Source organism: Dipodomys merriami, unplaced genomic scaffold (assembly GCF_024711535.1).
Source record: "Dipodomys merriami isolate MVZ:Mamm:240054 unplaced genomic scaffold, mDipMer1.0.p SCAF_7, whole genome shotgun sequence".
NCBI classification, from domain to species: domain Eukaryota; kingdom Metazoa; phylum Chordata; class Mammalia; order Rodentia; family Heteromyidae; genus Dipodomys; species Dipodomys merriami.
In genome coordinates, this window is record NW_027206290.1 from 32,537,420 (window position 1) to 32,608,269 (window position 70,850).

General features: G+C 46.7%; 2 protein-coding genes across 2 annotated transcripts; both read left to right on the forward strand.

The window, feature by feature from the left end:
• The first annotated feature begins 27,768 nt into the window (after positions 1-27,768).
• On the forward strand, positions 27,769-33,785 carry Prok1 (prokineticin 1). Its single transcript, XM_070007398.1, has 3 exons — positions 27,769-27,840; positions 30,468-30,593; positions 33,666-33,785. The coding sequence occupies exons 1-3, from the start codon at positions 27,769-27,771 to the stop codon at positions 33,783-33,785; spliced, it is 318 nt and encodes a 105-aa protein (XP_069863499.1).
• Positions 33,786-47,399: 13,614 nt separating this feature from the next.
• On the forward strand, positions 47,400-58,190 carry LOC138817033 (chymosin-like). The gene is made up of 9 exons (XM_070007399.1): positions 47,400-47,461; positions 48,582-48,732; positions 49,684-49,801; positions 51,117-51,235; positions 53,421-53,620; positions 55,742-55,855; positions 56,409-56,553; positions 57,346-57,444; positions 58,039-58,190. Exons 1-9 carry the CDS (start codon positions 47,400-47,402, stop codon positions 58,174-58,176), a joined length of 1,146 nt encoding a protein of 381 aa, XP_069863500.1. The 3' UTR covers positions 58,177-58,190.
• The last annotated feature ends 12,660 nt before the right edge of the window (positions 58,191-70,850 follow it).

Consider the following 70,850-nt stretch of genomic DNA (forward strand, 5'->3'; position numbering starts at 1 on the left):
CTTTATTTGGCTCAGAGCTGAAAAAGAACTACTTTGAGAGGATAAACACGAACTGAGTAAAAAAACAGAGAGCTTAATTGTTTGCAGGAATCCCTCTGAGCCTGAAGGATTCCTATTAGCTATGTCACAGAGCCTCTGCCCAAGATGACCAGCGTGAGGCAGTCTTTCTAGAATGGACCAGTATTTCAGAAGGTGAAGTTCTTCTGCAGTCTTTTCAGGGATTAGCTTTGACTTCTTTATCAAAAGACTTTAAAAAAAACCCTGTTTGGGGAGGGTGGGAGGGGGTGGGGGGGGAGAAGGATTGGGACTGGGGGGGGAGGGGGGAGGCTGGGAAGGGATGTGAAGGATAAACAAAGGAGGAGGCTGCAATGCTTGGTAAGAAATGTACGCATTATCCTGCCCATGTAAATTGTAACCCCTCTATACAGTATGTTCACAAATAAAATAAAATAAATTAATTTAAAAAACCCTGTTTATTCGTGTGTGTGTGTGTGTGTGTGTGTGTGTGTGTGTGTGTGTATGTGTGTGTGTGTGTGTTTCTCCTGTGACAGGGTGATTAATTAATTAATTTACTTTTATTTTTTATTTTTTTGTCAATCATGCTTGAACTCTGGGCCTGGGTGCTGCCCCTGAGCTCTTCAGCTCAAGGCAAACACTCTACTACTTGAGCCACAGCTCCACTTCCAGTTTTCTGGTAGATAATTGGAGATAAGAGACTTACAGACTTTCCTACCTGGGCTGGCTTTGAACTGTGATCCTCAGATCTCAGCCTCCAGAGGAACTAGGATTACAGAGATGAGCCACTGGTGCCCGGCTTATTTTCCTTCCTTCCTTCCTTCCTTCCTTCCTTCCTTCCTTCCTTCCTTCCTTCCTTCCTTCCTTCCTTCCTTCCTTCCTTCCTTCCTTCCTTCCTTCCTTCCTGTGTGGCTGTGGGGCTTGAACTCAGGGCCTGGGCACTGTCCCTGAGCTTCTTTTGCTCAAAGCTAGCACTCTACCACTTGAGACACAGTGCTACTTTTGGTTTTCTAGTGGTTACTTGGAGATGAGACTCATGGACTTTCCTCCCTGGGGTTAGTTTTGCACCATAATCCTCAGCTCTCAACCTTCTGAGTAGCTAGGCTTACAGGTGTGAGCTACTAGTATATGGCAAGACAGTGTTTTATTATATAGCTTAAGCTGGCTTGGAACTTGTGATCCTACTGCCTCAACTTTCTGAATGCTGGGATTTCAGGCATGTAACCCTAAGCCTGGTAAAAGCAGTTTATCTGTGACCCATTAGGAATAGAGAGTGTTGAGGAGTCAGAACTCCATGCCCAACATCACCCATCCACAGCTCCCAAAGGAAGAACTGTGATCCCAATGGGAAGATTTTAATTTGGAGGGTAAATGAATGGCTAGAGTTAATTTCTGTGAGCAGAGATACTAACAAACCCGAGGGTTCCTACCAGGATCTGAAATTCCTTTGATCATGGGGCCTTTGGTTGTTATCTCAGTAACATTCTTCAGCATAAATGGATTCTTTCATTGAAAATTCTGTTGGTTAGAAAGTACATGGCCTATGTGTCAACACTGCCCCATTCTGCAGTTCTGGCAGACCTCAACAGTGAACATTGGCACCATTCCCACGGAGCCAAGGGGTGGTCTCAGACTAAGTCTCTACTCAGCTATTGTGAATTCAGAAGCCTTACCCTGAGGAATGAAACCCTTCATGATTCCCGAGTTAGTTGGGATATTCAGTTTTCATTGGATAGGATGCTTAGAAAGCTTGAGATGTGTTTCCTCTGAAGAATGAGGGTGGGAGGGTTGGGGATAGATGGAGGAAGACACGTTAAAGAGAGTCAAAGATTCTTTATCAGGTCTTGCCATTAAGATGAGATTTGTCTATCCCAGTCCTCCCCAGGACTCTTTCTACCCCCCCTCCCCCTGGCAGGACAGCTTGAAGCAGGGGCTAAGTGTCTTTTCCCCGGCAGCCAGTGAGGGCAGGGTCTGGTCACATCCTCAGTTTACATAGTGTGGAGGAGATTCACTGACCTCACTCCTTAAGAAAAACCATGTCCAAGCCAGTCACTGGTGGCTCACGCCAGTAATCCTAGCTACTTAAGAGGCTGAGATCTGAGGATCTCAGTTCAAAGCCAGCCCAGGCAGGAAAGTCCTTGAGACTTGTATCTCCAATTAACCACCTAAAAAAAGGGGGGTGGGGTGGAGTTGTAGCTTAAGTGATAGAGTGCTAGCCTTGACCACAAAGCTCAGGGACAGTGCCTAAACCCTGAGTTCAAGTCCCACAACTGACAAGAAAAAGAAAAAGCATATCCAGTCATTAAACTTTGTGAGTGGAGAAAAACAGAAAATTATTAAATGTTCTTATGCTGACAAAGGTTCCTAATTTGCTATTAGTAGAGAGCTGTGGGGAAGGAGTGGGGGGTAGATATGGATGGTATGTCTATACTGGAGAACGAAAAAAATCATAGTCTCCTGATCTTGGTTGACTTTTGTTTTGTTTTGGTTTTTTTTTTTTTTTTTTTTTTTTTGGGTCCAGTCGTGGGGCCTGAACTCTGGGCCTGGGCGCTGTCCCTCAGCTCTTCAGCTCAAGGCTAGCGCTCTACCACTTGAGCCACAGCACCACTTCCGGCTTTTTTCCTTTTGCTTATGTGGTGCTGAGGAATCGAACCCAGGGCCTCAGGCTTGCAAGGCAAGCGCTTCTACCACTGAGCCAACTTCCCAGCCCTTGGTTTTTTTTTTTTTTTTTTGGTGCTATTCCTGGGGCTTGAACTCAGAGCCTGGGCACTGTCCCTGAACTTTTGTTCTCAAGACTAGAGTTCTACCACTTGAGCTACAGCTGTGCTTCTGTTTTGTTTGTTTGTTTGTTGTAGTTAATTGGAGATAAGAGTCTCAAGGGCTTTCTTGCCAGAGCTGACTTTGAACCATGATCCTTAGATCTCAGCCTCCTGAATAGCTAGGATTATAGGTGTGAGCCACCAGCTCCCAGCTTTTGGTTGACTTTTATGCTCAAGGCTGCCATCCATTACTTCTAAATTTTTGCTGCTTAGTTGGAGATAAAAGTCTCATGTTCCTTCTTGCTTGGGCTGGCTTTGAATTGGGGTCTTCAGATTTCAACTTCCTAAGTAAGCTAGGATTACAGGTGTGAGGCACTGGTGCCTGGCCAAGAGTTGTTTTACTTTAGTTGCTTTTATTTATTTTAAGGAAACATTTTAAATACAAACAAGAGGATATAAGTTTGGGCTAGAGAAAAATCTTTATTTTTGTTGTTGTTGTCATCAGTTGTGGGGCCTGAACTCTGGGCCTGGGCACTGCCCCTCAGCTCTGCAGCTCAAGGCTAGCACTCTATCACTTGAACCACAGTGCCATTTCTGACTTTTTCTGCTTATGTTGTGCTGAAGAATCGAAGCCAGGGCCTCATGCATGCAAGGCAAGCACTCTACCACTGAGCCACCTTCTCAGCCTGAGAATAATCTTTTGAAGAATCACTCAGGTACCCTCTATGCTGCTTAACAATTTTAAGCTTATTCTGTAATGAGAGGAAGAGAGTAATGTAGTCCCTGAAACAGCCCAAGGGCTCAGGAGCTTTCTAAGAGTACATGGCTAACTAATGGTGGTAGAAAATTGTTCAGCGCAGATTTATCACCCAGTATAAAGCTTCAGTTCTCAGCATTCCCATAGCAGCTTTTGCTTATTGCAATACTCAATCAGTGGTAGGTGGAAATAATATCCCCTCCAGAGTGAGACTTGGCTATGGGTCCCGAGAGGAGGGTGGAGAGGCTGCTGTCTGCTCTGATACTCCATCTGTGTCAAGTTCAGACCATCTTGGGGTTTTCTCCCCTAAGTGTTTATATAGCTTAGCCTGGGCAAAGACTGATCAAGCTCAGCAGTTCTGTGGCTCTTATTTCCAGGATTGGCAAATTCTTTTGCTTTCTTGTATTAACTCTCAGGCCATGATACCTAGTAAACCTTTTGGATTTGTGGTAGCAGAGTATAGAAAGGCCTGTGTCAGGCCTTGGTGCATCTATTAGCTTTTCCAGATGAGGTTTAGCATGCTGGGTGAGTCATGTCTTTACCAGGGACCTGGGCTAGTGGCTTTGCTTAATGATTTGGGACCTTGTTTTTATTAGCAAGTACGAACGTTGAACCCGTTTGGCCCGGTAATTATTATAACACCCATGTGGGTGCTGCATACTGAATATCTTTCAGTGGTCTGCCTCAAAATCCCACTTCACTGTGCTCTTTCCAGGATGTTTTAGGGATCACCACTGCCTAGAGGTTAAAAGTCCACATCTGGGCATTGGGATCCTCCAGTGTTTCCAACCTTGCCTGCGTATGTTTCCAACCTTGTCTCATCACTCCTTGCATTCTACTTTTTCTTTTTTTTCTTTTTTCTTTTCTTTTCTTTCTTTCTTTTTTTTTGGGGGGGGGGTCCGGCTGTGGGGCCTGAACTCTAGGCCTGGGCACTGTCCCTCAGCTCTTCAGCTCAAGGCTAGCGCTCTACCGCTTGAGCCACAGCGCCACTTCTGGCTTTTTTTCTACTTTTTCTCTAAACATTGATCTGGGTTCATCTTTGCTCATCCCCCCTCTCTAGGCCTTTGCCAAGACAGTCTTTGCTCATTCTCGTCACACCTTCCAACCCACCTAACCTCTCCCCACCTCCTCACAGTGATCTGCTGTGGCAGGAATGTCATGCCCTGTTCAGGGGGTCATCCTGGAGCACAGAGACTAAATCTTACCTTAACCTCTAGCCTCTAGTTCTGAGTGAAGTCTCTCAAATGGTAATCCCAAAACAGTGTCCTTCAAATCTTGTCCTACCTCTCCTCGAACCTCCTCCTCCCACCTTGTCCTCCTCATCCTCCTCGTCCTCGTCCTCGTCCTCGTCGTCGTTGTCTTCCTCCTCCTCCTCCTCCTTCTCCATGCTGTCTTTGTTTTCTTCTGGAACTTGTTAGCCAAGGCACCAGGGGCACACTCATTCACTCCACCAACCAGGCAGACCATATGTGTCAGTCTAGACAAAGTCAGGAACAAGTTCTTAGTGCTTTGATGGGAGATGCATGGGCAATAGTGACAATAATCTCTACAGGCTTAAGAGAGACATTGAAGGGAAAATGCAGAGTCCCAGAAGAGGAATCCACTATCTCTGGTGACACCCCCCCCCGCCCCCCACACCAAAGTTGTAAAGTTCGTTTTTCAACATAACATCTTGTACATCTTGTTGCAGTGGGTCCACCTGTATCCCTATGTAAACAATTTGTTTTTTCCCTTCCCCTCCACAAATTATACCAACATCAAATACAGTGAAAACAGGGGTTATACCGTGGGGGAGGGACATACAAAGCAACGAAGAAATCATCTTATAAATAACTTAGAAACAATAGCAAGAAAGAAAAACCATTTGAGTCCTTATCTTCAGGTTCATTTCACCTAACATCAACTTGTCTGACTATTTCTGCTTGACTGAGACATATACTAGTTATTGCAAATAAGGGAAACCATAGGATCTATGTTTCTTTGGACCTGGCTTACTTCACTTAATATAATTTTTTCCAAGTTTTTCCATTTCCTAACAAATGGGGCAATGTCATTCTTTCTGATGGAGGCATAGAATTCCATTGTGTATATATACCACATTTTCTTGCTCCATTCATCTACTGAGGGGCATCTGGGTTGGTTCCATATCTTAGCTATGGTAAATAATGCTGCAATAAAAATAATTGTTAGTATGGTCTTGTTTGTGATCGTTTGGGTAAATGCCCAAAAGTGGGATTGTTGGGTCATAGGGGAGCTCTATGTGGAGTCTTTTGAGGAACCTCCATACTACTTTCCAAAGTGGTTGAACAAGTTTACACTCCCACCAACAATGAAGTGGGGATCTTTTCTGTCCACATCCCCTCAGCATCTGTTGTTATTAGAGTTCTTGATTATAGCTATCCTAACTGGGGTGAGTTGTTATCTCAATGTTGTTTTGATTTGCATTTCTTTTATGGCTAGGGAGGTTGAGCATTTCTTCATGTGTCTGTTGGCCATCCTTCTTTCCTCTTCAGAGAAGTTTCTCTTTAAGTCTTTAGCCCACTTATTTATTGGACAGTTGTTTCTTTGAGGATTTATTGTTGGGGGATTTAATTTTTTGAGTTCCAGGTATATTTTAGATATGAGATGCTTGTCTGTTGTATGGCTAGTGAAGATCTTCTCCCAATCCGTGGGCTTTCTATTGATCTTGCTAGCTATGACCTTTGCCATGCAGAAGCTCTGCAACTTCATGCAATCCATTTGTCCAAACTTTCTTTGATTTGTTGTGTTTCTGGGTCTCTATTAAGAAAATTTGGGCCCCCTGCCAAGGAGACCTAGGGTTTCTCCTATTCCTTCCTGTAATGTTTTTAGGGTGTCTGCTTTGACTCCGAGGTCTTTGATCCATCTGGAGTTGATTCTGGTGCAGGGTGATATGTAAGGATCTAGCTTTAGTATTCTGGTGACTCTTTCCTGGCCTTCTTCACTGGTTCTCCATCTTCAACCTTCCCAAGTTTTCCCACAAGCCCTCTGCTCTGCTACACATTCTCTAGAAATCTCAGCTACACCCATGGTTTCCACTTTCACCATTGACTCCTGAGGACTTAGTTCTAGCCTTCTTCTGAGGGCCAGAGAAGTTGGCTTGGCCAAGCCTCATACCTAGAAGTGAGATAGTTAGATTTGAACCTCGCTAAAGGTATTTGGCTAGGTGTTAAGCACTATTTTTTTTTCTTTTTTAAAAATATTTTATTTTATTTTATTTGAGAACATACTGTACAGAGGGGTTACAATTACATGGGCAGGATAATGCATACATTTCTTACCAAGCATTGCAGCCTCCTCCTTTGTTTACCCTTCACCTCCCTTCCCAGCCTCCCCCCTCTCCCCACCCAATCATACCCCCTCCCCCCCCCACACCGACATTGTAAAGCTGGTTTTGTACTTCTCATTGTTGCAACAGGTCCACCTGAATCCTTAAATGACTTGTGGTGTTAAGCACTATTAAGTGCTGCTAGTCACAATAGTAATGTCATAAGACAATAAATTACATAATATATAATACAATAAATTACAATAAAGAACTTAACGTTTATTTTCTTCAAAGAAGCTAAGTGGTTAGGAACAGGATGCTCAGCCACTTGATTGACAGCAGTCAAACCCTCCCTATGATCAGCTGCCTGGTGAGGTGGGCTGCCAACTGAGCAGTACTTTCTTTGGAAATTTCCTGGCAATTGTCATCATGGTGACCTGGCTGCTTTGAACACTTAATGGGTACCCTGAGGAAGCTCCACTCTCATGAAGTAATTACTGTCTGCTACTGAAGCTGATTTCTGCTCTAGGAGGCCTTGCTTCAGTTATAAGTGCTCCAGACAACTTGCATTGGCCCTTGGAGACTTCACATTGGCTACATCCCAACTTTGGTTGCCTTTAGATGATTTTACTTGCAGTGCCTCCAGATACTCATCTGGATTGGCAGACTGTGATTGGTGGACTGGAGGCTGTGTACAGGTGAAGCTTGTGATTGGTAGAACTGGAGTCTGTGCATAAGCATATCCTATGCCTTTTCTGGTTATATAAGCAACCCACTTCTCAATCTCCTTGGGTCAGTCGCAGGTTTTCTTCTTTTTTTTTTTTTTTTTTTTTTGGTCGGTCGTGGGGCCTGAACTCTGGGCCTGGGCACTGTCCCTCAGCTCTTCAGCTTAAGGCTAGTGCTCTACCACTTGAGCCACAGCACCACTTCCGGCTTTTTTCTTTTTGTTTATGTGGTGCTGAGGAATTGAACCCAGGGCCTCATGCGTGCAAGGGAAGCACTCTACCACTGAGCCACCTCCCCAGCCCAGGTTTTCTTCTTGTGTACCACCCCCTTTGTGTTGCACCATTGGGCTCCAAGAAAAGTCTGGACTGAATAGTTCTCCCCTGCTTTTTTTTTTTTTTTTTTCTGATCCTGAGGCTTGAACTCAGGGTCTGGGCGCTGTCCCAGAACTTTTCACTCAAGCCTGGACTCTACCATTTGAGCCATCTCCATTGCCAGTTTTTTATGCTTAATTAGAGATAAGAGTCTCATGAACTTTCCTTCCTGGCTTGGCTTTGAACCTCGATCCTCAGATCTCAGCCTCCTGAGTAGCTAGGATTACAGGAATGAACCACCTGCACCTGGCTTTAAGACTCCAGAATGCCTGGGATGGGCTGTAAGTCCTTTGCTCACTCATCAGCCCCCATAGTCTCTACAGAGAATATGAACTGCAGAAGTGCTGAGAAAGTGAGTACAGATAAGGCAAGAGACTGTGATTGTCATTTGAAGTTCCAGAAAGCTGCTAAATTAGGGTTAACCACTGTGATATTAGCTTCTGGGTGCTGACCACCAACAATAGAAAAAAAAGCCTCTGACTTGAACATCTAGAGCCATAAGTCTCTGGCCTTCAAAGCGGAGAGCCATAATCTGTAGTTCTCAAGGCTCAGAGTCATAAGGCTTTGGATTTGAGTGTCCCTGATTCATGATTTAGAACTATAATCCTCTGAGTTTGGAAGCCCAGTGATAAGCCTCTAGAATTCAAAAGGCTGCCAACACTAAGGGAAGTTACTCCTTGCCTATTCACAACTTCCATCCAAATAGAAAAGGACCCTCAGCCATTTGTAACAGGATTAACAGAGATGGGCTATTTCTGGTATCACGCTGTACTTCTCCAAATCTACTCTTTGTTTCCAGTGTCCATCTACTTCTCAGTCATGCTCTACCTTCCTTGGAACTTGGTAGCAAGGGATCCATGCTGGTTGCCCTCTGGTTGGGTTTGGCTAGTGAGAGCCCTCCCAAGAGGGAGAGTAGAGAAAGGGAAACTTGGCTTTCACTCTTCTGTTGTATTTCCTATAAGAATCCCTGGGTTGTTATCTTTGGTGCAAGGTCATAGATCCTCTTAAGGGACCATCTTTATAAGACCCTGCCCTTGGTTCAGGTTACTCTGTTGTAGGAGATGGTAGATACTTTCTACTTTTCTCACTAGCCCCAGGTTGCTGCATTAGCCTACGCTTATCCTATACTATGCCAACACCCTTGTAAATATATCCCCATATATTATCCTAATTTGATCCAGTTCTATGTTTCCATGAGCGCCTCTGTTTCCACAGGACCATGAGTGATACATTTTTTTTCTTGCATGGCAAATGGCACCAACATGTACATAGTTCTCCTGCCTCAAACCATACTCATCCCCTCTTCTTCTTTCTCCCTTACCTAACCCTAGTAAGTCTCCGCTCCATTCTACTCTCTTTGGATTCCTCTCACTTGAACTTCATTTGTGAAAATAGCTCTTAACTGGCTCTAGGCTTGATTCCATTCATCTCTGTCACCAAGCCAAAGGTCTCTTGTTATAATATGCAGATTTCTCCAAATGGTTCTTCATCACCATAGTGTGAATGGAGGAAGTTGGGTTTCTTACCCAGGAGAACCTTGGGCCTGCACTTTCCAAGTACTGGGATTCAGCTGATTGAGCAAATCCATGTAACCTCGAGTCACTTATGCATGTGCTACCTTAGGTAACCTTGTATGTAGCTTGGAGCTGCTGCTGCTGCTGCTGCTGTGTGTGTGTGTGTGTGTGTGTGTGTGTGTGTGGCCATTCCTGGCTAAATGCCACTTTTTTTCTAGAGAGGGTATGATAGGGTACAATGAGGATGATATCATTGTGGGTCAACATGCTGCCACTGGAGGACAAAGAGGCTAGAGGTGAACCTGTGAACAGAATGAGGTTGCTGCTGCTGCTGTGCAGTCTGTTAGCCTAGGCTGGGATGGCCAGCAAACAGTGTTAGGATAGCTGCTGGTATTACTGCTGCTGCTGAGCCTGTAGATGAAAATCTTTGAATAGAGTGTGAACATTATCCCTACCATGCCCCATAGTTCCTTCCATTTGCCTCAATCTCCTTCAATCTCCCTGAAGTCGAGAACCTGTATAATCATCACCCACAGCATGAAGTCAAAATTGCCACATGCTTCTTCCTTTGCCACTGGTACTGACTTAGCCTCAGACCTTTCACCATTTGACTGTCCACCCATCAGCCTGATTGATGCCTGCAGAACTAACCTCCAGCCAGGCCTTCTTGGAGTCACAGTCACATACAGTCAGATGCCTAGGACAATTTTCTGGTAGATTTGAATGCTCTGTACTCTTGGAGCCCTTCCTATAACTCTTTTTCCTCTTTCCATCAAAAAGGTTTGTATTTGTAACAATAGGGAGATGGATGTTTGGCTTAGTTGGTAGAGTGGCTAGCCAATGAACTAAAGCATCAGGTTTGAGTCCTGGTCTCAGAGCAAAAATAAATAAACAAATAAAGCATTTATCATTTTGACCATCTTTGAATGTAACATCAGTGGCACTGAACACTCTTTGCTTCTTGCTCCCTGCAGCCGTAGTGAGAGTGATCCTGTTTGTTTCCTTCTCAGGCCACAGGTCTGTGCCACTTGAGTACACAGATGTCCCCACATGAGCTTCCTCCTGAGCCTGCCTTCCCTCAGCTGAAGCCTAATGGGAGGCTTTCAATTGAAAACACCAAAGTGGCTGTGTATTGGGGGCTCAGGCTATAATTCTAGCTACTCAGGAGGCTAAGATCTGGAGGGTAAAGGCTCAAAGCCTGGACTGCAAAGTCTGAGATACCGTCTCCAAAATAACCATCAAAAAGCAGGGTTGGAGGCATGGTTTAAGTGATGGAGTGTCATCCAAGAAAGCAAGCTCAGTGACTATGACACCTTGAATTCAAATTCCAGTACTGCAATTGAAAAAAATCCAAGTGTGTTGGTCCTAATTTTATGGAGGACCACCTACTTTTAGCTTATGTGGATGAAGAAAGAGCACTGAACTCAAGCTGAACACCTGTAGGGCTGCTAGCTCTCAAGGGGCAGCGGCAGTTGGTTAGTCATGGTGGAGATCGTATGACTCTTAAAGCCTAAAATGGTTACTGTCTGGCCCTAGACAGAAAAAGTTTGCCAAAAAAAAGAAAGAGAAAAAGGTTGCCATTTCCTGGGTTGTTGGCTGCCACCAGCATTAAAAGCTGAAGTAGGATGGGAAATATCAGAGCGCATTGCATGTGACAGTGTTAAGTATCATTTCACCAACCCTTTCAAGCAATTTCATGTAAATGTTCATGCTTGTAGGTGATTGTTATCATTTACTGCAATAGGTCATGGTTAAAGTATATCAGGAAATCAGAAACAGCTTTTGTTGAAAAACACTGAGTCCCCACTGGGGTCTGCAAATGGCCAAAGAGGAACTAAAGCAGGAGAAAAGCTTGGCATTTCCTCCTCCATTTTACATCTGTCTCTTTTTTTTTTGGTCCGGTTGTGGGGCCTGAACTCTGGGCCTGAGCGCTGTCCCTCAGCTCTTCAGCTCAAGGCTAGTGCTCTACCACTTGAGCCACAGCGCCACTTCCAGCTTTTTTTCTTTTTGCTTATGTGGTGCTGAGGAATCGAACCCAGGGCCTCAGGCATGCAAGGCAAGTGCTCTACCACTGAGCCACCTTCCTAGCCCACATCTGTCTCTTTTACTCTGAGTTTCCTGCAGTGGATACAGAATCCAGAAAGGCCACGATTGACTAGTAACATCTTTCCCAGATGAGACAGAGGAAACTTCCCCCAAGGAAAGGAACAGCAGAGTTCAAGTGGAAACCACTTGGGCCACAACTTTACTTCTGGCTTCTTGGAGATGAGTGTGCCTGGGTTTGACTTTAGAACTGTGATCCTCAGTTCTCATCCTCCTGAGTAGCTAGGGTTACAGGTGTGAGCCACTGTTCTCAGTTAATGAATTTCTTACGGAGACCAGATTGTTTCCCTCAAATGACAGAAATAACAACTTCTCCAGAATCCTTCAATAATGATCAACCAGGACAAAGTCTGCCTGTGACTGTTAGGTAATTGTGCAGACTCTTATCCTATACTCCAGCCTTTTCTTTTCTTTTTGGTCGTGGGGCCTGAACTTTGGGCCTGAGTGCTGTCTCTCAGCTCTTCAGCTCAAGTGCTCTACTACTTGAGCCACAGCACCACTTCTGGCTTTTTCTGCTTATGTGGTGCTGAGGAATCGAACCCCGGGCCTCCTGCATGCAAAGCAAGCACTCTACCACTGAGCCACCTTCCCAGCCCTCCAGCCTTTTCTTATAAACAACAAAGCACATATCTGTCTGTACAGGAAGGATGAGCTGAAGTTCTGACTTTGTCTTTTCCCAGGGCATGCCTATGTTATGTAACAAATCCCCTATCTCTGCCCTATACTGCTGTTTCTCTCTCTCTCTCTGTCTGTCTCTCTGTGTCTCTGTCTCTGTCTCTCTCTAGTGTGTGTACCAGTACTAGAACTTGGAACTCATTGCCTTGCACTCTTGTTCAGGTTTTCACTCACAGCTGGTACTCTCTGGCTTTTTGCTAGTTATTTGGAGATTCATGGATTTAATTGCCTGGGATGGCTTTGAATCTCAATCCTCAGATCTCAGCTGCCTGAGTAGCTAGGCTTATAGGTGTAAATCATTTGTGTCCAGCCACTACTTTTCTCTTTATTTGGTGTTTTGAGGCCAGTGGTAACATAAGACATGTGAATTCCTGGAGTTAGACCTCTGGCCTGAATTCCTAGTTATAAAAACAGTTGTTTAGCTGAGTGTTGGTGGCTCTTGGCTGTAATCATAGCTACTCAGGAGGCTAAGATTTGAGGATCACCGTTTAAAGGCAGCCCAGGCAGGAAAGTCCATGAGACTCTTATCTCCAACTAACCACCAGAAAACCAGAAGTGGCACTGTGGTTCAAGTGGTAGAGCACTCGCCTTGAACTGAAGAGCTCATGGACAGTGCCCAGGCCCAGAGGTCAAGTCCCATGACTGACAAAACAAAAACAAAACCCAGTTGTTCAACAACAATGAGAAAACAACAGTCACGTTTGCCATGGGAATGACTTTCTTCCAGAGGCCTATTTGTGATTTTGGGTTGAATGAGACCTGCATACCAGAGATGGGCCGTGAAAAAAATTTTTTTCATTGTGACCTGGGCATGCTGGGTGGATGATAGGTAAAGGATGACCATGAACCTGGCAGGAGAAAGCAGGACCAGGTGCAGTTAGACTCAGGAGGCTCCCTGCTGGGATGGCAGAGGTCAACTAATGGGAGTCAGAGCCTGGGCTGTGGTACAGGTTATTCCAATATACCTGGATGAGTTTCTCACTATTCAAACTGAGAATGCTTTGCTGGCAGACCTCTAAGCCTCTGCTGAGGGTAATGTTCTGTGTGTATTCTTGCTATGAATGAAATACCCAGGACCACACACTCATAGAGCCCAGAGGTAGATTTAGTGGCTCAGGCTCACATATCTTGTTACCCAGAATCCTCCTGATTTCCTGCTTTCTCTGGTTCAATTCCAGCTGTGCCTAGAAAGAAGTTGGGTCAGCTAGAAACTGTTAAGAAGTATGGACTGCTGGTTTCTCCTTGGTCCACTATGACAAGGAGAGAGAAATCTCTGCTGACTGTTTCTGGGAGGGGAGTTGTGTTCATGTTCAACACAGTTTTCCTTGTTTCTGGGCCTCTTTAACTTTTAGTAATGCTGGACATCTTCCTGCTAGGCTGGGAGTCATTAGAGTACAGGAGGCCAAAGCCGCCTGATGGTCTCAGAGACTTCCTGACCAGTGGAGAGGTAGTAACTGAGATGTTTATGACCACTGTCACTTCAAAGACATTGCTGGGCTCCACTAAGGGGATGGCTTCGACATTTATAGGGGAATCTAATGAACCAAAGAGGATTTTGGTGCCTGGAGAATCCTCTCAAGAGAAGAAGCAATCCATCCCAGATAGTAATATCCAGGAATTTATTGGAAATATCTAGCCACAGGCATGCATTAATTCCATGCTTCATTCTGATGAGACTTCATGACCAGACAGGCTCTGAATGTGATTCTGGGGGAGGGAGTGGCCCCAGCCTGAGACAAGAGGCTGCACCTGAGTAGGAATGACAGGGAGACTCAACCCTTCCTTCTGTATCTACAGTCTGAATTGGGAGATAACCTTTCGGATCAGTGCACTCAGTGTGGACGTCGTCTCCTGATTGGTTAGAGATCAAGTCCTTCTGGAGAGAAATAATTACCGTGGAACAGATATGTAGCATAGACTGAGGTAGGACTCTGTGAAGGGCAATGTGACAGTTTTTCACTGAACTTCACTAGCTACCAAGGGCTCTTCAGATGGCCCCTGAGTCACTAGGTAGAAAGTTTCTTATTTTATGGAGATGAAGAATTAAGTCCAACAACATTTTGGGCTCTTCAGAAAGCAAAGCTGGAGACAACATCATGGCTTCTGATTTGTTGTTGTTGGTGGTGGTGGTCGTAGGGCTTGAACTCTGGGCCTGGGTGCTGTCCCTGAGTGCTTCAGCTCAAGACTAGTGCTCTACCACTTTGAGCCACAGCACCACTTCCAGTTTTCTGGTGCTTAATTGGAGGTAAGAGTCTCACAGAGCCTGGCTAATTTTGAACCGCAGTCCTCAGATCTCAGCCTCCTGAGTAGCTAGAAGTACAGGCATGAGCCACCAACACCCAGCTGTTATGTTTTATTTTGTTTTTGAAGGTGATTCCAGAACATGGGAGGAATGGGGAGAGGAAGGCAAGGAAGCAAGAAATGCCAAGTAAGAATGTGTTCTGTAGTTGGAGGCTAGATTGTTCTTGGGTCTCAGGAGAAGAGGTCTAAGGGTTCTATATTGAAGCACTTACCCTGTGGCGCCCATCTTCCTGCTGGCTGGTCCTCTCTATCCGTCCCTGGTCCTTTGGTGTATTTCATCCTCATGCTGTGCTCTGGGTAATCAAGTGGTAAGAAGCGATACCCCTCAAGTAGAAGATCCTGTCAGTGTAAGGTGAATCTGAACTCATGTGGGTTGGGGGTGGTACTGGAGATTAATCCAGGCTTCACATTTGCTAGACAGTAGCTTTACTGTTGATTCCAATGCCTCCAGAGTTTTTTGCTCTAGTTATTTTTGAGACAGGGTGTCATTTTGTCTGGCTGGCTTAGACTAGGCCCGTTAGACTTCCTGATTGGCAGATATGACAGGCACACATCACTGTGCTCAATTTTTTCAGTTGAGACAGCGATCTCACAATTTTTTTTTTTTGCCTGAGTTGACCTTGAATTGTGATCCTCTTGACCTCAGCTTCCACATAGCTGGAATGATAGGACTGAACCACTGTACCCAGTTGTTGGAAGCTTGAGAACTTCTTTTTGCCCAGGGATAACCTTGAACCTTGATCCTCCTGACTTCAGCCTTCTACGTAGCTTGAATTACAGGTATGAGCCAGCAGTGTCCCACTTCTTGTAGAACTTTACATTTCAGATGCCACTGAAATCAATGATGGCCTGTAGCATGTGATATTTGGGGCACCAGTGGAGCCTGCTTACACGTGACCAGGAAGTCAATGAGCTGAGCCCAGGGCTCCACAGATAGGTATAACATGGTATATACTTGTAAATGTGGATATATACATATGTATATCATCCAAACACATACATCTATTCATTTGAATTTTAGCATTGGAAAGGCTGCAGAAATAGATGAAATGAGAAAAGCAAAGCCTACATATCCTGACTTTGCTGTAGAGGTGAGCTAGCCATTGCTACTTTGTGTTGTCACTTGTGTCTTGGCAGAATCTCCTGGGCAGGCAGAGGATTATGAGGCTTTGGAGAGAGGAAAGGGGACTTCTGGTGCTCTGACTGGAGGTTGTTACCTTGGGAAGTCATGAGCTCAGTTGGTTGGGATACATAGTTTTATTCATCTTAAACTTGAAGTGGAGACAAAAATTAGGGAATCTAGCTAGATGCTTGTAATCCTAGCTACTCAGGAGTCTGAGACCTAAAGATCAAGGTTCAAAGTCAGCCCAGGCAGATAGATCTCTTGAGACTCTTCTCTCCAATTAATGACCAAAAAAAAAAAAAAAAAAACCAACAAAAAAACCCCCAAAACCAAACCAGAAGGGGAGGGAGGTATGGTTCCATTGGTAGAGCACTAGCCTTGAGCAAAAAAAAACAAAAGTGAACATGCAAGACCATGAGTTCAAGCCCCAGTAAATTCTCTCTCTCTCTCTCTCTCTCTCTCTCTCTCTCTCTCTCTCTCTCGCTTTCTCTCTCTCTCTCACACACACACACACACACACACACACACAATTAGGGTACCAAGTCCCAGTCATTTGGGTTGTTTACATGGGTTATTCAGTTTCCTGGATTATTGTGAATGGTAGCAGTCTGATTTCCTGAAGTTTGATGCAACAGGCTGGCTTCCTGGGTGTTTATTGTAGATAAGGGATTGGTTTTCTGACAATTGGTTTTGCTGCAAAGTGTATATCAAAACTCTATTTTTTTAAATTTAATTTAATTTTATTTGTGAACATACTGTACAGAGGAGTTACAATTACATGGGCAGGATAATGCGTACATTTCTTACCAAGCATTGCAGCCTCCTCCTGTGTTTACCCTTCACATCCCTTCCCAGCCTCCCCCCTCCCCCCCAATCCCAATCCTTCTCCTTCCCCCCCTTCCCCCCTCCCCCCCCCCACACCGACGTTGTAAAGCTCGTTTTGGACATGACAACTTGTACTTCTCCTTGTTGCAACAGGTCCACCTGTATCCTTAAACAACTGGTTTTTCCCCATCTCCTCCACAAGTTATACTGACATCAAATATAGTGAAAGCAGGGGTTATACTGTGGGGGAGGGACATACAAAGCAACAAAGAGATAATCTTATAAATGCGTTAGAAACACATGCATGAAAGAAAAAAACCTTAAAATACACATCTAAGGGTTCATTTTCCTGACATCACATTATCTGACCTTTTCCGCTTGACTCATACATATACTAGATATTACAAATAAGGGAAACCATGGGACCTATGTTTCTTTGGGCCTGGCTTACTTCACTTAATATAATTTTTTCCAAGTTTTTCCATTTCCTAACAAATGGGGCAATGTCATTCTTTCTGATGGAGGCATAGAATTCCATTGTGTATATATACCACATTTTCTTGATCCATTCATCTACTGAGGGGCATCTGGGTTGGTTCCATATCTTAGCTATGGTAAATAATGCTGCAATAAACATAGTTGTGCTGGTAGCTTTAGTGTGGTCTTGTTTGTAAACATTTGGGTAAATGCCCAAAAGTGGGATTGCTGGGTCATAGGGGAGTTCTATGTGAAGTCTTTTGAGGAACCTCCATACTGCTTTCCAAAGTGGTCAAAACTCTATTTTTAAAGAAATCATGTTGAGCAAGGTAAGCCAAGAGCAAAGAGACAAACGGTACATGGTCTCCCTGATAAGTGGATGTTAAATACAAAATGTTAGGTGATACAACAAAATTAACAGGACTTAAGAAACAAAGAACTTCCACTCATCTGGTTGAACCACTACTAAATATCCCCATGCTGCTGATCACATGTATGGTGTATATGTGTACACCGTTATATGTTATAGACCGTGATAGACAATTTACTCCAGGAAAGTTAGAATGAGCTTGTGACTTTAAATGAGCATCATTATTCCACAATACTGTGAAATTTGGGAAATTATGTAATCACTTAATCACAATTAAAAAAAAAAAAGCACCAGAAAACTAGAAGTGACGCGATGGCTCAAGTGGTAGAGCATGAGCCTTGAGCTGAATTGTTCAGGGACAGGTCCCAGGCCTAGAGCTCAAGCCCCACGACTGACCGAGAGAGAGAGAGAGAGAGAGAGAGAGAGAGAGAGAGAGAGAGAGAGAGAGAGAGAGAGAGAGAGAGAGAGAGAGAGAGAGAGAGAGAGAGAGAGAGAGATCTTTCATGTGATTGTTTCTAACCTATTTATAAGATTATGTCTTTGTCTCCTTGTATGTCCCTTCCCCATGTCCCTTCCCCTGTTTTCACCATATATGATGTTGGTATATGTGGAGGGGAAGGGAAAAAACAAATTGTAAAAACAGGGATACAGGAGAACCCATTGCAACAATGAGATGTACAAGTCATTATGTCGAAAAACGAACTTTACAGCTTTGGTGGGGGAGGATGGGGGGGTGGGGGAGGATACGAACGGACAGGAAGGGGAAACAAAGCAGGAGGCTACAATGCTTGATAAGAAATGTGCTCATTATCTTACCCACGTAATTGTAACCCCTCTGTACAGTATTTTCACAATAAAATTATATTTAAAAAACTATTTTTAAATATGACAGGCTATTGTCTTTCAGTTTTTTCAGTCCTTAATAATCTGAAAGACTGCTCTGGGCACAACATTGTTGGTGATGGTAGACTTACTACCTGTGTGTGTGTGTGTGTGTGTGTGTGTGTGTGTGTGTGTGTGTGTGTGTGTGTGTGTGTGTGTGTGTACTGGGCTTTGGATTTAGAGCTCTGTTCCTTAGCTTTTTGGCTCAAGGCTAATGGTCTATCTCTTGAGCCACACACCTCCACTTCTGAAATTTTTTGCTGGTTAATTGAAGAGTCTCAAAGACTCACCTGCCTTGGCTGGCTTCAAATCTTGAGTCTCAGATCTTGTTTGCCTGAGTAGCTAGTATTACAGGCATGAGCCACCAGCATTCAGAGATGACTTCTTCTTGAATAAACTAAGCATGGCAGCAAATCTACAATTTTCTGGAATTTTCTTCCTGATACTTGACCAAAGTCTTCTCTCCTGTAACTTCTACCTTTTAATTCTACTCTTACTCTGTGAAGTAGCCTCTGTGTGTGTGTGTTGTGTGTGTGTGTGTGTGTGTGTGTGTGTGTGTGTGTGTGTGTGTGTGTACAAATTTACTCCAGTCTGTCTCAGCAGTCTACTACAGAAGCAAGCAAAGGAGTATGTTTAATCAAACATGTCAGTCCACTCCTTCTCCTTTATTCCCTTCAAAAACACATGAGATAAAAACAGATACCAGGCTTGGACCGAAGGGAATAAAGTCACTTTATGTGGGTGACTTATGTGGCAGAACTGGGATTTAAAGCCAGACTGCTTCTCTGCACACCTCATTTTCCTCTCTGCCCTAGCTGGGAAGAATTTATACTCTGTTACAGTCTAGTTTTGAGTCTTTCTGAACATTGGCTTCTTCACTGTGTCATGGAAGAGGACACGCAGATCAGGTTATCTTGGGACTAAATCTTGGGGTGGAAATACTGAGTGTACCCAGGCAGTGAGTATTGGAGGTTGTGGGAAGAAAGGCCAGCTTCTTCCCAGCCTCCCTCAGCCAGCCCAGGCCTGTCTTACCGGGCCTGTGACTTTAACTCCCTATGTGGACCCCTTAAGAATTAAGATGGAGGCAGGGCACTTAGCTAAAACAACCATGCATCACAGGGAAATCATAGTGTTTCTTACAACAGATTGACAAACAAACAGCAAACACATACAATCAGTTAAGTTCCCAGCATGTCTTCAAGAAGCCAACATAAATGCAAGCCAATTACTAATTATCCGGATCTTCCCTTGAGCAGTGCAATTAGGGGACCTGAAAACTGGGTTTACTCAGTCTACAACATCTGGAAAACAAACTCTTCGGGGAAGGCAAGAAATGTCTGTATACAAACTCCATTCTTCTGAAAGCCCTTCTCTGTTGACTGTTTGTAAAAGAAACAGGTTAGCCCAGGGCACTCGTGTCTCAAGCTCATCATTCTAGATATTCAGGAACCTGAGATCTGAGAATTCTGGTTCGAAGCCAGCCTGGGCAGAAAAATCCCAGACACTCTTATCTCCAATTAACCACCAAAAAGCCACAAATGGAAGGGTGGCCCAAGTGGTAGAGTATTAGTCTTGAGTGAAAAAGCTAAGTGAAAGCACGAGGCCCTGAGTTCAAATCCCAGTAGTAGTACAAAACAAGACACAAAGCTACAACCCCAAACCAGAAACAGTTTTAACTGTGTTGTTGCTGGTTTCCTGGGTCCTCAGGTTAGCAGCAATCTGATGGAAGAGATGAGGAAGAGAAAAGAACATGGGTCCATTGAGTGGCTGCCATATTGCCACACCCTTAGTGGTTTAAACAGTAGGAAATTTCTCTCAAGGATCTGGAAGTCTGAAGCTAAGTACTTAAGCTCTCTGGAGTCTCTTGCCTATTCCAGTTCTGTGTAAGTTCCAGCTCTCCTTGGCTTGTGGCAACATCACTAATCTCTGCTCTGTCTTCACCACAGACTTTTCTTCTCTCACATTTGCCGTTGGATTTAGGATACATTCTGGCAACCCGAATCCTTAACTTAGTAGTATCTACATACAAAGACCTTCCCTCGCCACATAAAGGCATATTCAGGTTGGAATGAGACAGATACTTATTTTCTTTGGAGCCAAGAGCCAGCCACTAGTAGCTAAACACTCTGCAGAGAGGCATCCTCTACTTCTATGTTGAGGGCTCCAGTTTTTCAGAAGATACATCTAAGGTTCAGAGAGGTGAGGTCACTTGTCACATTTACATCAATAGATGGCGAGACTAGGATTTCCCCACCCAGACAAGGGGGAAGATGTGGAAAGGTAAGAAAGATGAATACTGGCCCAGAGAGGAACTGGGGGCAGTTTTGTCTTGTTGGAAGGTGAGTATGAAGGTGGGGATGATGGGAGAGGAAGCTGAAAGGAGAGGCAGACGCTTCAAGATCTTGGACTCAGCCTATGGATTTGGGTTTGATCCTGAGGGCAATGAGGAGACCTTGGAGTCTTTTGATTTCTAAAAGGTAAAGAGCAGATCTCTGAGCTGCCTGGCTGAAACAACAGTTAGCAAGCGTTAGCTCAGATGGAGATGCTAGTTGTGAAGATGGAAACAGAGAGCAATAGTGAAGATGGAAGGGAGGGGCACCTTGGCGTCCAAAGGAGGTCTATATGGGAGGTCCATGTGGGTTCAAGTGGCTGATGGGTATGCTGGGAGGACAAGTAGGAAAATGTGATTTGCAGGCTCTGATGGGTCTGTCCTTGCAGAAGGCAGGTGAGAGAGCCCAGCTGTGCAATCATGAGCCCCTGTGTGCTTTCCATGGGAATGGAGCCATTCAGGCACTTCGGGGGTGGGGGAGCTGCATGTGGGCAGAGCTGGCTTTGTGAGGTGCTTTCCTCATTAGGCAATTCTGTGCTGCGCTTCTGGGCATTGTTCTTGGACACTGAACCCCATCCTATTTCTCAAGACACCCAACAATTCAATGAACTACTTAATGGTCTTCATTAAATTCCTTTCCACTTAAGGCTGCCAGGCTGTACTCTGTTATTTACAACTAAGAAGCCCGATCTATAAAAATGGGTTTAATGATGACGGTGGAAAGGGGCACCAGGGAATAAGGGCACATTGTTGTGAGGTGCCAGTGGGGTACCAGTGCCACATCAGTGGGCCACGTGGGCCGAGAGTGCAGACTTAGGAGGCTGTGAAAGTTGTTCTGGACAAGGGAAATGTAACTTCAGGGAACTCATCCAAAGATCAAACAGAAGCAGAGGAAAAGCCAGGTAGGGTGGTACATACCTATGATCCTAGCACTAGGGAGGCTGAGGCAGGAAGATTGAAAGTTCAAGGTTCAACTGACTACATGAGAAGACTTCGTCTTAAAGAAAGAAAAGAAAGAGAAAGAAAGAAAATAAGAAGCAGGTAGACTTTGGAGGGCACTGTGTAAACAGGAGCACCTAGAGGAAATGATGTCATGAAAGGAAGAGAAATTTAAGGGGAGAATAGTTATCTGTGGCTTGGAAGAGGAAGACTAAAGATGATACTTTGCTCCCAGCATTTAGAGGGTCAAAGGTGACAGAGCTGCTTTACTGGAGTGATGAGAATGGACTGACCTGGGTGGAGGAGAGACATGGAAGGGAAGTACAGACCTCAAGAGATGGAAGCTAGCAGAGGGAAGCCTGGCCATGCTCACAGGAAGGGCTATGCTAGGCTGGGACTTTACTGTGGACCCGACTGAGATAGTTAAGGGACAGTCTAGGTTGATATTCTCTGATACTATTATAGTCTATCTTCTAGTTGTAGAATAAACATGTCTTTCAATCATTTGAAACCCAGTTAGCTACTTGGGTAGAGACTTGTTTGAAGAGCTAAAAGGAATTTGATTTGGGTGTCTTTTAAAATCCAAAGAGTTTTGCCCAGTACCGGTGTGGCTCATGTCTGTAATCTGAGCTACTCAGGAGGCTAAGATCTGAGGACCAAAATTCAAAGGCAGCCTGGGCAGGAAAGTCCTTGAGACTCTTCAGACAAACCCAGAGTTCTGAAGCTGAGCAAGTATGGGGTTATAAGTTGTATTATGGGCTTGGGAAACTCAGGGACCTGGACCAGGTTAGGAACCAATTTTTCCATGATCCCTCCATGTGGACACAGCCTTCCCTCACCCCCTGCTCTGGTCTGCGTGTTTGGATGCCTTTAAAATTCATACGATGGCATTAAGAAATGGGAACTTTGGGGAGACGATCTTGCCAGGAGAGTGGAACCGTCAGACTTGGGCTTAGTATCCTTATAAAGATGGCAGAGGGAGCTCATTTGCCTCCTCTGTCATGTAAAGATTCAACAAGGCACTGTCTGTGAAGCACGGTAGATTCTTACCACACAGCGGATGTTTAGGCACCCTGTTCTTGAACTTCCCAGACTCTATGATTAGGGAAATGAATTTTTATTGTTTATAAATACTCAGCCTAAGGTTACAGTAGCTGGACTAGACTCAAATACTCCTGTGCTCTGAGCCCCTGTTATTCTGTCTGGTCACCAGAGATTCGACTAAACTCAACTTATTTTTTTCCCCCTGTACTGGGGCTTGAACTCATGTACTTTTGCTTGGCTTTTTTTCACTTAAGGTTGACTCTTTACCACTTGAGCCACATCTCCACTTCTGGCTTTTCGCTGGCTAATTGGAGATAAGAGTCTCACAGATTTGTCTGCTAGGCTGGCTTCAAACTGGAATCCTCAGATCTTAGCTTCCTGAATTAGCTAGGCTTGATTATGGGAATGAACCACCAGTACCTGGCCTAGACTCAACTTCTTAGTCTAATTTCCTCCTTCTCCTCTTCTTTTCTCTTTTCCCCCTCCTCCTAGTCCTCCCTTTTCTTCTTGCCGGTGGCTTCTCAGATTTGTCTAGTTTCATGTTTTCTCTTTGGCTTGGCAGAATTTATGTTCCTGCACTATACTACATCAAGTATTTCTTCCTTTTCGGTTTTCACAGCCTACCTCAGGAGTTCTTGACTGTTCTTGTAAATAAACCCTTTGAAGACCGCAGTTCCTTCTCAGAATGTTTTTAAATAAATAAAATAAAATCAATAAGATTTTGGAGGAAAGCAATTATATAAAGTACAATTGTCAAAACATATGCTAAGGGGCTGGGAAGGTGGCTCAGTGGTAGAGTGCTTGCCTTGCATGCATGAAGCCCTGGGTTTGATTCCTCAGTTCCATATAAGCAGAAAAAGCTGGAAGTGGCACTGTGGCTTAAGTGGTAGAGTGCTAGCTTTGAGCTGAAGAGCTGAGGGACAGTGCCTAGGCCCAGAGTTAAGGCCCCATGACTGACAAAAACAACAACAACAACAAAGGAATATTTGTGATATGGCAATATATACATGTATGTATGTGTGTGTGTAAGTATTGACAGGCTTGAATTCAGGCCTCATGCTCATACTTGCCTGTTTTGCTCAAGGCTGGTGCTCTACAATTTGAAGTAGAGCTCTACTTCTGGCCTTTTGGTTTTTGTTTGTCCTGAAGCTTGAAGTCTGGGCCTGGGTGCTGTCCTTGAGATTTTTTGCTCAAGGTTAGCACTCTACCACTTGAGCCACAGATCCATTTCTGGATCTTTTTGTAGTTTATTTGAGCTGAGAAACGGCTTTCCTGCCTGGGCTGGCTTTAAACCATGGCCCTCAGATCTCAGCCTCCTGAGATCACCTGGCTTTCTTCTGGCTTTTTGCTGGTTAGTTGGAAACATGAGTCTCATGGCTAGCTTTGAGCTGTGATCCTCAAATCTCAGCCTCCTGAGTATCTAAGATCATAGGCATGAGCCACCAGTGCCTGATTATATGCTTCTTTATTTTTGTTTTTATTGTTTTGAAGGCTGACAGTTTATTGCATTTTCATGTTAACAAACACCACACGTTGAGGTTTTTAAAAATTGTGTTTTTCTTTTTCCTTCACGGTATCAAAGTCTCATTCAGCATGCCATGGTTCATGATTCTGACAAGAAGACAATGAAAGTAAGTGGAAACTCCTCCTGTACCGTCTGCTTTACACCAACCCTGCTTACAGCCACGGGTCACCCATCTCTGTGAACTATTCCCACTTTCTTTACTGTGTTTGTCCTGTTCAAGATGTGAGTCTCTGTAAAGGAATGCTCCCCTATTGGCAGGTACAGATATTCAAAATAGTCATTTTGATTCTCTGTTCTAGTCTGTTTTCCAAGGTAAAACAATCCCATGAAAAACAGAGCTTGGCATCTTGTCTCAGTGGATACATCCCTCCTAAAGTGAAACAAGGGAAAGATTCACCTTTGTCTCAGGATGAAGAGTCATATATGCTTTATTACTGCCTTAAGTAATATAGTCTAGTAGTGAGAGTGGCCTAGTAACTGTAACACCTACAAATGCTCAATTGCACGCTGCCTTGCCACCTGCCTGCCTACCTGCCCTTGCTTTCTCTTGGCTGTTCAGAAGCCTGGAAAAGGTTTGCCCAGTGTACTTGCTCCACTAGCTTTTTTCTCTTAACTGTGAACATTTTTTAGCACTTTTTGTCCCATTTTTTTCCCTCACTTTTTACCACTCCTCAGTTCACGTCATCTCTGACTTTGCCTTTGCCTCCTAGAGTTCCTGCCTGCTTAGCCCCCTCATTTTCTGCACTGCAGCTACTCAGGAGGCTGAGATCTGAGAAACCCAGGTCGAAGCCAACTGGGGCAGAAAAGTCCATGGGATTCGCATCTCCAATTAAGCAGCAAAAATCTAGGAGTAGAGCTGTGGCTCACACACAACAAACTCTACTTGTGTTTAGAGAACTGCTGACATTCCCTTGTACACAGAGATCCCAGCCCAGGTTATATATAGAGAAATTCCAGCTCCTGAGCTCCATACAATCCGAGCAAGGAAAGCTTTCAATGGAGACTTGTTTAATCCAGTCACCAGTTAAAGACAGAGAGGTGCTTTTTCCTACAGCTCCCAGGCCCTCCCCTGGGATTCCCATCAAGTCCCTAGTTCTCGCTCACCTCTCTAATTAAACAGGCCTTTCCTCAAGCACTTAACATTCAGAAAGAAAGAAAAGGTTTCAGTCCATGGTATTGCTTTTGTTTTGCAATGGGTCTTTTCTCACCACAATTTCTTCATTGTAATTGTGTGAGACAATTAGATTTTGTGTGTCCTGGGAGGGGCTGAAGAGGAAAGGGGTGAGAATGAGAGGCTTTCAGAAAACTGAGCATTGGAGCATGAGCAGTATTTCAAAGTGGTGAAGCTAGTGAACAAATCAGCCTAAAGTCAACGTGTTTGCCTGTGTGGGGGCTGAGTTCCCAGCTTTGTCTAGCTCCATTGGGACCTTTCTCTCTCTACTTATAACTGCCTGTAATGGTTTCTTTGTGGGACTTTTTTTTCCCCACCAGATACGTCAAGGAAAAAAGAGCTTTGTGAATAATATGTTAGGGACTTATTAACAGCTACATTTTCCATTTGACATTTTATATGCTAACACAGATGAAAGGCCCTGAAAAGTCCTGCAGAAAGAAGCTCATTAAATATGTGTAACTCAATCTTCTCCGAATCTTTGACTATAGAAATCTTTTATTTATGTAGTGTGTGTGTGTGTGTGTGTGTGTGTGTGTGTGTGTGTGTGTGTGTAAAATCTACAAATTAAGTACCCCTTATCCTCAATGCTTAGGATCTGAAGAATTTCAGAGTTCAGGGTTTCTCAGATTCTGGAATATCTGTATATGTACGGTGAAATACCTTGGAGGATGACACCTCACTCTAAACATATTTTTTGTTTCATATATATCTTGTATATATAGGTAATTTTGCACAATATTTTAAAGAATTTTTTAATTCAATGAAGTTTCATGCTGTGGAATTTTCCATGTATGACATTGTGTCTAAAAATGGTTGCAGGGCTGGGAATGTGGCTTAGTGGTAAAATGCTTGCCTAGCATGCATGAAGCCCTGGGTTCCATTCCTCAGCACCACAAAACAGAAAAAGCTGTAAGTGGCCCTGTGGCTCAAATGGGAGAGAGCTAGCTTTGAGCAAAAGAAGCTCAGGGACAGTGTCCCCAAACCCTGAGTTCAAGCCCCAGGATTGATAAAAAAAAAGAACAACAATAAACAACAAAAAACCTTTTGCATAGCTGGGTGCCAGTGGCTCACACCGGTAATCCTAGCTACTTATGATGCTGAGATCTGAGGATTGTGGTTTGCAGCCAGCCCAGGCAGGAAAGTCTGTGAGACTCTTATCTTCAATTAGCCACCAAAAAGTTGGAAGAAGATGAATGGCTCAAGTGGTAGAGCACTAGCCTTGTGAAAAAAAGTTCAAGGCTGGGAAGGTGGCTCAGTGGTAAAGCACTTGCCTTGTATGCTCGAGGCCCTGGGTTCGATTCCTCAGCACCATATAAGAAAAAAGCCAGAAGTGGCGCTGTGGCTCAAGTGGTAGAGTGCTAGCCTTGAGCTGAAGAGCTGAGGGACAGCGCCCAGGCCCAGAGTTCAGGCCCCACTACCGGACCCCCCCACCCCCCGCCAAAAAAAAAAGTTCAAAGACAGAATCCAGGCCCTAATCAAGTTCCAGGTCTGGCACAGGGTTTGCACTTGGATTGTTGGGTTCAGAAAGCCCAGCTTGCATTAACAGTATGCAAAAAGATGCCATAGAGAAAATATCAGCTTGTATTGTTGTGAAGAGAAGTTGGATTGCTTGATAAAAGATCCAGGACCTCTCTCTGGGTTGTTTGGAGTGGACAGGGCTGGAACTAGGACTCCCCCATACTTCCCCTAGCAAGAGGAGCTATGCGGTGCCACCTTCCTATCAGATAGCCATCTGAAACTCCAGGGTTTGTCTGCTTAGAGTAAGGCTACTGTCACACTCACTGTATGTGACAGGAAGGCCAGCATTGCGTGGCTCCTGGGACTCTTAGCTGTAGCCCAGCCCAAGCTTGCTTCTCTGTGGCACCTGTATGCTTGCTGATCTTCTGCAGTGGCAGAAGTGACTCTTGCTGGTGTTTGTCTTGAGCCTGTTAGAAGATCCTCATGAACTCCTGCAAGGACTTGTTTTCTTACTGTCCAACATTTCCTTATTGGAACTGTAACCTTCAGAGGACCAAGGACACCATCTGACCCTTTGTCTCCTCTGCTATCTGCCTCTGTGCTGAGCCCATGTAAACACCTAGGGCATGGCTGGCTTGAGGATGAGCAAATCAATAATCCTGCATGTTGCATAGTCTCATGAAGGGAAGAAAAATGACAATGTTGCAAATCCCTTAATTCATTAGCAAAGTCTTCTTAAGTCTTCTTCCTGTTTGGAGCAGCCTAGGGAAGACGCTGAGGGAGACGAGAGTAAGCAGCAAAATGTACACCTCTGTGTGAAGCGCAGCGTTCCCGGAAGACTTAGAGCAACTGTCAAAGTCCACGATGTGTCCATTTTTATTAGTTCTGATGGCGATGTGATATCGTTAGTGATTCCAGTCTCATCTTCACACTGAGATCATTCAAACAACGTAGGTAAAGGGAGGGAAGAGCAGAGATGAGGCATCATCAGGCAGTCCTGGAGCTGACCATATAAATCCAGGAGGAAGAAAGGCACAAGAGCCTGGCCTTCTAGCTTGCCAGTCACCAAAGCATCAGATCAGGGCAGTGTTGGCTTTCATTCATCCCCAGTGGCCATGAAGGGTGTCATGCAAGTTTGGGTCTTTCTCCTCTTAGTCACCGTGTCTGATTGTGCTGTGATCACAGGGGTAAGTCTCTAGCATTCTCTATGTCTGGGTTTCAGGACAATGTCAGTGTCTGCATGGGACATGTGCCTTGGAACCAACAGAGCAAGGGGAGAAGTGTGGAGTGAAGGGCAGGGGAGGGTGTGTATGTAGAGGGTGCAGGAGTAGCCATCAGATACTTTCTCTCTTAGACAGGGGCTGCATATTATCTTCAGACCACTTCGATCCCACTGTTGAACATGGATGGCTTTGGAAAAGCTGTGTATTAATCAAATCATTTAAAGTGCACTAGGAGAGTACTGAGAACTCTGAAGTTCAGTGTTTTGGTAAAATGAAGACTTTTTTCTTTTCTTTCTTTTTTTCTTTTTCTTCTTTTTTGCTGGTCCTAGGGCTTGACCTCCAGGCCTGAGAGCTGTCCATGAGTTTGGGTTCTCAAGGCTAATACTCTACCACTTGAGCCACAGCTCCACTTCCAACTCTTTTTGTAGTTTATTGGAGATGAGTCTCACTGATTTTCCTGCCCAAGTTGGCTTCAAACCATGGTCTTCAGATCTCAGCCTCCAGAATAGTTACGCATGAGCCTGTTTTCTAACAAGATCCCTGTTTTCTAACAAGGAATTCTTTTGCAAAGTGGATTAGTAACCCTGATTTTCTCTTTGTGCCAGTACTAGGGCCTAGAAAGCTCACTTTTGAGTTTTTGCTCAAGGCTGCTGCTCAACCTCTTGAGCCATAGATCTACTTCCAGATTTTTTGCTGGTTAATTGGAGATAAGGGTGTCATGGACTTTTCTATTCAGGCTAGTTTCCATCTAGAAGCCTCATAGTTAGAGGCTGCATAGTTAGAATTATCATGCCTTAGCCACCAGCATCCAGTTTCTAGTTTATCTTTTGTGTGCATCTTGTGCTGTCTGGTCCATATGGCTATTGGGTTGGCCAAAGGCCATGGGCTCTGGCTGTGTTTGCATCACATCTCTGCTGCCTCCTAGAGATGCTCAAAACACCTCCTTCATTTCATGCCCAGTGAGTTTTTCAGGGAGCATAGGGGACACCAACATTGGCTGATTACACCCTAGCAATGGAGGGGTAGAAAGGCAGTCTGCATATTTCAGTGTTCCAACACTTGGGGTGGTGGTGTCCCCTCAGATTTCTGGCAGTGCCTTGCACCCCTTTTGGATGGGCACAGATTGTATTATGGTAGCAGGGCTACCTTTATTAAAACCAAAAGCACTGCTTTAACCTGAGAATTTCCTAGCTAAGAGTCCAGAGAGAGAAAGAGAAAGTGTGTGTGTGGGGGGGAATGGATTAACTTTTATTTCAACTTCCTTCTGCTTTTGGCATCGAGAAGGAAAATATGGAGTAATGACAATGCCTGAAATCAGATTTGTTTTAATGCTCCTAGAAAAGACAACTTCTTTCTCCTTTTCAAAAGAAAGCGACAGCAGAATTACATGTAATAAGCATGAACCTTGGCTGCTGGCTGCTGGTGGTATGGCCTGAAAATGAAGAGGCAGGTCAGAAGCCACAGATGCCTGGCAGGGCCCGATGAGAGGACTTGGATGTTCAGGTCAGCTTCATAGAGCCAGCCTGGACACTCGAGCCAGGCAGACAGGTCTGAGGGAGGAGAAAGAGCACTTACACAGGTGAGCACAATGAGGGAGAGAGCTAGGAGGGCTCAGAGGAAATGTGTGGCTGGATGAGGTGAGTTATTCGAGCAGGGCATTGAGCAAAGCAGGAGAGCCCAGCCACGCACCTGTGCCAGGCTCTGCAGCTGTCTCACATCTGTCTCTCAGAAAGAGACCAGATTTGACACCTTCCATACTCCTTACTCCTGGATGGTGATTTCAGTGGGGGACACTATATCCCATGCCTTCCAGAGACCAAGAGTCAAACAGGGTCTACTTTCCCCCAACCATTGGCTCTTATGGGGTTGCTGGGGTGGAAGCTGGGGCCCTCACTGGACTGGAAATGGGCAGCCATATTGTCACCTGCATCTCCTTTTCTTGATGAAGAGACTTGACATCCTCTTCCCACCCTACCCCCCATGAAATGAGAAAGTAGAGAGCTGGGCAGGAACCTGTCATGGGCAGGAACCGGAAACTTCTGGTTCCTTCCTGAGCAGCCTGAAAATCAGAACCCAGCTTCGAGTCTCAGCTCAGTTGGGACACATGGCTGCTTTCAGGAAGGGGTAGCTTGGAAGGTTCTCTGTCACATTCCTCTTGAGTCTGAAGCAGCTCACAGGTCCATGTTCCTAACATTAGCTTTTGTGTACAGTGGCCTTGTGTGGCCTTGGGTGGCCTGCTTGATAAAATTAGGCAAGGCCACACCATATGGCCTATTCTGGAATGCCAATCTAGGGGAGTCTAACTGTATCTGGAAGCCAGCAGAGAAGCACTGGGGAGAGACACATGGTTACTGGGCTTCTAGAGGCTGGATGCTAAGTGGAGATGAACCCCATCCCAATGCTGGATGGTGACAGATACTCCACTGAGTCCTCAGCACCCTTCCTAGGAGGGAGCAGGGGCTGTAAAGCATAGCCCCAGATGCCCTGGTTAGGCTGAGTCACTCAGCCGCTTCCTCCCTGATGCTGGCAAGGCCTTTCAGGGTCCATCATGGGCACTAATGGACTGTCCCCTCTCACTCTCACCCCTGCAGGCCTGTGAGCGGGATGTCCAGTGTGGCGCCGGCACGTGCTGCGCCATCAGCCTGTGGCTTCGGGGGCTGAGGATGTGCACCCCATTGGGACGAGAGGGAGAGGAGTGCCACCCGGGTAGCCACAAGGTATCGTGCTGGCCACCATGGGGGCACACATGTGGACCAGCCAGGGGATCCTGGGGCCTGGCTTCAGCCAGGACTGCAGAGGCGGGGGCTCCCGAGGCTAGTGTGAGAGAGGGCAACTCAGATCCAACCCCTGACTATCAGAGAGGGAGTAACCATGAGTGCTACTGTTTGCCCTCAGCAGGCAGCATTGTCTACCTCCAGACTTGTAGACAGGCTGGAGAACCATGCTTATAGACTTGATCTTTTCAGAAATCCTGGGTCACGGTGGGGGAACTGAGGCACAGCCAATAGGACAGTGGGATTAGAACTGCGGATTTCCTTGCTAGATAGCCTGGAACTTGACACTGCTGCCTCAGCCTTCCAAGTCCTAGTTCACAGGTGTGTGCTACAACATCTAGCTTTCCGGAACTACAGGTGTCTGATGTCAACTGTAGTTGTAGCTCACTGATGTTGCAGTGCTCATCACACAAACTCTTACATTTGGGGACTGGACATCTTGAACCCTTTATTTGCTGTGTGGTCTTGGGCAATTAGCTTAACTCGGAGCCTCATGTATACATTGAAGGGAGCAGACCTCTCAGTCTAAAGTGTCTTGTATACTAGACAAATTCAGATGTGGTGTGTGTGTGTGTGTGTGTGTGTGTGTGTGTGTGTGTGTGTGTGTGTGTGTGTGTGTGTGTGTGTGTGTGTGTGTGTGTGTGTGTGCCAGTACTGGGGCTTGAACTCAGGGCCTCATATTGTTGCTCAGGTTTTTGCTCAAGACTGGTACTCTACCACTTCTGCCACACCTCCACTTCTAGCACTTTGCTGGTTAATTAGAGATAAAAGTCTCTTGTATTTATCTGCTAGGGCTGGCTTTAAAACTCCATTCTCAGATAATTCTCCATTCTCAGTAATCCTAGCCAATGCTATAGGCACCCAGCTCAAATTTGTATTTTGAATGGATGACTTTGCTTGCTTGCTTGCTTCCTTCCTTCCTTCCTTCCATTTTTTTTTTGTTGCAGTCATTGAGCTTGAACTCAGGACCTGGGCTCTGTCCTTGAACTCTTGCTCAAGGCTAGCACTCTACCATGTTGAGCCATGGCACTACTTCTGGTTTTCTGGTGGTTAATTGGAGATGAGAGTCTCATGGACTTTCCTGAGTAGCTAGGATTATAAGTATGAGCCACCAGCACTTAGCCCCTTTGCTTTCTCGAGATACCCACAAAATGGCCTCCTATACAAGGTTGGAGCAGAGTAAGACAAATTGAGAAGGCACTCATACAAAGGGTGAACAAATAAAGCGGTGGTACTCATTAGACACTGTTGAAAATGAATTTGTGAGTGGGGAAGGGAGGGAAAACTGGATGAGAGTGAGGGAAGGGGTGACACTGTTCAAAAAGAAATGCACTCATTACTAGACTTATGTAACTGTAACCCCTCTATATATCATCTTTATAAAACAATTAAAAAAGATAAAAGAAGGCACTTATTCCTCCAAATTCTAAATGTTCTAACTCCAGCTCTGTTTCTGGCCCCCGTTAGTTCACAGCTTACAGAGCTCAGTAAAACGAAGGAGTCTCTACTGTTGGAGAGCCAGGGAAAGCCTGGGGATGTAGCTCCAGTGGTAGAGCACCTGCCTAGCAAATACGAGGTCCTGCTAATCAAATCCCAGTATCCTCAGGACCAGGTAGGGCCTTCATGGGGCCAGGCCTTCACTGGGGCTTACCAGATGCTGCCAGCCAGGGCTCAGGTGTCTAATTTGCTGCTGGTGATTTCCCTTGACAGGCCCTTGTGCTCATATATGTTCAGAGAATCTTCCGCCAGTCTCCCTTCTGATCCTGGCCTCCCTCTCACTTCCCTCTGGAGCTGAGGAAACTGAAGAAGTAGTCATGGTCAGCCTTTGTTACTTTGGATGTGTGAGGCAGACACAGTGGGGACCTCTGTAGTGATAAAAGTAAATTCTTAGTGTTTCCTTCTTGAATTTTCATACTAGGCATCCTTTTTTAGGTGCTGGTCCTAAGGCTGGAACTCAGAGCCCTAGGTGCTATCCCTGAGTTAGCCACTTCAAAGCTAGCTCCGATGCTCAAGGCTGTATTTCTATCACTCACACTCAAGGCTAGCACTCTACCAACCAGCTTTTTGGGAGCAGTTTATTGGAGATAAGAGGCTCACAGACTTTCCTGTCTGGCCTGGCTTCAAACTATGATCCTTAGATCTCACCCTCCTGAGTAGCTAGGTAGGATTACAGGTGTGAGCTACCAGCACCCAGCCCTAGACTTTTTGTGCACATATACTTAAAAAAAAAACCATTGCATGGTAACTGCAATGAATCCATTTTACAGGCAATAAAGTTGAGACACAGCAAGGCCAAATAGTCGAATGTCATTCAGCTAGGAAGCTTCAGACCTGGGAAGCATCAGACCAGGGAGTCTGGGGCTGGACCTATGTTCCTGCTTCTTCTATTCAAGCCCCAGAAGCTTGACATTCCTATGGCATGTGGGCTAGAGGGCAGGCATGGGGCCTGTCCCTTGGCATTCATACCAGGGGCACCCACAGAGCTGAGCACCTAAGAGAGCTGTGGATATTCACTCAAAAGAAATGTGTGTGAGCCGGCCACTAGTGGCTCCTGCGTGTCATTCTAGCTACCCAGAAGGTTGAGTTCTGAGGATCAAAGTTCAAAGCCAGCTCAGGAAGAAAAAAAAAACAACCTCTTATCTTTAATTAACCAGCCAAAACTAGAAGTAGAGGTGTGTCTCCAGTGGGACCTTGGGTGAAAAAAGCCAAGCAAATGCGTGAGTCCCTGAATATCAAAAGTGTGAGTCCCTGAAAGAAAGCAAAGGGGCATGTGTGGAGAGTGTGTGGGCACAGGGGCACCGGGGCTGGGGAGCCAGGCTGCTTGGGTACAAGTCCCAGCTCCTCTCCAAATTTGTTGTGTGCTGTTGGTGTGTGGCTGTCACCATGCTCCTTGGCTTTACCCATCTGTCACTACCCTCATCACTGTGTTAGGTGAGGGAGGGCCGGGCAGACTGAGGCTCCTGTGGGAAGTTCGCTTCCCGGTGACTGGTAACTGTGCCTCTCTTCTCTCCTCAGCTCCCTTTCTTCAGGAAGCGCCAGCATCACACCTGTCCCTGCCTGCCCAGCCTGCTTTGTCTGAGGTTCTCGGATGGCAAGTATCGCTGCTCCATGGATTTGAAGAACATCAACTTTTAGGAACTTTCTGGGCTCTGGACACCTCATCGGGTCTCTTCTTGAGCATAGTTTGGAATGGTCTCTTGTGGATTTTCGTTTCTACCATGCAACTTAGTTCTCCCAACTTGCCCAAACCGTACACTGAGCCCCCTGGAGTCCTCCCCCCCATGCATACACAGGCATCCAAGGGGACCCACCTCCCACTGTGGCATAGCCCATCTGATGGAGCGTGTCCAGCGTGAAGCCGAGGCTACGAGAGGTGGCCAGTTTGTTCCTTGTTCAGGAGGACTGAGAGCTTGAGAATGGAGGAAAGGGCATGGCTGTCCTCCTCACCCAACCCCACTCCCCTGCCCTGCCCCTGTCCTGCACGTGCCCTGCCTCCTGAACCAGACATTCCCCAGCACTGGCCTTGGAGTGCTTTGCTCAGAGGGTTGGAAGGACCAACATGAGGGTTGTTCACTTTCTTAGATCGACTGACTTGAAAAGAACAGGCTCCACAGAAGGCAGAAGCCAGGCATGGGGGGAGCCAGAGAGCTCAACCAACCCCCAGTGTGCAGGTCCTAGTCAACCTGCGACCTATGACCTATCACCTGTGACCTTCAGCCTTCCCACTAGGCAAGCATTTCAATGTCTTTAAAGCTTTATCCAACACGCTGACTGCTTTGCCAGTGGAGTGTTCAGCTCCCACCCCTCTGCACTTAGAAAGTAATTAAGGGAGACAAATTTAAATAGCGCCTTTGTAAGGATCAGCCCCAGAGAGCAGGTCTGCCACCTGGAGGTGGGCTTCCCTCTGCCAGGCTGAAGATAGAAGAAAAAGTGGGGCCGAGCTTGATGCTAGACTAGGAAGACACTCTAACACACACACACACACACACACACACACACACACACACACACACACACACACACATACACACACACATACACACACACATACACACACACACACCCTATGCTTTCCTCCTCTGCTTCAGAATAAAAAGAGCAACCCAACTGAGATGTGTGGTTGTGCTGTGTCTGCGACTGCTTGCAGCAGGGGTCCCTGCCTATGTGAAACCAGACTGTGCGTGACCAGGAAAGGGAGAGGAGCAATGGATGAGTGGCTCTCCTGCCACTCCTGCCAGGGAAGTGTTCAGAACGAGTAGGTTTCAGTGAATCTTTGAATGAGAGGCCAGAGGTGACTCAGAGGGTAGGGAGGGTGGTCTTGGGGTCTGGCTGTAACTATCATTTCTGAAATTCACTTCTGGTGGCTTTATGGCAAATACTTTGACCCCACCAGGCCACAGAGCATCCCCCTGCATGGAAGATGCTGGTCCTGTGGCCTCTTCCTCCCCTCAATTCTTATTCTAGAAAATTATGTTATATCTTACCCCATCTTACTTCTCAGGAGATTACGCTCCTGTCCCTGAGAGTTCATTCTATATTTGTCCTCCATCCCTTCTTCCCCTTGCTGCTCAGCTCTCCATTTTCCTTCCTTCCTCCCTCCCTCCCTCCCTCCCTCCCTTCCTTCCTTCCTTCCTTCCTTCTTCCTTCCTTCCTTCCTTCCTTCCTTCCTTCACTTTCTCTCCTTTCCTTTGTTCTTTCGTTCTGCCTTTCTCCCTCCCTCCTTCCCTCTCTCCCTCCTTCCTTCCCTTTTTCCCTCCCTCCCTCCTTCTTCCTTCCTTCCTTTTTCCTCCCTTCCTTCCCCCCTCCTTCTCCCTCCCTCAATCCCTTCCTCCCCTCTGTCTTTCTTTTTTGTGCTTGTACTGAGGTTTGAACTCAGAGCCTAGGCACTACCTCTTAACTTTTCTGCTCCAGGCTGGCTCTCTACTACTTGAACCACAGCGCTGCTTCTTGCTTCGCGGATGGTTAATTGGTGATGGGAGTCTCATGGATTTTTCCGCCCAGGCTGGGTTTGAATCATAATCCTCAGATCTCAGCCTCCTGAGTAGCTAGGATTACAGACATGAGCCACCAGCGCACGGCCTTTCTTTGCTTTTGTTCCCTCTGACAGACATGGTCACTGCTGTGCTGACGTGTGCAGGTCTTCTTCCTGCAGCACACATGTCCCTTTTGCTCTTGGTCTCAGGCTCAGATCTTGGATCTCAAGATACTGCTGTGTGCCACCAGGTTCTGATTTTGGAGGCCATTTCCAAAGTCCCCCCCCATGAAAACAGAGCCACCTGAGTGGGTAACTAAGTTGGTGCTTTGGGAGGAGGCACCAAGAAGTCTGAGCCTCCTGCCACACTGCCATGCCTCCCTCCCCCTCCCTCCACCCAGGAGCAGCCAACCGTAGGCTCATTGATGTGCAGAACCACCGATTGAGTCTATTTTTTCATCTTTTAAATGTGAGGACTGCATAATTGGTCTCTGCCCCAGATTCCTGCTGTTGTTACCAAAGACTGAAGGGCATACAAAAAGGAGTAGGAGACTAAGAAAAATATTTGTGAAGGTTCTTTATATTTAGAACTATGCTGTTTATAAATCTAGCTATAAAAAGAATCTGCTTATTAGAACGATATATCCCCGAGACAGATATATTCTAGGAAATAAGATCAGGTGAAGACCACATTCTTTCAAGATCCACCCACATGGGTATTAGCCTATTTGACCCCAATCTTTCATTCTCAACTGCCGGTGTCTTGCGCCCTCTGGTGGCGAATGTGAGGATAGCAAGAAGAGCTGAGATGGACAAAGGAAGGCAGAAGAAACCACAGAGTTCCAGAAACTACTACCTCACTCAGCCTAGCCCCAAGAGTCAGTCTGGAGAACTTGTTTGGAGCATATTAACACACACACACACACACACACACACACAACTTGTTTGGAGCATATTAACACACACACACCTTGTTTGGAGCATATTAACACACACACACACACACACACACATACACACACCCCATACCTGCACACACACACACACACACACACACACACACACACACACACCATACCTGCAGATAGGAAGGAAGGCCCACAGTGGCCTGGGACTTGTTTTCTGTCTAGTTGTCTTCTGTGACACCTTCACAGATCAGGATTGAGAAAGCAAGCAAAGAACTATCTTCAAACAGCAGTTTCCTCATTCCTGATGAGTAGACCAGTGAAATGTGCCATTTAAGCTTGGAACATTTTTGGTATTGGGGTTTGAATCTAGGATCTTGTGCTTGCTAAGCAGGTATTCTATTGCTTGAGCCACACTTCTCTAGCCCAAGCCCGAAATACTATTCAGTCCTATAAATGAAAGAAGTATTGATAGATGCTACAACATAGATGACTATGAAACATCATGCTGAGTAATATAAGGAAGCCAATCACACACAACCATACCTCATTGCATTTATGTGAAATACCCACAATGGGGAAATCTGCAGAGATAGAAATTACACTAGTAGCTGACTAGGGTTGTAAAACAGAATAGCAACAAAAAATATGGGGAATCAGGCAAGGTATAGTAACACAAATCTGTAAAACTGGCTTCTTGAGAGATGGGGATCAATGAATCCCAATGTGGGAATAGCCTTGGTCAAAAAGAAAAAAAAGAGAAAAATGGCAAGACTCTCTTTTTTTTTCTTTTGGTTGGTCATGGGGCTTGAACTCTGAGCCTGAGTGTTGTCTCTCAGCTCTTCAGCTCAAGGTGAGTGTCCTACCAGTTGAGCCACAACACCACTTCCAGTTTTCTTGTGGTTAATTAGAGATAAGAGTCTTATGGGCTTTCCTGCCAGGGCTGGCTTTGAACCATGGTCCTCAGATCTCAGCCTCCTGAGTAGCTAGGATTACAGGCGTGAGCTGCCTGTGCCTGGCTGCAGGATGCTATCTTGACCAATATCTAAGAATGGCAGTTGTGTTTGTCATCCTAGCAATGTGGGAAAGCACAAATAGGAGGACTGGGGTCCAAGCCTGCCTCCAATTGCCATCTTCCTACTGTGCCTCCTGTATAGCTAGAATTATCATGATGCCTGCCTTGTTGGCTGAGACGGAGTCTCCAGAACTTTTTGTCCCAGATAGCCTTGAACTGTGGTTCTTCCAGTCTCTGACACCAGAGTAGCTAGGGTAACAGTCATAAGCCATTGTGCCTAGCCCTGCTGGACAACTTTTGGAATAGCATACTGTGTTTTGGATACTAAAAGAAATCCCTTGGGGGCAGCATGAAAGCACTCTATCATATACTCTTCAGTCTGGGGTTCAGTATTGCGACTGAATCTTTTTGTGTGTGGGTGTGACTGTACCTTGAAGTGTGAGGAATGGTTTTGTTTTCCCACAGGGGTCCCTACCTCCCTTGGTGGGCACAAAAAAGCTTTTATGCTGGGCACGTTAACAAGCATAGGGTTAGTAGGCACTGGGCACCGGGACTTCTGTGTGTTCTAGGAATATATGTGTCCCCCTCAGTACTGGGCCCTGCATGGCCAATTATAGGCAGGAACAGAGCTGTAATGTGCAATCTTACCCCCTGTTCTCATCCTGGTTGGGGCCATTTCTAGTCTCCAAAGCCTGAAGACACAGAATCACTGAGATGGACAGCTCTCCGTGGTGAGGAGACTGCTCCTTTTCATTCAACAACTCATGAAAAGAGGACCCCATGACTTTGGCCAACCCCTCAGCACCTCCCACAGCTCTGGGCCCTTTGTGTCCCATCTTGGCCCATGTCAAGGAGAGATGATTTGTGGCCTGTATCCCCAAGGTTTTTTTTTCTGGTTCAGTCTCTCAACTACTGAAAGTCTCAGCTGACCCCAGGTGACAGAACCTCCAATATAGTTCTTTAAAGAGCTCCGGACCAGGCACTGGTAGTTTATACCTACCTATAATCCCAACTAGTCGGGAGGCTGAAATTTGAGGATCATGGTTCCAAGCTAGCCTGGGCAGGAAAGTACATGAGACTGTTATCTCTAATTCACCACCAAAAAAGCCAGAATTGGAGGTGTGGCTCAAGTGGTAGAACACCAGCCTTGAGACAAAAAAAGTCAAGTGAGAGCACAAGGTCCTAAACTCAAGCCCCAGCACTGATAGAAAAAAAAAGAATTCTACAAGGCCTGGCCTTGCTCAGGAGAAGGGTAGGGGTGGTAGGTGGGTATTACAGGCCCTTCAAAGGCAGAGGGGCTTTTGCTTGGGGGCATAAAAATCAGTGAGTATCTGCTGGGCCTTTGGGAAGACAATTGTTGATGAGTGGGCTGAGAATCATCCAGGGATAGAAACAGACGTGTTTCAGATAGAGACAAATATGACATGCGTCTGGGAAATTCTTTCACAGATCTCAACCCCTAAGATTAAGTAAACAAATATATCATGATGGCAGCTTGCCATTTCCTTGTCATTCTGCATTGTGCTCCTGGGCCTTGCTCATGGAATTATCCACAGTTCACATTTCCTGACAGGCCAGGTAGCACAGTGGTTGATGGCCCTGACTACCCAACTTAGAACAACCATTGCTTCAGCTACTGACTAGCTTGGGACTTTGGTTAGGTCCCTAACTGTTGCGTGCCTCAGTTTCCCCATGTGTAGAGGTCAACAGAATTAATAGCAACCACTTCTTTGGGAATGATGTGAGGATGACCTATCAAGAGCCAGGCCTGATACGCAAATGCCCCTGGTACGCAAATACCCCTGATATGCAAATGCTCCCTGATACGCAAATGCCCCTTTTGAACCTGGGGAATCAGATTCAATCAGGCCCTTGGGCACAGAGTGTGGGCCTCTTGTGACCAGCTCACTAAGTCAGAGATACCTGGAGACTTCTCCTTAGTGGGGGAAACTAATCAGTCAGAAAAGAACTGTGACCTGACCCTCTTGGGTATGCTTTGATGCCCTAGACGCTGAACACAGTGGGAAGAAATCACAATGCATTCAGATTGTCTTCTGTCATTAATTATTATGAAGTTCAGAAACCCAGGTTTATGTTGGCAGAACTCAATACCAACTTTGATTGAGAATAAAGACACATCAATCTTGTTTAAGTGCTTTATTGATCCTTCCCCTTCTCTGCCTCCCCTCCTCCCTTGTACTGGGACTTGAACTCAGTGCCTTGAGTTCTAGCTTGGCTTCTCTCTAGCTTGGCTAGCTCTCTATCAGTTGAACCACACCTCCACTTCAGCTTTTTGGTGGTTAATTAGAGATAAGAGTCTCAGGGAGTTTTCTGCTCTGGGCTGGCTTCCAACTGGAATCCTCAGATCTCAGTCTTTTGAGTAGCTAGGATTACAGCCTTGAGCCACCAGCACCTGGCCTCTAACTACTTCTTAATACCTTGTCAAATATGTGGGTTATTGTTTCCAACTGGTGTGTTTGCTCAGTATGGGGTTTGGTCTTAACACTGTGTTATTCATAAGCAGAGTGGGTTTGGAATTCTCTTCTCGCTTCTCAGATTATGTTCAGACCTACTTCAGGGTATCTGGTCCCTGCCAGGCCTTGCTTTGGGTAAGCCTTTAGGAAATGTCACTCAGCCACACCACTCTCCAGAAAGTATCCCTTCCCTTGGGGCCTGTTGAGCACCCCTACCCCGGGGTAGAGGTCTTTCTCCACACGCTCCCAGGGGAAGGCAAGGGAGTTAAAGGGGAGCCTAGATCTGCTGTTGTTAGCCAACCCACTCACACTAGCCTGGGAAGGAAGAGGTGTTGGGCAGGCCCAGGGGGACAAGGGCAGAGAAGGGAGCCATGAGGAGTCTCATGGGGCAAAGCACTTGGAAGTCTTTCTGGAGGGATGTGGAGAGAAGGTTTCCCCCACCTCTGGGGCTCCCTGCTATAATCTTGTTTGGACAGTACAGGCTCCAGGACCCTCACTGGCAAGGGATAGCTGTGGGGTTCCTAAGGGGCCCCAGGAGATTGATTTTCTTCCTTCCTCTCTTGGGACCTGTAAGCCTCTGTTCACAGAAATACTCCCATTGGGGCTCAGTGGTGGAGAACCTGCACCTCCCAGGAGACCAGACACCGAGAGAGAGGCGGTCTGCAAAGCATGCTGGGAATGGGTTGTCCCAGGGATGCCTGGAGCCTTGGAGGAGCGGGGCACCTTCTGCTCCCAGCCTCCTTCTCACACTCCATACTCTGCCTCCCCCACCTGCCTCCATTTCCATCATGTGCTCTTTCTTCTTGATCCCTCTTCTTCTCTGTCCTCCACCAAGGCTGTGGTCTAGGGGCCCTGGGACCCAAGGTTCAGATCTCAGCTCCCTGAGGCGGTAGCCACTCTAAGAGTTTCTACATCTGAAGCTGGGCACCAGTGACTCGCACCTGTAATCTCAGCTACTCAGGAGGCAGAGATCTGAGGATCATGGTTTGAAGCCAGCTGGTGCATGAAAGTCTGAGGGATTTTTTTTTTAATTCATTTATTTATTTGGTGCTAGGGATTGACCTCAGGACTTTGCTCTCAAAAGGCAATGCACTCTACTACTTGAGCCACACCACCAGCCCAAATGTATGTTTTTTTTGTCATTTGTGAGGCTTGAACTCAGCACCTGGGCTCTGTCCCTGAGCTCTTTTGCTCCAGGCTAGCACCTTACTGCGTTGAGCCATAGAGCCACTTTTGAGGGATTCTCATCTCCCATTAACCACCAAAAACAAAGCCAGAAGTAGAACTGTGGCTTAAGTGGTTAGAACACCAGCCTTGAGCAAATAAAGCTAAGGGACAGCAACCAGGCTTTGAGTCCAAGCTCCAGTACCTGCACAAAAAGAAAAGAAACAAACAAACAAAAGCTCTAAACAAATAGACGAACAAACAGAAAACATCTGTGTCTGGAAAACAGGAATCATAATCCCTGCGGGCTGTATGGAGTGAAAAGGGGATCTGCAGCTTGCCCTGGGGGTTAGCACTGCCCGGGAGGGCTGGCTGCCCCAGTTCAGGGCCATTGCTGTCAGTTTTGGGGGAGGTCTGGGAATCAGGGTCTTAGAAAGGTGGAATGAGATCAATGGTGATGACTCTGTGAATCCTGCCTCTGCCCACCTGTGCTATGTCTACAACACTCAATTTCCTTCTTTGCTAACCTAGGTTTCCTCATCTGAAACATGGGGCTCCTCCTAGAACTACCACAAAGGCTGCTGTGAGGACAGAGGGAGGTGGGCAAGCCATTGTGAATGACAAGAAGTGTGAAGTCTGATTACAGGATGAACATGTGGAGTGGAATGGATGGTGGGCAAAACGGTATCTCCTTGGGTTCACCATAAGTGGATTTTGCGCTCCCTGTGATGAGCAACAGTTTCTGCATCAACCAATCCCCAAAGGGCAAGTGTAGGACCAGCGCATGGGTGGGCCAAGCGGCCTGTGTCCCCTCCACCCCGACCCATCATGGGATGGCCAGATGGGCGTGGGGAAGTGGTCACAGCCCTCTTCCCTCAGTCTCTTTCCTACTCCAGGATTGCAGCCTGCTTTTTCTTTCCTTAAAAAAAAAAGATCCAGCAATACCACTCTAGAGCATTTTCCAGAACAGTACAAGTCACTGCTGAACTATTCACTATAGCCAAGTGATGGAAGCAGCTCAGATACCCTTCAGTGGATGAATAGGTCAAGAAAATATGATACAGCCAGTGCCAGTGGTTCATACCTACAATCCTAGCTACTTAGGAGACTGAGATCTGAGGATTGCCCTTTGAAGCTAGCCAGGGCAAGCAAGTCCTTGAGACTCAGCTCCAGTTAACTGCCAGAACACAGGAAGTGGTGCTGTGGTTCAAAATAGTAGAGTGCTAGCCTTGAGTACAAAAGCTCAGGGACAGTGATCAGGCCATGAGTTCAAGCCCCATGACCAACAAAAACATTTTTAAAGAAAATATGATAATATAACATTATATGTCATATATAATATATGTATGTATATATTGTGTATTGTTTATATATGATATATATTATATGATGTATTTTATATAATCATATATGTGATATATAATGTATATGAAATATATCACATTTTCTTGACCCAACCATCAGGAAGAATAACATCATATTATTTACAGACAATTGGATAGACTTGAAAAAAAATTATCTTAGGGAAGTAAGTCAGGCTCAGAGAGACAGAGAATACAAATTTCCTCCCCCACGTGGAGGTTAGATCTAAATTATAAGCACAAATGAGAACATACACAGTCATATGCATATATACATAAACTTAACTAAACATATTAACTAAAGTACGATATATCCAGGGAAGACTGCAATGATAAAACTTCTTTGAACAATCAACTTACAAAATAAATACCAAGAAGTTGGAACTTTTCAGGAGTAGGGGAATGTTGAGTGGGGAACAGATGAATGGAGAGAGGAAGGGTGGGTAAATATATAGTACTTCTGTTCCATGTCGATATAGGAAAATAGAACCAGATGACTTGGAACAATAGGAGAGACTGGGGAGAAAAATGGAAGAGGGGACATGGACTAAGATGCATTGTACTTATAAGTTGACATATTGAATTGAAACCTCGTACAACTACTTAAAGATAGTAAATATTTTTTTTTTGGGAGGGGGTGGTCCGGTCGTTGGGCCTGAACTCTGGGCCTGGGCGCTGTTCCTCAGCTCTTCAGCTCAAGGCTATCGTGCTCTACCACTTGAGCCACAGCGCCACTTCTGGCTTTTTTTCATTTTGCTTATGTGGTGCTGAGGAATCGAACCCAGGGCCTCAGGCATGCAAGGCAAGCGCTCTACCACTGAGCCACCTTCCCAGCCCAAATATTTTTTAAAGAAGCTGTAAACTCTACCCCAAAATAGATCCCCCAGGCCTTTACTTAGTATACACTGAATCCTCTCAACTCTATAAACCACCCTAGAGAGCTATCAAGGTGAAGATTTTTAACTGGGTTATTTATTTATAATCCCTGCAATGGAGTGAGAGTTAGTTTCAAAGCAGTGACAGCCAATGTCGACTTGGAAGTTGAGAGGGAGACAAGCACATTATTATAAATTAATGTTGCCAGTGATTAATATTTGATATTTTTAACACACATTCATCTCAGAGGAAAAATACCCTTCCTTAATTAATGTAGCTAGTGTGTAGGTCTTTCATTCTGTGAGATTATTGAAAATCTGTAGATATTGCTTTGGGCAGATTCAACAGAAGAACCAGTTCCCTGAGGCTCACGCCTGTAAGCCTAGCTTCTCAGGAGGCTGAGATCTGAAGATAAAGGTTTGATCCAGGAAAGTCTGTGTGACTCTTATCTCCAACTAGCCACCAAAAAGCTGGAAGTGAGCTGTAGCTCAAGTGGTAGAGTACTAGTCTTGAACATAAAAGCTCAGGCCCTGAGTTCAAGCCCCAGGTACAAAAAGAAAAAAGGAAAAAGATTTGACAGGAAAAAAGGTGGAGCCTGAAATCAGTTCTTTGGAGCACGTTGCGCCAGCCAGTGTCTGCGGGCTGGTGGTTGTGGGCATTCTGTACCACTGACTGCTCTGCTTTCTGCTTCGCAACTCCTGCTCCTGTTCTGGTCTGGCCCAGACTTAGTTCTTTCACACCTGAGGAACTCAGAGACTTTCCTCTAGTCTAGACTTTACCAGAACTACCAAGAGGCTCATACCCAGGGCTGTTGTTGGGAAAGAGAGACTACCCTTGCTACAGGGGGTCAGATTGCCTAGATTGAACTGTGTGTAAGGCCCTGAGTTCAAGCCTCAGTACTGGCATGATCTTTGTCTCTCTGTCTGTCTCTCTGTCTCTGTCTTTCTCTTTCTCTCTCTCTCTGACTCTCCGTGTGTCTCTCTCTGTCTCTTTCTCTTTCTCTCTCTCACACACACATTCACAACCAAGGATCCCAGCTGTGCATTTGGCATGCTAGAGTGAAGCACATTTTTGGAGGCATTGCAGAAAAATGAATACCAGGAATCCCCTACTTAGAAGAATGAGAGCACACTGTGGACATGTAGACCAAGACAGGAATTTCTTCTTGGCACCTGAAATTCAGACAAGTCCCACGTGTTTCATGAAGAATGACGTCAGGGAATAGTGGGACTCGTTCAGGGTCACATACTGAAGTCGTTTATGACATGAGTCATAAATGGAGGCCCGACACATGGTCAGCACTTGCTACTCTTGGTTTTGGTTCTCTTGTGACCCTCCCAATATCCTGGTCTACACCGAGGGAGGGAGAAGTAAGGAAACTCACTCAATATTAGCTGATCCAGGATTCAAACTCAGCATGGCCACACAGATGCTTGTCAGAAGCTTCACACTTACACTCTTCTTCCTTCAGAAGCCACTTGGCCCCCTTGCAGCAGGAGAACTGCGGCTTTCTTTAGATTTCCTTCTATTAGACCTGACCTGTCCCCTGACCTGACCATGGTTCTCCCCAAGGAGGAAGATGATGGCAGCTATGTGCATTTGTCCAGGGTCAGTACCCTGAAGATGGTTAGGAATGCTACTTGAGCTGGCTTTGTTGCAGCTCATATGTGAGCGGAGATCACGAGCTTGCACCAAGGTGGGAAACGTCCTTGGGCCTTGAATTGTTTTAGCTGCTTTTGTGAGTCAGTCCCAGAGCCCAAGAAATCTAGACCAAAGGGAGTTGTCCTCACCTGGTACCAGATAAGCAGTGATGAAATCTTATCATGCTTTTTCTAAAAGCTTTTATATATATATATATATATATATATATATATATATATATATATATATATATATATATATATATATATTGCAATTCTGGGGCTGGTCCTGCGATAACCTTTCTTAGAAGTGAGCTTTTTGGAGCAGAGGTCCGCACACTGGAATGTTACTAGATGGATGCTGGGTGGGAACAAACACAGCAATCTACACTATGGGATCTCTGAGTCTTGGTGTTGAAGGTCACCTTCCATTGAGAGAAATGGCTGTATATGGTGCCCAGGAGAAGTTCCCCTTGGGTCAGCGCAGGCAAGCTGCTGGTGACTCCCAGCAGAGGTGTGCAGTCTTCTCACCCTTTTGAAGGTGATGCCCTCAACAGATCCTAGTCCTAGTTGGTTGCAGATGTGGGTGGTCTAACTGTCCCAAGGTATGGCTTGGGAGCAATGGGCTAGGGGTGGGCTGGGTTTACAGTGGCATATGGCAACATTGGACCAGGACTCTTGGGACTGTTAAAGCTTTCATCTCTCTGTCTCTGCATCTGAGGAACATCAGACATTTGTCACACACTGCTACTACCCCACTACTTCTCAAGGGCACCGGCAAGGTCATCCCTTCATTCATCTGCTTAAGCAAACATTCATTGAGGACATGCAATGCACTGTGCTCGATGCTAGTAGAGGAGACATGGCCCAGATGTAGGCTGTTGACTGGCAGGTAGGCCCTGACCCCCAGGGAAGAAAACAGGAAGCAAGCAAATGTTCATTTTGCCCTCTGCTTTCCTGGCTTTGCACCTTTGCACCTGTTTGTGGCATGAGAAGCAGGGAGGTCCTAACCCCCTGGGAATGTAGTCAGTGACTGTAAGGAATATGGGTGGAGAAGTACACTGCCACAGTATAAGTCAGGTATACCTGTCATCCTAACTTACCTTAAACACTCAAGTCATCTCTGCTGCTCCTGCTGGGGTGCTCTTTTGAGGCCTTACAAGTCGAATGCATGAGACTTGAAAGTCTGCCTCAGCTCCTCCTAAGGGTTGGTAGGTCTGGATCCACTGTGGTTGGCCCTTCAGCTCCCCTCCTGTAGATATTGGTCCTACCAGTTGGGGGCAGCAGTCACCATGTCCTCCCGAACCTGCGTATTTGTGATCTGGAAGTCCTTGCTCTCTGATTTTGCACACCTTATCCTGACTTAGTCCTCATTTTCAGGTTTATAACCTCCTTCCACTCCAAGGATGTGATCATTTCTACCAAGTTCATGGGGACCCATTGGTTTCTTTTGTGTATGGGGGAGGGGAAGGGAGGGTTGAGTTCTAAATCTCATTCAGGCTATAGGCCAGAGGCAACAGTTGGCCTTTTTGGACCAGGCTCTGGCCTACCTTGTTCCCTAACTGGACCACCATAAACTTTCTGTCCTTCCCACAGGCCTACCTTCCCAGTTCAACCCTCCTTAGTCCTGCCAATTACTACTGGGATGTAGCATTTCCTCTCCCCTTCTCAATCCCCTGCTTAACATGGTACCAAGGACATCTGTCCATAGAGACAGGTGGGCCTCTGAGTGACCGTGTCCCTTAGGCATTGCTCTGTGAGAACTTGGATAGCATTGTCTTTCTGTGCTCTAAACCCTGAGCTCCACTTGTGGAGTGACAGATTGAACAGGACTCTTTGCCTTAGATGCCATTTTAATTCCACCCTCCCCTTGCACCCCCAGCCCAGGGAAACTGGCCCAGGAGACCTGAAGAAGGAGATCCTGAATTGGGCAGTCTGCTGACCAACAGTAAGATAAGGCCTAGACAAGGGAGGTAGGCATGGAGGCCTGAGAGGGAACAGACCCCTTACAGAGAGAAGGCGGAACATGAAACAGGTTCCTGGTAGCGGCTCCACCTGTGCCAGCTCAGAAATCCAGTCTGGGGGGAGGTTGGCCCAGAGGGGCCCATATTGACATTTCCCAGCTCGAAGATCAGGCCTGTGTATCCTTCAACTTTGAAGTTCTCAGAATGGAGGACTTTGTGGCCCTTATCAATGTGGGTCGCAGGTAGTCTGGGTGCTATGTTTGTGGAGTGGCCTGATGTCGGGGTCTGTCTGTGAAGTCCAGCCAGAGGAAGTCCCACTCTGCTATAAAAGCATAGAGGATGGACATGGGCGGGAGCGGTGGCCGCCTGCTGTCCAGGATGCGGTGTCTTGTGGTGTTCCTCACAGTCCTTGCTCTCTCCCATGGCCAGGAGGTCACCAGGTAAATGCTACATCCCGGGTGGCATCTCTGGGCAGATCTAGTACAGGTCTTCCAGTCCTCTCCTCCTCTGGGGACTCTTGGGAGGGAATTGCTGCATCTCCTGGGTAATCTTGCCCCTCTTGGGTTTGCATGTTGGGAACTTTCTCTCTTGATGTGGCCTTAGGACAGTGAGTCAGAGGGAGAGGCTGGGGAGAGGAAGGAAGGCATTGTTTTTGGAGTCATTGGATCCTCAGTTCCATCATTACCCAGACTCTCTGTGTCTCAATTTCTTCATTTGTTGTTAAATTATGTTAATAGTAGTGTCCATTCCATAGCATTGGTGTGAAATTGTAAAGGTGTGTGTGTGTGTGTGTGTGTGTGTGTGTGTGTGTGTGTGTGTGTGCGCGCGCGCCAATACTGGGGCTTGAACACTCAAGGCTGGTGTGTCACCACTTGAGTCACAGCTCCACTTTTCTGGCTTTTTGGTGGTTCATTGGAAATAAGAATCTCATAGACTTGCCTGCCCGGGTTGACTTTGAATCATGATCATCAGATCACAGCCTCCTGAGTAGCTAGGATTATAGGCATGTGCCACTGGTACCCAGGTGAGTTCATATTTACTAAATGCTTCAACCAGTGCCTGACACATTGTAAGAGGTAAATATGCATTTGTTTGACAAAACAATTGTCTGTGTAAGAGTTTCTTTTTTTTTTTTTTTGGTCCGGTCATGGGGCCTGAACTCTGGGCCTGGGTGCTGTCCCTCAGCTCTTCAGCTCAAGGCTAGCACCCTACCACTTGAGCCACAGCACCACTTCCGGCTTTTTTCTTTTTGCTTATGTGGTGCTGAGGAATCGAACCCAGGGCCTCAGGCATGCAAGGCAAGCGCTCTACCACTGAGCCAACTTCCCAGCCCCTGTAAGAGTTTCTTTGAGGGAGATCTTCCCAGGTTTTCCTCCCAACAGAATAGCTGACATTATTGGGTTGTTTGTGGTTAAATGTTGGGCAGTTGGCTAAGGGCTTTGCTATGACCTTCTTCATGGATTGGATAGGCTGTTGGTCAGAAAGTGGAGCCGGGAAGTGCAGTTGGGGGTGGATGATGGGGTGTTCAGTTTCCCTCATGAATTCTTTCCACCTCTTTAGGATCCCTTTACACAAAGGGAAGTCGCTGAGAAACGTCCTGCAGGAGCAGGGGTTGCTGGACACCTTTCTCACAACACACCAGGATGTCTTCCACGGGAAGTACTCTAACTTTGGGAAGGTGGCCAGTGAGCCACTGATCAACTACATAGACGTGAGTGGCTTGTCTCACTTTCCAGGATGACTTCTCTCATCTCCTGGCTCTGCTCCTCAATACGCACCCAAGGCTCCCAGAAATGCTGGAACCTGTGGGCTGTAGGGATATTTCCCTGCCCTCAACAGACATAGCAAAGATGACCATCAGGCCTTTAGGGCTCTAAAGTCTTTATTGCATGGGTCAGGTGACCCTGCCAAACAATATCCTTCTGGGAACATAATCTGCTCTCCACTTCCAACCTCATATTTGACTTCCCTGCCCAGGGAAGCCAAGCCACGTGGCCTTAGCATGCAAGGGGACAGCTGGTACCCTTTTGCTCAGCTGCCAGGATACAGATTCCATCTTCTTCTTCCTCCCGCCCAGGACCAGGCAGGGACACTTTTGCATGTGTGTCCTTTCTGGTGCTAGTCTCTCTGTCATCTGTCACTCTTGGCAATAAACAAGCAGCCTTTTCCCTTTCTGTGCCCTCATTTCTGTATCTAGGTCATCTTCGCCTCCCTCCCTTATCCCCCATCCTCGGCTTGGAAATCCAAGGATTGCTGGATAGGGAGGATAGCTTGCGTATAGACTGGAGGACCTTGTCCTCAGCTGGTTCTATACCTCAGGGGTCCAGCCCCTTCCCTCCCAGGCAGTGTGGCTCAGGTTTCCTCTCAGACAGGAATTGTGTTTCGGCTCAAGGTTTGCTTCTGGGTTGATTCCAGCAAGGCTTTTAGGGCTTGTAGGGTGGAGCAGGACCATGGGCGGGCTGGGGGTGGGAGCTGAAGTGGGGGCTGGAGGTGAAGAACTCTCCCTGATGTGGCCGTGTACCCCCTTTCATTTCCCGCCCCTTCATCTCTCGGGTCCCTCAGCAGAAACAGAGCCTAAAAAATGAAATACACAGTGTCTAGTCGATGCTAGACACTGTCCCTTGCTGTCTTCTGCCTCTAACTCAGAGCTATCTGTCCTCAGAGTGAGTACTTCGGGACCATCTACATTGGGACGCCTCCCCAGGAGTTCACTGTGGTGTTTGACACAGGCTCTTCAGACTTCTGGGTGCCCTCTGTCTACTGCACCAGCAAAGCTTGCCGTGAGTGACCTCTCTGTCCTGCCCATCCCTCATACCCAGGTCCAGCCAATAAGTATCGAGCTTGGACAAATATGGGCATGTCTGGAGAGGTGCATTGACACTCCAGCCTCCCAGCTGTACTCAGCCCTCTCAACTGGCCACAGACTGGGAAGAGCTGAAAATCATGGGTCTCATGTATAAAGCACCAGCTAGAAACTGGGGAACCTTATTTGTGGTTTCTTTTTCTTTAATTTCAATTAAAAATTTTTTTGATGCCTTACTGGGGATTGAACTCAAGGCCTTGTGTGCTCACTTGGCTTTTTTACTCAAGGCTGGAGCTCTACCAGTTGAACCTTAGCTTTTTGGTAGGTAAGTGGACATAAAAGTCTCACAGACTTTCCTTCCCCAGTTGGCTTGGAATCACAATTGTTAAATCTTATCATCGTGAGTAGTTAGGATTACAGGGAGCCAAGGCAAATGGCTAACCCTACTTGCTCCTCTGTTTTCCTGTCTATGAAATGGTGTTTTTTTAATATATGATTTTATTGTAAAAATAGTGTAGAGAGGGGTTACAGTTACATGAGTAAGGTAATGAGTACATTTCCTGTTGAACCTTGTTACCTCCTCCTTTGTTTTTGCCTTATGATCCCTTCTCTCCCCATCTCTGAAATGTTTTTTTTTTCCATACCAGTGGGTCTAGGAGAGCAGTGGGAGGGCCTATAAATAATAAGAGGATATTTATCATAGCTGTTAGTTTTCCCAGCAGTCCTGGGAAGTGGGAACTCCTTTGGTCCCCTTGTCACAGATGAGGAAATCGTGGTTTGGTGAGGCCTCTTAGCAATGAGTGTTCCTCTGCTTTGTTTGCAAGCCACACAGGTTCAGAGTGATGGATAGAGCCTCAAGAATATATATATTCTTCTCCTTTGTACAGCCTCTGGGGCTTAAACTCAGGACATTGTCTTAGCTTTTTTGGCCAACACTGCTGCTTTGGCACTTGAGTCACAGATCCACTTTTGATCCAATTACCACCATTTTTTTGGTAGTAATTGGAGGTAAGAATCTCCCAAACTTTTCCACTAGAGCTGGTTTTGAACCAAAATCCTCAAATCTCAGCCTCTTAAGGAGCTAGGATTATAGGTGTGAGTCACTGCTGCCCAGCTACAAATGTTTTCTTAAGTAAACTGTGAGACTGAGGCTAGAGAGAGAACAGGATGCCTATTTTCTATATGAGCATTTTCATTTCAGTATTCACACTATATCCAGACAAGCCTTGTTGGGCACCGATGGGTCTCCCCAAAACCCTGAATATCCCACAAATCTTGGATTTGTATTCCAGGAAATCACCACCGTTTTGACCCATCCAAGTCCTCCACCTTCCAGAACCTGAGCAAGCCCTTAGTCGTCCATTATGGTACAGGCAGCGTGCAGGGATTTCTGGGCTACGACACTATCTCTGTAAGTGGGGTGACTGGCGGGCTGGGGCTCACCCTGCTCTTATCTGCAGCCATTATCCATCCCATGCTGACACTCTGGCTCAGTGGGCTGCACCTCTGGGAGGTGCTAAGGAGGCTTTAGGGGTCCTGTCTGCTGGGGTGGCTCTGGGCGTGAAGACTCTGAGAAGGGTCTCAGGTGAAATTCATCCGTGGGGTGTTCCCTTCTTCTCTCTGATCCTCCCTGTCCCAACCCTCAGAGCCCCATCTGGTTATCTCCCTGGATCTGAGAGTCCATCACTTTTGCCTTGTCCAGAGTTCTGAGCTTTTAGCAAGCTTCAGTTCACTCCAGCTCTGGTATGCCCTGACCAAGGCACTACCTCCTGAGCGTATGGTACATTTCCTGTTAGGTCTCCCCTAACTGTCCCATCTTTGCCCAATGTCATGGTATCAACAAGGCCTATAGCATAGCACAAGGTCCTGATTCATTTGTCTTCAGAGGACTTACTGCTATATGACATGCTCAATCTTTTACTTCTTTATAAAACCTGTTACTGGCCCCTCCTGTTGGATAAAGCCCTGTCCCCCCAACCCTTGTAGACATTTTCTTTGAGCCACCGTGAGATTTTGCTTGTAATCCCAAGCAGCTGGGATCACAAGGACCTAGCACCTATCACCTTGCAGAATTGCAATAGCTGTTGTTGACCGAAAGAATTGATTTCTCCATTAGTATTTATTCCGATCTAAAATTATTATTATTACTATTATTATTATTTTGTGTTGGTACTGGGTTTGAACATAGAGTCTTATGCTCTCACCTGGTCTTTTCACTTTACCACTCGGGCCACACCTCTATTTCTGGCTTTTTTGCTGATCAGTTGGAGGTAAGAGTCTCTTGGATTTGTCTGTCCAGGTTGGCTTCAAACTGAGATCCTAAGATCTCAGTGTTCTGACTAGCTAGGATTACAGGTGTGAGCCACTGGTGCCCAGCTTAGACCCTGACTTTTCACTTGAAGGCTTTTGATCAGATTCAGATATTCAGTGACTGGCCTGATTTGTTTACTCATTCCACAAAAGTTTACCAAATGTTGTTCTGGGACAGGGGAGAAGTGACCAAGGAGAAGACAGGGAACCTGTCTCATGTGCTTAAAGAGAAAGACACCTAAATCAGATGGTTTCGAATAGCACTGAGTGGCTCAGGAATTGTAAACTGGAAAAGTATGAAAGAAAAGGCCTGTGAATCAGGGGACAAGAGATTTGGTGAGCATGGTAGCCTGTTGCATGTTAGAAACCAAGAGATGCAAATCCAGCAGCCAGGGCTAAGCAGATCCGGGGACGGTGCAGGCAGAGCAAGTGCACAGGGCTGGGGGCAGGGAAGAGCTGGGGTATCACAGAAGGAAAAGCTCTGTGTGGTGAACATGGTGATCTGAGGGGCCAGAGGAGTAAGAAGACACATGAGAGGCAGGACCAGAGTGTGATGGCACACCAGGCAGGACCCAGGTTACATTGCAAGCTTCCATTCCAAGATGCCTTTGGCTGTCGTTCGTGTGTGTGTGTGTGTGTGTGTGTGTGTGTGTGTAGGGGTGTGCATTAGAAGGAGAAAATGTAGAGCCAAGAGGCCTAGTAGTTCAGGCCAACCACTCTGGTGGCTCAAAATAGGCTAGTGGACTCAACGCCCACCAGGGAGTGGGGCAGATGAAGAAGATAATTTGCAGTTAATGTATCATTTGCATAGTGTCCACAGATGTTCACTCAGCAAACACGTAGTAAATGCTCAGCAACCGTTGATCCTTAGCTTTAGCACTGCCTTGGGGTGCAGGTATTAATATCCCATGCATCAGATAAGGAGATTGGGTTCCAGGGGGTGAAGCACCTGTTCGAGTACCCCACTGTACTGACTGACGGCAGTCAATACATGACAGAAAGGCCCCCCTTACTCCCCCACCCCCGCACTGTAAGATGCATGCCTGTTCTGTTGGTACCTTGCTCTGCCTCCAGGCTTTTCCTTGAGTGGTCAGCACCCTAGGTACAGCTGTTTCAGGGGCCAAAGTCTGCAGAAGAGCTTGGGGCGTTTTCCATTGTATCTTCTTTGAGCTTACAGAGGGAAGGAGTACTAGTATATGGCACTAATTTATGACCCAGGACTGGCAGCCTCCATCTCTGGGGCTTTTCTGTAACCGGTTGCAGGTATCACTATGACTTTCCTGCAGGTTTCCAGCATCGTGGACCCGCACCAGACAGTGGGTCTGAGCACCCAGGAACCTGGAGACGTTTTCACTTACTTCCCGTTTGATGGAATCCTGGGCCTGGGCTATCCCTCCCTGGCCTCCGCAGGCTCCGTGCCTGTGTTTGACAACATGATGAAGAGACACTTGGTGGCTCAAGACCTGTTCTCCATTTACATGAGCAGGTAGGGGCTGTGCCCAGCCAAGGCCTGACTTGGGTGGTCAGCTGAGGCCAGTGTCCACCCCTTGGGGACACTGCCATCAAGGGAAGTCACCAACATCCAAGTGGACCTCTTTTGGTTTCCAGGCATGTCCAATCACCTGTCAGAGGCTCTCAGCAGAGTCCCTGATGCTACCAGAGTCCACTGGGCTAAAATTGGCTTTCTTTTCTGGTTAATGAGTGTGTGTGTGTGTGTGTGTGTGTGTGTGTGTGTGTGTGTGTGTGTGTGTGTGTGTGTGTGTGTGTGTGTGTGTGTGTACTGGCACTTCTATTCAGGGCTAAGGTGCATTCTTTTGAGTCTTTTTTTTTTTTTTTACTCAAGGCTGGCCCTCTACTACTGGAGCCACAACTCTACTTCTGCCTTTTTGCTAGTTAATTGGAGATAAGAGTCTCACCAGCTTTCCTGCCTAGGCTGGCTTTACACCAAGATTCTCAAATCTCAGCCTCTTGAGTTGCCAGGATTATAAGAGTGAGCTATCAGCACTTGCCTCCTGGAGTTGTATTTTAGTAGGATCTGCTAGTGCTGAATTACAGCATATCGCAATTGAGCACCTGTGAGGAGGGTGCTGTGGGGGAAAGCCGGGTGTCTCTGCAGTGTCACAACCGGTGACGAGGTGGAAAGAAAAGAGGCAGGGCAGACTTCAATGCAGAGGAGCGGGAGTTGTCCAAGGAAGGACAGAGGGATAGTTTATATTCAGCCCCAAAGAAGGAAGGGGCTTGTGTCCCAGGAGGTGAGGGCTGCAGTGTGGGGAGAAGGTAAGACAGTGTGTGAGTGCCCTCCCCACCCCCAATGCACGAGCCAGTGCATGAGCCAGCGCCTCAGAAGGAACCCAAAGCTTGGGTGGCAGGCTTCCTCCCTCCCCTCCCCTCCCCTCCCTTCCCTTCTCCTCTCCTTCCTTCCCCTCCCCTCTCCTCCCCTCTCCCCCCTCTCCCTTCTCCTCACCTCCCTTCTCCCCTCCCCCTCCCTTCTCCTCTCCTCCCCTTACCTCCTCCCCTCTCCCCTCCCCCTCCCTTCCCCTCTCCTCTCCCCTCCCCTCTCCCCTCCCCCTCCCTTCTCCTCTCCTCCCCTCTCCCCTCCCCTTTCCCTCCTCTCTCCTCTCCCCTCCCCTCCCCTCCCTTCCCCTCTCCTCTTCCCTCCTCCCCTCTCCCCTCCCTTCCCCTCCTCCCCTCTCCCCTCCCCTCTCCTCCTCCCCTCATCCCTCCCTTCCCTTCCTTCCCTCTCCCCTCCCCTCCCCTCACCCTCTCCTCTCCTCTCCTCCCTTCTCCTCTCCTCCACTCCCCTCCCCTCCCCCTCTCCCCTCCCCTCTCCTCTCCTCCCTTCTCCTCTCCTTCTCTCTCCCCTCCCCTCCTCTCCCCTTCCCTCTCCTCCCCTCCCCTCTCTTCTCCCCTCCCCTCTCCCTTCCCCTTCCTTCTCCTCCCCTCTCTTCTCCCCTCCCCTCTCCTCCCCTCTCTTCTCCCCTCCCCTCCTCCCCTCTCCCCTCCTCTCCACTCCTCTCCTCCTCTCCCCTCCTCCCCTCTCTCCTCCCCTCCCCTCCTCCCCTCTCCCCTCCCCTCCTCTCCTCTCCTCCCCTTCCCTCTCTTCTCCTCTCCCCTCCTCTCCTCCGTTCCCCTCCCCTCTCCCTCTCCCCTCCGCTCCTCTCCATTCCTGACAGTTTGAGGGTTCGAACTCAGGCTCTTGTTCTTATTAGGCAGGTACTCTACAACTTGAGCCATGTCCCAGCACCCACCCGCCCCCCCCCCCCCCAACTAGAGACTAGTTGAAGACTGTTTCCTCCAGGGGGCAGAAAGCTGTGGGTGACAAAAAGGGAGGTGGAGGCACAAGAGCTAGTTGTGGACACCTGAGGCAGAACCTGGCAGTCCCTTGACCTGTAGGGTGGGTTACTACCTCTCACTGCCCCGGCAGTGCTCAGGGCAACAAGAGGTGGCTGACATCAGCAGAAAGCCCAGTGGGAGGGGAGCCGGGCAGCAGGACAGCTCCCAGGCCAGTGGAGAGGGGTGAGGAAGAAGGCAGGTGTGTGTGTGGGGTCCCCAGTGTATCTGGGCATTCCACGAGGGGATCCTGACCCATGCTCTTGCTTGGCTCCAGGTATGAGCAGGGGAGCGTGCTTACGCTGGGGGCTGTGGATTCATCTTACTACACAGGCTCTCTGCACTGGATACCTGTGACCAAGCAGCAATACTGGCAGGTGGCTGTGGATAGGTAAGTGAGCAGAGGCCCCCGTGGCCTCTGTGTGGAGATATGGGGACCCAGGTGTTAGGCCACAGGGCTTTCATGAGCTGGCTTTGAACCTCGATCCTCAGATCTCAGCCTCCTGAGTAGCTAGGAAGACAGGCATGAGCCTGTTTGAGGTGCCTGACTAAGATCATCTCTTGAGGAAATCAGGGCAGGGAACATCTGTGTACCCATTTGGTAGATCAGAAGCCGAGATATGCAGTAATTCCAGAAAGAAAACTTGAAAGCTGATCTCCAGGCAACTAGTACAGTCAGTCCTTTTATCCACTCATGCATATGGGTGGTTTTATTGTATTGTTGTTGTTGTTTTATCCATGGAAGGTGAGCTATCAGTTAGCTACTGACTCAGGAGAAAATTGTTTCAGACCTGAGCTCGGGAAGTTTTGGGGGGCTCCAGGAAGGGGCTGAGGGTGCTTGAGGCTTTGCTCTCTACGTGAAGATCTGGGCAGGAGAGGGAAGGATGAAGGGAGGGAGGCTGAATGCAGGCTGGACCCTGAAGCCTTCCTGTTCACCTCCTCAGAGTCACCGTCAATGGTGTGGTGATAGCTTGTGATGGCGGCTGCCAGGCTGTCCTGGACTCAGGGACTTCTCTACTGGCTGGTCCCAGCAGAGACATCCTCAGCATCCAGAAGGCCATTGGAGCGACACAGGGCCAGTACGGCCAGGTGAGGCCAGGCCCTCCGCCCACCTCCCAAGGTCCCTAAAGTGGGATCCCTTTTCCACATGGAAGGAATGAAGGGGTTGGTGTGGGATCCTCCAACACACCCTGGGGCTTTGTGGGAGGACTCTGCAGTGACCTCTTGGCTTGGCCATCCTTGCTGGGGGAGTCCCATTGTTCCCCCTTGTCCTTGGAGCCTCTGACATCTGGCTTCTGAATCCTCTGGAAGACTGTACCCTTCTTGTATCTCATGTTCCAGTCCTTTCCTTTTCCATCCTGTCAGCCATGTGGTCCTTGAGGCCTTGTGTGCTCTGACTGGGCCTGGATGGGGAGACTTGAAAGCAAACACTTTGTATCCCTCTCTATGGTCGGTTTTCTGGTCTGACAGTCCCCCAGTCCATTTTGAGGACCATGTCCTGAGAGCTTCCCTGTGGTCCTGTGGGAAGGCAGGGTCCCCTCCATGTCTGGGGGCTCACAGGATTCAGAAGAAGGCATTCTGTGCTGCGAGCGTGGTATCTTTCTCTTTTTGTGCCGGTCCCGGGACTTGAACTCAAAGCCTGAACACTGTTTCTGAGCTTTGGTGCTCAAGGCTAGCACTATACCACTTGAGCCAGGGCCTCATTTCTGGCTTTTTTTTTTGGTGCTTCATTGGGGATGAGAGTCTCACAGACTTTTCTGCCTAGACTGGCTTTGAATCGTGATCCTCAAATCTCAGCCTCCTGAGAATGGGGATTTCAGGCCCCAGCCACCGGAGCTCAGCAGGGCACTCTTTTATTCACGATGACTCATTTTTTCTTAGTTTGTCCTTGATTGCTGGAGTCTGAATATGATGCCCACCATTGTCTTTGAGATCCAGGGCAGAAAGTACCCATTGCCACCCTTTGCCTACACCATTCAGGTAAGAGTCTCCAGAGGGGAGGCTGTGGCTCCACCTAAGACCCCATCCTGGCCAGTGAGTGAAGTTGGTGATAAGAAGTGGGATGGATCACATGAAGGAAATGCACAGCCTTTGGAGTGAGGCCATGTTGTCTGGGATCTCATTCATGGCCACCCCAACTTCCTCCTGGGAAGAATGAGTAGCAGGAAGGATAGGGTGCCAAGGGTTGAGGGAAGGGTGTCAGTCAGACACAGCTCAAGCTCCCAAGACCTAAGACTCAATTCAGTTTTCCTTAGCTTGCTTGGGCTTTGGGGGACTATTGGCTCAACGCTGAGTACCCCGCATCGGTGAGATGGCTCTCCATGGCTGGTTATCAGGATGATGTGCTAAGAGCGGTCATGACTGGTGAGGGGAAATGGAATCCAGGACTCAGACCTGCTGGATCCCACAGGATGAACACCTATTAAGTCACTTTAACCTTTAAATCTTAAGTTCTTTATCGGTTGAGAGTGATGCAGCCGATATCTGTTTGTGCCCTTGGGAAGAGAAGGAATTGTGAGGAGGGGTAGAAATTATTTGCTTTCACATCTGGCTTCATTTTGTCCTCTTTCCCAGGAGCAGGGCTCCTGCTCCAGTGGCTTCCAGAGTAACACTCATTCCCAGCTGTGGATCCTGGGGACCGTTTTCCTCAGGGAGTACTACAGTGTCTTTGACAGGGCCAACAATCGTGTTGGACTGGCTAAGGCTATCTGAGTGTACTCTGAAGCCCGGACCGTGTCTTCTTCAAATGCATGCATGGATGCAACATGCACGTGCGTGTACCTAGATTAGGTTTTCCAGCAGTTGGCTCTCAATAAACACCACATTTCTGCAAAGCCTGCTTTCCCTTGTCCTCAATGGTTCTGAAGCGGGACACTAGTTGGGGGAGGGGCAGTGCCTACCATGGGGCTGGAGGTGGGGGTGGGCACTGGCTTGGGAGGATTAAGGACATAGTTGGTGGGTGGAGACTTTCATGAGAGGACTGTCTATTCCAAGTATGGGTACCTCCTACCCTAGATTTTTCTAGAATGAGGAAAGGTGCCTGTGGATGACAGGAAAGGGTGTGGTAGTGGGGTTGAGTAGAACACTTCGTCCATCAGAGAAAGGCGCTGAGTCCAGGGCTTCTCTTCATGGATGACAGGATGGAAAAAAGCATTTGGGAGAGATCCGAGAGTTCCAAGGTTAACATCACTTTGAGTAAGGACTCAAAACCCAGCTATCAGTGCTCACAGGACAGCCCCACACCAAAGTAGACTCCAGTCAGCTTGTGCTTAGAGGCTGGCAGTCAAGGTGAGATACCAGCATCCAGGTTCCTGGGGAAGATGGCGACTGTTAAAGCGTCCATGCTCACAGAGAGCCCTGTGCACTCTTCCAGGGAGGGCTGAGCAGCAAATGCAAATGTGACACGAGCAGAGCAAGGATTCCCATGTGGGCTTAGGAGGTGTTCTCAGTTATATTCCCTCACACAAGGCCCTTAGCTGTCTTGGGAGATGGGGTGGGCAGGTAAGCTTCTGGAGAAAACCTAGAGCTTAGAGTCTGCTTGGACTCCCTAGACAGTGCTCTGCTGGGGATTGCATGCATTTGCTTCCATCCTTTCCTAATTCACCTTTATTTATTTATTTTATTCCAGTACAAGGGGTTGAACTTAGGTCCTTGGTGCTGTGTTTCTTTTTGCTCAAGGCTGGTGCTCTACTCCTTGAGCCACAGCTCCACTTCCAGCCTTTTGATGGTTTATTGGAGATAAGAATCTCACAGACTTTTTTGATGGGGGCTGGCTTTGAACCTTGATCCTCAGTTTTCATCGTCCTGAGTAGCTACGAGAAGAGGCATGAGTCACCAGCACCTGGCTTCTCTTTCTTAACTAGGACCAATTCTCTCTGTTCACCAAAAGTGAGACAGAATTGGGCCACTTTCATTATTTTTAGTCTTCTTGTAGATTAAGGGAAAAAAAAGAAAATGTCAAACAAGTTTATAAAAATCATTACATATTTTAATTATTTATACCTTAACAATTACATTTTAAACACCCTGCATTTCAATTGGAGATAATGAAGAAAGTGTCTGTCATAAATGTGGAGCTTGGACCAAATAACCTCCATTCCACTTGGCCTCGTTGGCGACCCTGTCACCAGCTGATAGTGAGGACCCAGTAAGGCCAGGGTATCTTCCTGAAACATGGGCCACATGACATCCCTGTGGCCTTGGATCTGATCCAAGCTGCAGTGCCTGTTCTTCCTGGAATGTTCTCTGAATTTCTCCCTCTGTGAAATTCGTGTTCCAGACCTCAAATCTGCTCAAATCCCATCAGGATGCTCCTGGCATTCCCTAGTCTGTTTCCTTTCATAGACTGTGTGAAATCTGGAGCATTCACTTCTAGAATTGTGGCCCTAATGGGTGGCTGCCTCAGTGCTATCTGCTGGCCAGGCCAGGCAGAGGGCAGCAGAGGACACCTAGGTAGCCAACAGCTGTAGCTACATCAGCACCGCAAGCTGGCCCCTAAACATCCTGCTGCCCCTTCCATCTTGTCTTATTAGACAATTGCTACTCATCTGTCAGACGAGCTTAAATGCCACCTCCTCAGAGGTGATAGCGCATCAGTCAGCAGGGCTCCAGTGCTTTTTACAATATTTCTTCAGTCACGGTCATTACTCGCTTGCAAATTGGTCTCTGAATGAGGCTCCTATATCTCTATTTCCTATGACTCCTCAGCCCAAGAGTTCCTGGCACAATACAGGGGCTGTGCCTTGCAGTGTGTGTGTGTGTGTGTGTGTGTGTGTGTGTGTGTGTGTATGTGTGTACATCTCTGATCAAGTGGCCCTAGTAGCATGTCCAAAGAATCGAGTCTTCATGAGCTCATGTTTCACCCCCCCCCCCCCCCCGAGTGGACAATGCTGAGGCTTCTGGATTACACTGGCATTTTTGGCCCCTTTCATTCCTGTCCCTCCACTCCCTGCCAGCTCCTTTGCTAATGAGAGGAAATGTTTGGCCAGGGAGAAGCTTGGAAAGGAAGTCTTTGAAATGGAAATGTTATGACAAAATGATGGATTGTTTTTTGAGCTGTGCAGTTTGTTTCTCCCTTGCGGGGCCGAGGGGAAAATATAACTTAGACAGAAGTGGCGAAGGTCATCCTTTGCCAGGGGGCCCTACAGGACAACAAATGCAGAGAACCCCCAAAGCAGGAAGCAAACAGTGGAACCTGGGATGAGGGAACAGCCCATGGTGACAGATGGACAGAATCTGGCTGCCTAGTGTCTCAGGCTAGGGGCTGAGTGGCCAGAGCAAGAGGCAGCTGCTGGAGGGGGCGGGGCTGCAAAGGCAGAAGGAACAGGAGGGCCTTCTTGCTGTAGCAACATAAATGCCCTTCAGTGCCTCATGCCTTCCTTTTGTCTGCTCTGGCCCTTTCATCTGTCTTTTTTTTTTTTTAGTCTGAAACCTGGGATGTAAACTCAGTATCTGATGCTCTCCTTCACTGGCTGTCACTCTACCCTGAGCCATGCCATCAACCCCTTTCATCTGTCTTGATCTGCAAACTACTTGGCTTAAATATTGCTTCCCATTCAGTGTCAAGGCGGCCCTCACATTTAAACCCCTCCCTCAAGCCTCAGGAATACTTACCGGCCAATTCTGAGCCCTGAATGGTCACCTCTTTTATTCATGGGTTGAATACCTGTTGTGTGTGCGTGCACTATTCTAGGTATGGCATTGATTGGTGCGCAGACAGAGCCTCCTGCTTCATGGACCTTATGTCCTGGGGAGACACAGAGCAGGTGACAAATGCATGCATGTGGTTGTAATTGCCATGGATTAAGTGAAGCTGGTGAGCAGGGCTGAGAATACTGAGCTTCAAGATGATACTGCAAGGGTGGGCTCAATTAGAAGGTGATATTTGGGCAAAATTATGTAAAAGGGTTTGGCTATGTATATATGGAGAAGTGGCAGTGTGCACAGATTAAATGTATCAGTGCTAAATTAAGGGACATTACCTGCCAGGTGCTGGTGACTCACGTCTGTAATCCTAGCTACTCCAGAGGCTGAGAGCTGAGGATTGAGGTTCAAAGCCAGCCCAGGCAAGACAGTTTGTGACACCCTTATCGCTAATGAATCAGCCAAAAGACAAAAGTGGAGCTGTGGCTCAAGTGGTAGTGTGGCAGCCTTGAGTGAAAGTGCCAAATGAGAGCTCCACGCCCCGAGTTCAAGTATGAGTGCACGCATACGCATTACCAGGAGATAAAAATGAGCACACGATATGACCCAGTCACTCCTGGGCATCTACCCAGATCATCACAAGGCAGGATACTATGAAGACACTTGCATATGCATGCTCATTGCTGCACTATTCACAATAGCCAAGTTATGGAAACAGCCTAGACACCCTACAATAGATGATTTGCATCCAAAAAAATGTGGCACCTATACACAATGGAATTTTGCACAGTCATTAGAAAGAATAATATTATGTCATTTGCAGAAAAATGCGATGGATCTAGAACAAATCATCTTAAGTGAGGCCACGCTCAGAAAGACCAACAGTGCATGTTTTCTCTCTTATTCAGAAGCTAGATCTAAAATACACCAGGACATGATAAATTATACAGGAGTGTAGGCATTTACACATAGTGAGACCAAGGAGGATACTCTTAGGGGTGGAACACACGGGTGCCATGCCTAGATGCCTCTGATCTATAAAATAGTATTTATCAAAATGACCTCCCGGAAATGGAATCAAGAGGTTTTCTTCCTTGTTGTTTTTGTTTTCTCTTCTTTCTGTCTTGTTTGTTCATTTATCTGTGTTTGGAAGGGTGAAGGAGGGTTTCAGTCATGGAAGGACAAAGGGTGAACAAATGTAGCAGTAGCTACTACGTGGAAATGAACTATACAACTTGTGAGTGGGGACAGGAGGGAAAAACTGGGAGAAAGTGAGGAAGAAGGTAACATTGTCCGAAAAGAAATGTACTCATGACCTGACTTATGTAACTGTAACTCCTCTGCATATTATTTTCATAATAATAATAAAAATATATATTAAAAATGGGTACATAATTTTTTGCTCATACTGCATATCTTTCTAATGAAAGATCAGTCATGTCTCAATGATTTCATACTTTTTATAGCATTTAGTGTTGGGCACACAGAATAATCAATCATTCAGTAGATGTATGTTGAATAAATATGCAAATTCCAAATTGTCCTCTAAACCCCCAACCCCGAATAGTTGCTCAGGAATCAGCTCTAGTCCTAGAGCACCCTCTAGTGACCAGATTTAAAATCTCATTGCCTGTAACATCCAGGCCTCAGGTGACCTTGGAGACAGTGACTAAGTCCTGACCTTCAGGGCACAGTCACTTTTGCAGGAGGCAGATCCATGTCCTCTTTCCACCTCTCTGGACATACCCAGTTAGCCATCCCTTCTCAGTCCTTGCTCTCTGATCTTTCGGGATCATTACAGAGGTGGCCAGGTGAGGATTTGCCCAATGGGTATGTTTCAGGGTCTGCTTGGTGGCTGTCGTAATAGCAGCCAGTGTCATATCTACTGGACCTGATGGAAATTCTGGGTTGGCTTAGGACCGTGGCTGGGGCTGATAAGAAGCAGGACAACTTTCCCCACATTCTGGCTGGTGATGAGGCAATTTCTTTTTTTTTTTTTTGTCTGTCGTGGGGCTTGAACTCTGGGCCTGGGTGCTGTCCCTCAGCTCTTCAGCTCAAGGCGAGCGCTCTACCACTTGAGCTACAGCGCCACTTCTGGTTTTCTGGTGGTTTATTGGAGATAGGAGTCTCACGGTCTCTCCTGCCCGGGCTGGCTTTGAACCGCGATCCTCAGATCTCAGCTTCCTTAGTAGCTAGGATTAAAGGCGTGAGCCACCAGCGCCCAGCTGAGGCAATTTCTTTTCAAGGCTTTTGCACGGCCTAGGTGACCTCCTATGGATGGCCCAATCTTCCCAAAGCTTTATTCCCTGGTCCCTGAACCTTTTTGCTTTTTGCCCTTGTTTTTTCCTCTGGTCTCAGGGTTCTTCCCCCAGGGTTCTGTTTAGGTTGAAACTAGAATAACCGTGTCCTTGGAGCTTCGTTTTTAGAACAAGGATCCTCTAGAGGTTGTCCGGAAGTGTCTCAGTCACATTTCCTGCAGCTCTGCATTGGTGCTCAGGGACACCTGTAAGCCAGGTCTTCCCCAGTCTGAGCCACAGTGCCCAGACCAGCCTCTGGGCTGCGTGTCTTCAAGAGAATCCCTGGCTTGCAGCTGGGTTTTGCACTATGAAGAGGATGTGACCTAGCAGATATGATCTTTACTAGAGGCCTCAGGACCTCAGCACAGCCTGAGGATGAGGTGCCTCCCTGGCTGCCCAGATCCTCAGCCTAGTCCTCGGGCAATGGACAAACACAAACATTTCTAGGCAATTTGGGTGGGAGAGGGGAATATGAGGTTGATGAGCTCAAGGTCTGCTGCTTGCTAGGGAGCACTCACCCCTAGTCCTTTTTATTGGGGGTTATTTTGCTGATAATGTCTTCCTCTCATCCCAGTGCCAGCCTCAGACCATGATGCTCCTGCCTTTTCCTCCTTCTTAGCTGAGATGACAGGCATGTGGTTCGTTTTGTTGTGACTGAGACTCACCAACTTTTTTCCCAGGCTGGTCTCCAACTGCGAGACTCTCGATTCCTCCTTTCTGAGTGGCTGGAAGTTCAGGAATGAGCTATCACACTCAGTCCTCTCAGATGCTTTTTACCTGGTCAATTTCCATGGATCAACACAGAGACTGAGTAAGTCATCAGGAATTAACCAGTATGGCAGCTAGGGAGGGAACAGCAAGCCCTAAGACAGGTGTCCAGAGGCCAGGCTTAGCCAAGGAGGCACACTGGAAGGGGAGAGGAGCCTGCTCGGCCCACCAAGCTCCCAGGATGAGAGAATGGAAGTGGAAGTCCTTAGAGAACAAGGAAAGAAGTCTACACTCTGTCCCTCCTGATCCCCGCCCCAACCAAAGAGACCCTGTGCCTCTCTCTGAGCCATTCCCCAACACTAGCCACACTACACAGGAAGTCAACGCCAGCATGATGAGGCCCAGCCACAGATGACAGCACAGCCCCTCCCCCTGAGCCACAGCCCACAATCCTGTCACATACTTAAGCTCATTTGAAAGCAAAGAGGGGGAAATGTACATGTATGTGTGTGCATGCACATGCACGCACATAAATAAATGCACATACACAATCACTTTCAGATTCCTCACAAAAAAGATGTTCACTTCAAGATGTCATTCACAGCTTACATTGTATGCTTAATCAATATTTGTTGAGTTCATGAAGTGTCCCTTTAAGTTCCTCTTCCCATCTTTTATGCATGCTTGAGCTTGAAGCATAAGTCTGGAGTTCCTCAAGTCCTGCTAATGGCCTGTTGTTTGGCTTCAGCTCCTGAGATAGCTGAAGACTGCTTTGATTTGACACCTGGGTACATGCCTCCCGTAGGTGGGGTACTAAGCAAAGACTGGAGAATCCTCAGGTCCTCATTATTCTTGGGAAGTTATAGACACCAGCCAGTGAGGGAGAGGATGAAGTGAAATCTCAGACTCTGCAGAAATTGTCTTTGGCCAGAAAGTGAGATAGATAACCTGGTCCCAGAGGTGAGGCATGGATGCTATCCTACTGGGTGACAATCTGACTGTGGGTATGTGGGTCAGGCTTTAAGGGATTGTTTGAACACAGGAGAGGAAGGGATTTCTGCAGTCTGTGAGGGGCTCTCTGGCAAAGGCCAGTGGGCATCTGTTCCCAGGTGTCTCTCTACCCTTTGAAACATGAGTTCCAGGGATTCCTGGGGAGATGCCTCACCAGAGCTGACAGATCCCACCAACCTGTCACAAATTAATCCTTACCCAGCCCACTTTGACAAATACCTCTTAGAGCTGGAGCTGCCCCAGCTACACGAGAACAACAGCTCAGGGACTGGTAGGAACCAGAGGTGTTCAGGTGCTCTGTGGGGACAAGCGGGCTCCTCCACTAGAGACACCTGAACAAAGAAGGCGAAAGAGGGTGGGTGACACAGGGGACTATTGTCTTTCTCATGTAGCTGATGGCCTTGGCCTGAAATCTGAGAGATGAATATCCTGGGCCTTGTCAATGTGAGTTTTCTTTTTCTCTCATCAATTATTACCTGGGCATCCTTAGCACCAGGTGCTAACGCCACAATGGCAAATGAGACTCGGTCTTCATCTTCATAAGCTTTATGGGAGTGTGTTATCTAGCCTACTGTCATTGTGACAAAATATTGGAGAAAATGGCCTTACAAAAAAAGAAAGGTTCATTTTGGCTCAGCCTGTTGGTTGGTTGGCTATATTGTTTCGGGAAAAGGCTGAAGCAGAATATCATGGCGTGGACTTCATGACTAAGTGGAGCCACTCACATCATGATGGCCAGGAAGCCGAAGAGAGACACAACAAGGAGCTAGAGTTCCAACATTCCCAATGACATAACTTCCTCCCGCTAGGCCTCGCCCCTTACAAGTTTCAATGTCTTCCAGTAGCACCGCAGGCCTGAGAACCAAGTCTTTGACACACAGCCTTTGAGGGATGACACTCCAGATTCCAACTACAGCGGGGAGTAAGACTTCCTGAATCTGAGGATTTGGGAGGGGCAGGCACATGAGAGGAGAGATCATCTTTTCAATTTAAATTTTAAGTATTCTGTCCTGTTGTTCCCTCAACTGGTTGCAATGTCCTAGAAAAGCTGGTAATTCCAAAACTAAACGCCGTCTGCCAGACTGTTACTTATGCCAACAAGTATCACAAAAATCTTTGTTAGGTCCACTGTCCCAGATCTTAGCCTAGAAGTTGTGGTTGCCATTCAGCCTGTGTTTCTGAGCCCACCCTGGAGGATAGGTATGAAGGGTGGGAAGGGAAGCAACTGTGGATGCATTTGTGGAAGCCCTAAATGTGTACAGAGATAGTGGCTGTGGCCTGTTTGCTTTTGAAAAATCCTAGCCCTCCCTTGGTCAGGGAAAAGCCTATGTCTAGTTCCCCTGTCTGCTTTTCCAGAGTGACCTCTTGGGCTTTTCCAGCCTTTTGAGCATCTTACCCCTAGCTGAGATGTGACCTCTATCAACCCAACAGGGATTGTGTGTCTGTGTGGCAGCCGGGCAGTACTGGGGCTTGAACTCAGGGCCTGGGAGCTGTCCTTTAGCTTTTTTGCTCAAGGCTAGCTCTCTACCACTTGAGTCACATCTCCACTTCTGGCTTTTGGTGGTGAATGGAGATAAGAGCCTCACAGACTTTCCTGCGCAGAGTGGCTTTGAACTGTAATCCTCAGATCTTAGCCTCTTGAGTAGCTAGATTTACAGGCAGGAGCAACCAGCCACACTTGCTTTCCTTGATGAAATAAACTAAGCCCTGCAGGTGGATAATTCTCTGAGGCTCACACCAGGAGTGAGCCTTGCAGGCCATTCCCCTGGGGGTTGGGGGTGTGCCATCACTACATGGATGCTGCTCCCTTTAACCCTCTAACCCTCTGGTTCTAATATGAGTGTACCCCTCTTGCCATTATTCTCCAGTGCACAGGATGCAAATGACCCAAAGGAGGACAGACTAGAGAAATATGTCCCCTGACGGCCAGGGTTAAGAGCTGTAGTATTAACCTAGTCAGTATCCTGGCTGATTTATTTATTTGTGTATGTTTATTTATTTATTGGTGTTGGTACTGGGGCTTGAACCCAAGGCCTTGAGCTTTCACTTGGCTTTTTTTGCTCAAAGCTGGTGCTCTATCACTTGTGCTCCATCCACTTTCAGGTTTTTGCTGGTTAATTGGAGATGAATCTCACGGATTTTTCTGCCTATGCTGTCTTCTAAGTGTGATACTTAGATTTCAGTCTTCTGAGTAGCTAAAATTATAGGCGTGAGTCACCAATGCCCAGTTTGGCTGACCTCTTTATAGCATCTGGATTAGTTTCCTATAGTTGCTATAGCAAATTATCACAAATGTAGTTAGTGGCTTAGAGAAATTTACATTTGTTATCTATAGTTCAGTTGATTAGAGGCTCAAAGTCAGTTCCAGGGGCCCAACAGGTGTCATCAGGGTGGTGTAATTTATGGAGATGCTGGGGCAAAGTGTATATCATGTTCTTCCCAGTTTCTATAGGTTGCCCAGGTTCTACAGGTTGCATTTCTTAGCTTGTGACCTCTTCTTCTGTGGTTTCTGAAACCACAGGATGGACTTCCTGTCTTGTATCTCTCTTGCAGTCTTGTGAATAGTAGGACCCACCTTGATAATCCAGGGTAATCTCCCTATATCAAGATCCTTAGCACAATCATGGCTGTGTTTGTCCTGTAAAGTATTTCTTGGGTGGGTATCCTTATTTGGCTTACTGCATCTTCTTACCTTTGCCGTGAAGCTCCTATTCCATTTCCATCTTCGCTCTTCTGAGACAGAGGCTCTCCTCCATCTGCCCAAGATCTTTCTCCTTGGATGATGGATTGCGAGGAGCTACCTCTTTTAGAATACACCTCACTGTGTTCCTCAGGTGACCTTTCTCTGTGGCTCCTGAAGGTCAACCTCCTCAGGTTCCATGCCGAACCTCCATCATCAGCAGTTTCAGACTAGAGCAGGGAGCAAGGATCAAAGCTAAGTTATCACCTCTAGACACGTGTTCCCCACTAAAATCCATGCCTTGCCTACCAAACTTCTCTGTTGTTTACTGAGACCTGTTTCCAAAGAGGGAAGTGTTAGTTGCTGGGGCAGGTAGAGGATTTGGAGAGCAGGGGAAGGGGACGAGGCAAGAGAAGGAAGTAAGCACCTTTAAAACCTGGAAAGAGCCAGGTGCCAGGACAGCACCCAGGCCCAGAGTTCAAGCCCCACGCCCAACAAAACAAAACAAAATTCCTAGAAGGCCAGGGTGCCCAGAATGTTCCAGGACTTACTCTAAGTCCGCCTTGGGACTGGTCTAGTTTCCATAGGGCCAGGGCCCTTCTGCTTACCAAAGCCAGGAGTCCAGGAGCACTTTGCTTAGAACCAAGTCAAATATATTAATTTTGTGCTTACAGGAGATAGTAATTTTGTAGGATTTCTTTCACTTGAGGTGGTTCTGTTTAAATGTAGAAGGACATTTTAAAATTTAGGTATATTTGAGAAGGCCAGACTGGGTTTCAACTCTAATTCTGTCATTCATTAGGCTTTGTCACTTTTCTATCAATCAGTTTTAGTCATGAACTTGAAACATGAGAATTACACCCAGAAGACAAAGAAGAAAATAAGATAGTGAATTTGAAAGTGTTTTGTACACACAGTCTCTGTGCAGGGACTGTTAGCTATTTTAATTTTTATTATCTTTGAGTAGTTGTACAAAGGAGTTGCTATTCAACAAGGCAGTTTATGAATACAGTGTGTCTTGATCAATGTCACCCATTTTAATATTCTCATCTACTCCTTTTATCCTACCCGTTCCTTCACTTTTCTTAATTTCTCAGGATATGTATTGATTTTTTTTTGCATTTTAACAAAGCAGAATATGTATATAATAAATCTTTTTTTTGGGGGGGTCAGTCGTGGGGCTTGAACTTTGGGCTTGGAGCTGTCCCTGCGCTCTTCAGCTCAAGGCTAGCGCTCTACCACTTGAGCCACAGCACCACTTCCTGTATATAATAAATCTTGATCCATGTCATAACTTCAACATCCTCACCCCAATTTGTCCAACCTCTTCCCTGTTTTTCTTAATTTTGTGATATACACAATTAATTCCTGATTGCATTGTCTCCTCTTCCCCCTTCATTCATATGCCCTTCTCCCTTTGGCTTTCTGTCTTGCAAGTACCCATTTCCTGTTACTTACTTTGTGGGCTTTGACTTAGTCTTTCTAAAGAAAGCTCTTGGTAGAGTCTAATATACTTCAGTGAATTCATTTGTAACTACTTGCCTACCACCCAGTGTGTTTATTTATAGATTTATAGGCACATTTTCCATGCAACCTGTGTTTTTCTGGTTCTGTGGAAAGCAATATGGTGGTTCCTTAACAAATAAAACATAGAACTACCCTATGACCTAGCAATTCCACTCCTGGGCATTTATCCAATAGAGCACAAACAAGACTACACTTAAGCTACCAGCACAACCATGTTCACTGCAGCACTATTCACCATAGTCAAGATATGGAATCAGCTCAGATACCCCTCAGTGGATGAATGGATCAAGAAAATATGGTGTATATACAAATGGAATGATACTTAGCTATCAGAAAGAATGATATAATGCCATTTGTAAGGGAATAGAAAGATTTGGAAAAAATTATATCAAATGAAGTAATCCAGACCCTAAGAAGTGTGGTTATTATTATAGTAATGTGAACAATGGAGAAGCATCTAATATCTGGGAGAAGGAGGGCAATTGCACCGCCTTACAGCCTGTGCCTTGGTTGCAGGAACCTGGGCTGGGTAGTCCAGGGGCTCCTCAGTGTGTGTGGGGCAATGTATTTTCATTGGACATGAGTCACAACTCTATTCTAATGTGCTGCTTTAATTTGAACCTTCCTTCTCCCTCCAGCCCTGCTCTGACCAATGGGAGAATATCTTATGTGATGCTTTATGCTTGTGGTCCACAGCTTTCCAGAAGAGCCTCCTATAATCCTGGCCTCCTGGCTACCATCCCCTTGTGCCTGGGAGTATAGATGGGACATGCTGAAAACAGACAAGAGCAATGGAACCTTACTTCTGAGGTTGGTCTGCAAAGGCCAGATTTCCTCCAGCTCACATTCTGTCTTGCTGGTCCCAAGGAAAAAAGAGACCATTTGTAAGCTGTCTATGATGAGGTTCATGTGGCAAAGACATCCAGCCAACAGCTGGGGAGGATCTGTCACCCTCAGATCATGAGCTCATTAAACTTCGAGGTAACAGAAGTACTAACTCCAAGCCTAGGGACCCATGTAATTGGTGCCTGTCTTTCCTCTTCCACAAAACCTGTGAGATGTCACTGTGGGTTGTTTTAATCTGTTAAGTGTTGGAGTAACTTATCACAACCCAAGAAATAAAGGTGTTATTTCTCCTCCCCAAGGGAGATAATCTCATCTTTATATCAATCATCTTTCCTTCTTCTTTTGTTCCTTCCTTCCTCAAATGATTGATAGCATCTATTACACTCTACGTGTTGTAATGGGGGTAATAATACCCAAATCACACAGACATGTCTTCCAGAACCCTACAGAGTTTTGTCTTCGTTGTTGTTTGTTTGTTTTCAGAAATGGATCTTGAACTCAGGGCCTTGTACTGTGGCTCAACGTTTTTCCGTCAAGGTCTACCACTGAGTCACACCTCCATGACTATCTTTTTGCTGGCTTATTGGAGATAACAATCTTATGGATTTGGCAGGCTTTGAACCAGGATTCTTAGATCTCAGCCTCCTGTATAGCCAGGTTTATAGGCATGAGCC

Coding starts and splice junctions, on each gene's coding strand:
- Prok1 (XM_070007398.1), top strand. CDS start 27,769: ATGAAGGGTGTCATGCAAGTTTGGGTCTTTCTCCTCTTAGTCACCGTG. Junction 27,841..30,467: donor ATTGTGCTGTGATCACAGGG/GTAAGTCTCTAG, acceptor TCACCCCTGCAG/GCCTGTGAGCGGGATGTCCA. Junction 30,594..33,665: donor GCCACCCGGGTAGCCACAAG/GTATCGTGCTGG, acceptor TTCTCTCCTCAG/CTCCCTTTCTTCAGGAAGCG.
- LOC138817033 (XM_070007399.1), top strand. CDS start 47,400: ATGCGGTGTCTTGTGGTGTTCCTCACAGTCCTTGCTCTCTCCCATGGC. Junction 47,462..48,581: donor CATGGCCAGGAGGTCACCAG/GTAAATGCTACA, acceptor CCACCTCTTTAG/GATCCCTTTACACAAAGGGA. Junction 49,802..51,116: donor CTGCACCAGCAAAGCTTGCC/GTGAGTGACCTC, acceptor TTTGTATTCCAG/GAAATCACCACCGTTTTGAC.